The sequence below is a fragment of the Alosa pseudoharengus genome, unplaced genomic scaffold, assembly GCF_046254945.1.
Source record: "Alosa pseudoharengus isolate Yale_2024_CS ecotype anadromous, Long Island Sound unplaced genomic scaffold, YU_APseudo_1.1 YU_APseudo_1.1_scf_5, whole genome shotgun sequence".
Taxonomy (NCBI): Eukaryota; Metazoa; Chordata; class Actinopteri; order Clupeiformes; family Clupeidae; genus Alosa; species Alosa pseudoharengus.
The window spans coordinates 16,092,931-16,155,463 of record NW_027468837.1 but is presented as its reverse complement, the minus strand read 5'-3'; the positions used below and the strand labels follow the sequence as shown (position 1 = coordinate 16,155,463).

At 37.9% G+C, this 62,533-nt stretch overlaps 12 pseudogenes; all 12 read left to right on the top strand.

Annotated features, from left to right (window-relative positions):
* Positions 1–1,766: 1,766 nt before the first annotated feature.
* On the top strand, positions 1,767–2,408 carry LOC143104555 (transcription factor HES-5-like; annotated as a pseudogene).
* A 4,028-nt stretch (positions 2,409–6,436) lies between these two features.
* On the top strand, positions 6,437–7,073 carry LOC143104410 (transcription factor HES-5-like; annotated as a pseudogene).
* A 4,571-nt stretch (positions 7,074–11,644) lies between these two features.
* On the top strand, positions 11,645–12,662 carry LOC143104226 (transcription factor HES-5-like; annotated as a pseudogene).
* A 3,691-nt stretch (positions 12,663–16,353) lies between these two features.
* On the top strand, positions 16,354–16,990 carry LOC143104381 (transcription factor HES-5-like; annotated as a pseudogene).
* A 4,574-nt stretch (positions 16,991–21,564) lies between these two features.
* Positions 21,565–22,201, top strand: LOC143104412 (transcription factor HES-5-like; annotated as a pseudogene).
* A 4,574-nt stretch (positions 22,202–26,775) lies between these two features.
* On the top strand, positions 26,776–27,412 carry LOC143104411 (transcription factor HES-5-like; annotated as a pseudogene).
* Positions 27,413–31,986: 4,574 nt separating this feature from the next.
* On the top strand, positions 31,987–32,623 carry LOC143104413 (transcription factor HES-5-like; annotated as a pseudogene).
* Positions 32,624–37,196: 4,573 nt separating this feature from the next.
* LOC143104382 (transcription factor HES-5-like) lies at positions 37,197–37,833 on the top strand (annotated as a pseudogene).
* A 4,534-nt stretch (positions 37,834–42,367) lies between these two features.
* LOC143104471 (transcription factor HES-5-like) lies at positions 42,368–43,004 on the top strand (annotated as a pseudogene).
* Positions 43,005–49,961: 6,957 nt separating this feature from the next.
* On the top strand, positions 49,962–51,358 carry LOC143103955 (transcription factor HES-5-like; annotated as a pseudogene).
* Positions 51,359–54,699: 3,341 nt separating this feature from the next.
* LOC143103924 (transcription factor HES-5-like) lies at positions 54,700–56,086 on the top strand (annotated as a pseudogene).
* A 2,928-nt stretch (positions 56,087–59,014) lies between these two features.
* On the top strand, positions 59,015–59,707 carry LOC143104078 (transcription factor HES-5-like; annotated as a pseudogene).
* Positions 59,708–62,533: the final 2,826 nt, after the last annotated feature.

The window sequence follows — 62,533 nt, the reverse complement described above, 5'->3', positions numbered from 1 at the left end:
AAGATCCATTGTAAACAGCTTAATTATGGTTAAGATTAAATGTTAGTCTTGATGCCCTTATCCAGTCCTGATAAGGCACACTTCCATTATTCACAGGGGACTGTCAATGGTCAAAGTGTGGGAAAGCTCTGGAGAGGAGAGTCTCAGTTCCTGGTCATTGACATTCACAGTCCCACTGGTGATTCAACAAATACACAAGGGAATAGGCGTGTGTGATATACTAATAATCGGGGGCGTAGTGCTAAAACAAGAGGTGGGGTAAACTATGAAATCTGTGATGTGGTAAGGTGGACTGCGCCATGCGGTATCAGATTTTTTTCTGAAGACATTCAGAACATGTTTGAAGATGGTAGAAGTTATTGTCCAATGTTTATAACAATACCAGTGGTAATGGATCTTAGAGTGTTGATGAGTGTACAAATTGTGAATGTGGATAATACAGTTTGATGTTTGAATGTTAAAAGTTGCAATTGGTAACACTTTTGAGTGGTGGAAAACCTCTAATAAGAGCTGGATAAACTATATTTCTGAAATTTCAGAGGTGGATAAACTGAGTTTACTTGTGTTTATCGTCCACTGCAGCTCTGATAATAATGAAATAATTTCTCAAAAAATTGCCTATCATCAAGACTTTACTTTATGACCAACGTCAGAGCCATGCACTGCAGTGTGTTCAAGCCAACGTAAAAAGTTAGCGTGCGTGAATGGCATTATTAAAGAATCAAGATGGAATCTCTGATGTACTGAGGAATGAGTAGACTAGTCTCTGTCAGTATTAATGTATACATGCAGAAACTAAAAAGTCTAAACTCTTATGAATCCTTCTTCAAACCAATTCCAGTCTTGAATTTTCAGGTTGAAATCATGAATTTGGTGAATCACATTAAAGCTCATCCAATAAGATTCTTTCCCTCCAGATGGTTTGTGATGTCATTCTCTGAGCTGATAGTCACCATTCCTCAACATGGGTGATTAGAGAAGCTTTTGTAATGCATAGAGGCCTGAGTGTGGGAAACTCAAATGACCGCTCTACCATCAACATGACAGAGGAGGACATCTGGTACATCTGCAGAACTCCTGAAGACAGAGGGAAGGGAATGTTCCGAAGACAATTTCCCCTCCATATTGTTATTTTCACAAAGATTTTATTACAAAATGCACCACAGCAGTGCTGCAACATGGAAACAATTGTCATTCGTATTGCATTTTTTAAATTAATGAGTTCACAAAAGCACAGAGCTTGACAAAAGTGAAAGCTTGCATGAATGCATAAAAACTCCAAGAGTTTTCAGACTCGTTGTAGTTGTTGAATGTTTCAAGAATTCTGTAGTAAAATTACTTAAAGATCTCAGACATGTTTTCTCAGCCAATCATTAAAGGATAGTGCACAATATTTGAACTCTCAAACAGAAAGACTATGACATGCATGAACACACCACCACACATGTGTATACAGTGGAGAGCAACGTGTGCCCTGTCAGCAGCATTGACCCCAAATCAGGCAGCAGATTAACTGTCCTCACAGGGTCAGTCCTTTCCCACATACACACAGTGGGTCTGTGGGTCTCTCTCAATCACCCCCAACCCAGCACCTGTTCCCCTGAGGTTTGACCATTGTGCCCCAGCAATGGGAGAATCCAGCATGTGGCAGCTCCACACTCCTCATTGTCCTCTGCAGCTCAGCCATTGGCTGCTGACTGTGAGAAACTCCAACCAGCCCAAGACCCACACATTCATATGGAGATCTGGGAGTATAAATAGAGGACATGAAGCCAGTGCTGATCAGATTAACTCTAGACAGAGAGATCTACTGCAGCTACAGCAATGGCGCCTACAATCACTTCAACAGCAGATTACCCAAAGGAACACCTGAGTCTGAACCTTAAGGTAAATATTGTAACCAATCTCTTTCAGATTTTCCAAAAACGTTCATTGACTTCACACTCTGTGCATATTTAAAGACCAAATGTATTAATGACATCTACTTCATATTTGCAGATAAGAAAACCCATTGTGGAGAAGATGCGCAGGGATCGCATTAACAAAAGTATTGAGGACCTCAAGGATCTCCTGGGTCCACAGCTCCTCAACCAGCAGCCCGACTCCAAGCTGGAGAAAGCTGACATCCTGGAGAAAGCTGACATCCTGGAGATGACCGTTTGCCTCCTGAGACGACAGCTCCCGCATAAGACTCTGCCTTCATCTGATGATGTTCTTCAGGGATTCTCCACGTGTGCCAAAGAAGATGTTCACTTCCTGTCAAAAAGTCATGGAACTGTGCTGAGCCACTTCCGGACCCAGAAGCCGTCATGCCAGATCAAGCCCTGCCTCAGTGTAGTGTGCTGAATCAGCACACACTGAACAAAGAGAAGAGTCCAGCCAAGAGCGCCCCCTGGAGGCCTTGGTAGAAAACTATGAAGTATAGTTCAACATGAACTAAGACTGTCATTGGTTAAGCCTGCAAATGCAGGCGTTATGTTTTCTTTTTATCTGAAAAGAATGTAAGATCATTTCCAGGAGGAAATATGGAATACCATATCTGTGATATGGACTGCCAATTGTTTTCAGCGAAGACTTTCTTACACGTGGCAAGTTCTATAATTTGCAAAATAGCCATATTGGTGATATTTTCACAGCTGAAAATAACTCAAATGCTATGTTATTGAAATAATGACTACACCCTGTTTACTAAGTTTACTAAGTGTTGTCTCTTAGGAAACTGCACTGACTTCATTAATGGAATTCTCTCAATGAGGGATTTTTTTTATCTCAACAATGAGAAATGTAAAACTTTCTTAACATATAAGAAACATGATGTTTTGCTTTCAATGAAATGCATCTCTTATGTGCTGTAATAACCACAAATAGCATTGATGTAAATCTTCCATTGTCTTTCATAAAGACCTATTACGTTTGTCTCATTAGAGATCAACTTGTTGACTAATTTCATATAGACAAAGATTTTGTTCTAAGATGTTAGAAACTGATTTAATTAATGGGAATTCTCAAGGAGGGAGGTTTGCTCACTTACCTTAACAATGGGCGAAATTTTAAACTTTCTTAACATTTAAGAAACTTGAATGTTGTGTTTTCAATGAAATGCATCTCTTATGTGCTGTATAACCACAAATAGCTTTGATATGAAGCTTCCATTGTCTTTTATAAAGACCTGTTATATTTGTCTCAGTAGAGATCAACCTGTTCAACAAAATTGTTTTTATCGATTTCAAATGGCTTAATTCTCAAGCCAGAAAAGTACAATAAATCAATCTCTGCATATTTGACTCTCGCTTGTCTCTCTTTTATCAATAATTACTATGAATAGTTATGCAGCTTAAGGAAAGTCAGACTTAAACATAGTCAATAGATAGCTGTGTTTAGTAAACTCACTGTCAATTGCCAGCCTTTTTTAATCTGAACCACTTGCTGTACATCATAAAGCCCAAACCTCACCCAAGCTTCCCCATAACTGTTTGATTTTGTATCATAAAGAATGCATTGTTTACATATATTTTCTTAGCAGAAATCTAGCTAAACAGTATGTGTAATAGATGTCAACAAAATGGTTACCTGTGCAGTAAAGTAACCAGGTACATTTCTTTATCCATATCATTAGTAATAACTTAACAGTATGCTCAGATTGTCAGCATCTGTGGGCTGGAAGCAGATGTACCTGAATTTCAATTTCACATCATTTCATTGTGAGAGCATTCCAACAACCTTGAGATTTGGAGATGTTTTTGCAACATGTTTAGCCATTGGATCCAGTGGCACTTGTTGAAACACACTGTGATTTGATGTTCACCTATGAACAACCAGGCAATTATGTCACTAAGTGGTTGTGGCTTCCGGCTGTTTAAATGAGACACTTCATGCTAGAAATCAAATCAGACAGCAGTTAGAGCTGACATGATAGTATACACTAAATGATGTATCTAACTGCTCTGGCATGTTTTCGTCTGTATAATTAAAACCCCTTTTGACTGACATTCACAGAAATGAAGTACAATAGTACAATAAAGGAATATTATTTTATCTACAAGATTCCAATTAAATACAAAATGGTTCCATCTATTTGTTTCTGATGTTTAGCAATGTTGAAACTAACACAATTTCATCAACAGTGATAGACTGCATCTACTATTGAATGCATGTTTACAATGTTTTGGCAATTAAACCAAGATGCAGGATTGGTTCACTGATCTTTTCCTTCATGGTCATATTGAAACAAAACACTATGATAGTGGAGGAAAATTGTATATCAAGTAGAAAAAGGCATAACCTTTGTTTTACAGCTGTCAAGCAAGTCCATAATATATGCGAATATGGCATTATGAATGTGGATAGTGTTTTATGCCTTAAAGTATCATAATGAATTTGAACATCCTTATTATTCATACTCAATGTTTGTTGCATTAAATCAAAACAATTCATAAATGTAATCTAATCCAGTGGTTGGATAGAAACTGAATTAGACTCTACTGCTCTCACTGTCAGCTGGGCAGTAGGGGGATGAAACTCCTTGACTAATGGTAGACACACTTCTATTGTTCCCCCATTGAAGAGCAGAGAATGGAGAGAGTGTGGGAAAGTGTGGTGGACTCTCTCACAGACCTCCTGTGGGACAATAGACACAATGTTGAAACATCAGAATTTGCTTGGTGTTCTACAAAAAACGGTGATGCTAATATGAGGGCAGAATCTGTAGAGCTCAGTAAGAAAATAAAGGGTCAAATCAAATGATGTTTACTAAACAACATACATGTACAATACATATACCTGTTTTGTATACGATTCTGAAAACAAGTGAAAAATGTTTCAGTTTGTTCAAAACTCAAATGCATGCATATCAAAGTCAGGAGACCTGGCAAAAATACTAACCACTGGAAGAAGAACAAGATCCATTGAAAATTGCTTAATTACGGATGAGAATAAATATCAGAATTGATGTCATTATCCACTCCTGATAAGACACACTTCCATTATTCACAGGGGACTGTCAATGGTCAAAGTGTGGGAAAGCTCTGGAGAGGAGAGTCTCAGTTCCTGGTCATTGACATCCACAGTCCCACTGGTGATTCCACAAACACTCAAGGGAATAGGCGTGTGTGCTACAATACTGGTAATAATTAAATAATTTCTCAAAAATGTACATATCATCAAGGCTGTACTTTTTCAACAACGTCATGCACTTCAGCGTGTTCAAGGTAATGTGTTAGTATGCATGAATGGTATAATTTAATAAACCAAATCAAGAAGGAATATCTTATGTACTGAGGAATGAGTAGACTAGTCTCTAAAATGAAATGTCTAAAGTTATCTTCTGAATCCTTGTTCTTCAGTCCAATTGCAGTATATTCTTGAATGATGACGTTAAAATCAAACATTTGGTGAATCACATCAAAGCTCAGCCAATAAGGGTTTTTTTGCCCTCCAGATGGTTTGTGATGTCATTGTCTGTTTACAGCACACAGAGCTGATAGACGTCATTCCTCAACATGGGTGACTTGAGAAGCTTTTGTAATGCATAGAGGCCTGAGTGTGGGAAACTCAAAACTCTACCAGCAATATGACAGAGGAGGACATCTGCAGAACTCCTGAAGACAATTTTCCCTCCATATTTTCACCAAGATGTCATTACGAACTGCACTGCAGTATTTCTGAAATACAGAGAAAAGAGCAAAAAATATTTTTTTATTTGATATCTATCTTGATGCATGAACAGCCCCAACAATTCTTGTATGTTGCAAAAGACATGATAATATTTTTCTCAAGAATTCTGCAAATATTACTTCTCGAATATGAATGTTTGAACTCTCAAACTGTAAAGTCTGTGTCATTTTCACAAAGATTGTATTACAAACTGCAATGCAATTTGGAACAAGCTGTTATTTTTATTGCATTTTTCTGATTAAAGAATTCACAAAACCACAGAGCTTGAAAAAAAGTTATAGCTTGCATGAATGCTTAAAAAAATGTAACAAGAATTTTCAAACTTCTTGTGGCATGTTTCAAGAATGCTGTAGTAAATATTGCTTTAAGATCTTATATTTTCACAATATTTGAACTCTCAAACACTAAAGGCTGTGACAGTCATGAACACACCACCACACGTGTGTATACAGTGGTGAGCAACGTGTGCCCTGTCAGCATCATTGACCCCAACATCAGGCAGCAGATTAACTCTCCTCACAGGGTCATTCCTTTCCCACATCCACACAGTGGGTCTGTGGGTCTCTCTCCATCACCCCCAACCCAGCACCTGTTCCCCGGAGGTTTGACCATTGTGCCCCAGCAATGGGAGAATCCAGCATGTGGCAGCTCCACACTCCTCATTGTCCTCTGCAGCTCAGCCATTGGCTGCTGACTGTGAGAAACTCCAACCAGCCCAAGACCCACACATTCATATGGAGATCTGGGAGTATAAATAGAGGACATGAAGCCAGTGCTGATCAGATTCACTCTAGACAGAGAGATCTACTGCAGCTACAGCAATGGCGCCTACAATCACTTCAACAGCAGATTACCCAAAGGAACACCTGAGTCTGAACCTTAAGGTAAATATTGTAACCAATCTCTTTCAGATTTTCCAAAAACGTTAATTGACTTCACACTCTGTGCATATTTAAAGACCAAATGTATTAATGACATCTACTTCCTATTTGCAGATAAGAAAACCCATTGTGGAGAAGATGCGCAGGGATCGTATTAACAAAAGTATTGAGGACCTCAAGGATCTCCTGGGTCCACAGCTCCTCAACCAGCAGCCCGACTCCAAGCTGGAGAAAGCTGACATCCTGGAGATGACCGTTTGCCTCCTGAGACGACAGCTCCAGCATAACACTCGGCCTTCATCTGATGATGTTCTTCAGGGATTCTCCACGTGTGCCAAAGAAGATGTTCACTTCCTGTCAAAAAGTCATGGAACTGTGCTGAACCACTTCCAGACCCAGAAGCCGTCCTCTGATGAGGACATGCCAGATCAAGCCCTGCTTCAGTTTAGTGTGCTGAATCAGCACACACTGAACAAAGAGAAGAGTCCAGCCAAGAGCGCCCCCTGGAGGCCTTGGTAGAAAACTATGAAGTATAGTTCAACATGAACTAAGACTGTCATTGGTTAAACCTGCAAATGCAGGTGTTATGTTTTCTTTTTATCTGAAAAGATAATTTCCAGGAGCAAATATGGAATACCATATCTGTGACATGGACTGTCAATTGTCTTCAGCGAAGACTTTCTTACAAGTGGCAAGTTCTATAATTTGCAAAATAGCCATATTGGTGATATTTTCACAGCTGAAAATAATTGAAATACTATGTTATTGAAATAATCACTACACCCTGCTTACTTTTAAAGTAATCTGTTGTTTCTTAGGAAACTGCACTGACTTCATTAATGGAATTCTCTCAATGAGGGATTTTTTTTTATCTCAACAATGAGAAATGTGAAACTTTCTTAATAATTAAGAAACATGAATGTTGTGCTTCCAATTAAATGCATCTCTTATGTGCTGTAATAACCACAAATAGCTTTGAACAAAGAGAAGAGTCCAGCCAAGAGCGCCCCCTGGAGGCCTTGGTAGAAAACTATGAAGTATAGTTCAGCATGAACTAAGACTTTCATTGGTTAAGCCTGCAAAGCGTTATGTTTTCTTTTTATCTGAAAAGAATGTAAGATCATTTCCAGGAGGAAATATGGAATACCATATCTGTGATATGGACTATACCAATTGTCTTCAGCGAAGACTTTCTTACAAGTGGCAAGTTCTATAATTTGCAAAATAGCCATATTGGTGATATTTTCACAGCTGAAAATAACTCAAATGCTATGTTATTGAAATAATGACTACACCCTGTTTACTAAGTAAATTGTTGTCTCTTAGGAAACTGCACTGACTTCATTAATGGAGTTTTCTCAATGAGGGATTTTTTTATCTCAACAATGAGAAATGTAAAACTTTCTTAACATTTAAGAAACATGAATGTTGTGCTTTCAATGAAATACATCTCTTATGTGCTGTAATAACCACAACTAGCATTGATGTAAAGCTTGTCTTTTATAAAGACCTGTTATGTTTGTCTCATTAGAGATCAACTTGTTGACTGATGTCACATAGACAAGGATTTTGTTCTAAGATGTTAGAAACTGATTTAATTAATGGGAATTCTCAAGGAAGGAGGTTTTCTCACTTACCTTAACAATGGGAGAAATGTTAAACTTTCTTAACATTTAAGAAACTTGAATGTTGTGTTTTCAATGAAATGCATCTCTTATGTGCTGTAATAACCACAAATAGCTTTGATATGAAGCTTTCATTGTCTTTTATAAAGACCTGTTATATTTGTCTCAGTAGAGATCAACCTGTTCAACAATGTCAATAGACAATAATTTTGTTCTAAGTTGTTACACATTTTTATTGATTTCAAATGGCTTAATTATCAAGCCAGAAAAGTACAATAAATCAATCTCTGCATATTTGACTCTCGCTTGTCTCTCTTTTATCAATAGTTACTATTAATAGTCATGTAGCTCTAGTTTAAGGAAAGTCAGACTTAAAAATAGTCAATAGACAGCTGTGTTAAGTAAATTCACTGTCAACTGCCAGCCTTTTTTAATCAACCACTCCTTGCTGTACATCATGAAGCCCAAACCTCACCCAAGCTTCCCCATAACTGTTTGCTTTTGTATCATAAAGAATGCATTGTTTACATATATTTTCTTAGCAGAAATCTAGCTAAACAGTGTGCGTAATAAAAGTCAACAAATAGTTACCTCTGCAGTAAAGTAACTTCAGAAGGTTCATTTCTTTATCCATATCATTAGTAAAAAAATAACAGTATGCTCAGATGGTCAGCATCTGTGGGCTGGAAAGTAGCTGTACCTGAATTTCAATTCCACATCATTTCATTATGAGAGCATTCCAACAACCTTGAGATTTGGAGATGTTTTTGCAACATGTTTAGCCAACTATTGGATCCAGTGGCACCTGTTGAAACACACTGTGATTTGATGTTCACGGTGTCTATGAAGAACCAAGCAATTATGTCACTGGGTAAGTAGTTGTGGCTTCCGGCTGTTTAAATTAGACAGTTCATGCTAGAAGCGGTTAGAGCTGACATGATAGTATACACTAAATGATGTATCTAACTGCTCTGGCATGTTTTCGTCTGTATAATTAAAACCCCTTTTGACTCTAGACATTCACAGAAATTAAGTACAAAAGTAGTAAAATACAGGATTATTTTACAATATTCCAATTAAATGCAAAATGGTTCTATCTATTTGTTTCTGATGTGTGTTGAAACCAACACAATTTCATCAACAGCGAAAGACTGCGTCTACTATTGCATGCATGTTCAATGTTTTGGCAATGAAACCAAAATGCAGGATTGGTTCACTGATCTTTTCATTCATGCTGATCATATTGAAACATTACAGCTTTCAAAACACTATACAAATGTGATAGTGAAGGAAAATGTTATATCAAGTAGAAAAAGGCATCATCTTTGTTTTACAGTCATCATACAGGCTCATAAAATATGCTTGAGTATGGCATTATGAATGTGGATAGTGTTTCTTGCCTTAAAGTATCATAATGAATTTGAAGAAATGTTATATCACATATTATTCATACTCGATGTTTGTTAAATCAAAACAATTCACAAATGTAATCTAATCCAGTGGTTGCATAGAAACTGAATTAGACCCCACTGCTCTCACTGTCAGCTGGGCAGCAGGGGGATGAAGCTCCTTGACTAATGTGGAGGGTAATGAGACACACTTCTATTGTTCCCCCGTTGAAGAGCAGAGAATGGAGAGAGTGTGGGAAAGCGTGGTGGACTCTCTCACAGACCTCCTGTGGGACAATAGACACAATGTTGAAACATCAGAATTTGCTTGGTGTTCTACAAAAAACTGTGATGCTAATGTCAGGGCAGAATCTGTAGAGCTCTTCAGTAAGAAAATAAAGGGTCAAATTAAATGATGTTTACTAAACAACATACATGTACTGTACATATACCTGTTTTGTATACAATTCTGATAACAAATGAGAAATGTTTCAGTTTGTTCATAACTGAAATGCATGCATCTCAAAGTCAGGAGGCCTGTAATAATGCTACCACTGGATGAAGGACACTCAACCTGAAGATCCATTGTAAACTGCTTAATTGTAGGTGAGAATAAATGTTTGCCTTGATGCCGTTATCCAGTCCTGATAAGGCACACTTCCATTATTCACAGGGGACTGTCAATGGTCAAAGTGTGGGAAAGCTCTGGAGAGGAGAGTCTCAGTTCCTGGTCATTGACATCCACAGTCCCACTGGTGATTCCACAAACACTCAAGGGAATAGGCGTGTGTGCTATACTAATAATCAGGGGCGTAGTGGTAAAATAAGAGGTGGGGTAAACTATGAATTCTGTGATGTGGTAAGGTGCACCATGCGGTATCAGATAATAATGAAATGATTCCTCAAAAAATTGCATATCATCAAGACTTTACTTTATGACCAACGTCAGACCCACGCACTGCAGTGTGTTCAAGCCAAGGTAAAAAGTTAGCATGCATGAATGGCAAAATTAAAGAATCAAGAAGGAATCTCTAATGTACTGAGGAATGAGTACACTAGTCTCTGTGAGTATTAATGTATTCATGCAGAAACTAAAAAGTCTAAACTCTAATATGAATCCTTCTTCAAACCAACTCCAGTTTGGTCTTGAATTTTGACGTTGAAATCATGAATTTCCTGAATCACATCAAAGCTCAGCCAATAACATTCTTTCCCTCCAGATGGTTTGTGATGTCATTCTCTGAGCTGATAGTCACCATTCCTCAACATGGGTGATTAGAGAAGCTTTTGTAATGCATAGAGGCCTGAGTGTGGGAAACTCAAATGACCGCTCTTCCAGCAACATGACAGAGGAGGACATCTGGTACATCTGCAGAACTCCTGAAGACAGAGGGAAGGGAATGTTCAGAAGACAATTTCCCCTCCATATTGTTACTTTCACAAAGATTTGTATTACAGACTACACTGCAGCAGTGCAGCAACATGGCAAAATTTGTCATTCCTATTGCATTTTTTTAATTCATGAGTTCACAAAAGCACAGACAGAGCTTGACAAAAGTTAAAGCTTGCATAAATGCATAAAAACTCCAAGAGTTTTTAGACTTGTTGTTGTTGGTGAATGTTTCAAGAATTCTGTAGTATAATTACTTAAAGATCTCAGATATGTTTTCTCAGCCAGTCATTAAAGGAGAGTGCACAATATGACTCTCAAACAGAAAGACTTTGACATACTGTAAATGAACACACCACCACACGTGTGTATACAGTGGAGAGCAACGTGTGCCCTGTCAGCATCATTGACCCCAACATCAGGCAGCAGATTAACTGTCCTCACAGGGTCATTCCTTTCCCACATCCACACAGTGGGTCTGTGGGTCTCTCTCCATCACCCCCAACCCAGCACCTGTTCCCCTGAGGTTTGACCATTGTGCCCCAGCAATGGGAGAATCCAGCATGTGGCAGCTCCACACTCCTCATTGTCCTCTGCAGCTCAGCCATTGGCTGCTGACTGTGAGAAACTCCAACCAGCCCAAGACCCACACATTCATATGGAGATCTGGGAGTATAAATAGAGGACATGAAGCCAGTGCTGATCAGATTCACTCTACACAGAGAGATCTACTGCAGCTACAGCAATGGCGCCTACAATCACTTCAACAGCAGATTACCCAAAGGAACACCTGAGTCTGAACCATAAGGTAAATATTGTAACCAATCTCTTTCAGATTTTCCAAAAACGTTCATTGACTTCACACTCTGTGCATATTTAAAGACCAAATGTATTAATGACATCTACTTCCTATTTGCAGATAAGAAAACCCATTGTGGAGAAGATGCGCAGGGATCGCATTAACAAAAGTATTGAGGACCTCAAGGATCTCCTGGGTCCACAGCTCCCCAACCAGCAGCCCGACTCCAAGCTGGAGAAAGCTGACATCCTGGAGATGACCGTTTGCCTCCTGAGACGACAGCTCCAGCATAACACTCGGCCTTCATCTGATGATGTTCTTCAGGGATTCTCCACGTGTGCCAAAGAAGATGTTCACTTCCTGTCAAAAAGTCATGGAACTGTGCTGAGCCACTTCCGGACCCAGAAGCCGTCCTCTGATGAGGAAATGCCAGATCAAGCCCTGCTTCAGTTTAGTGTGCTGAATCAGCACACACTGAACCAAGAGAAGAGTCCAGCCAAGAGTGCCCCCTGGAGGCCTTGGTAGAAAACTGAAGTATAGTTCAACATGAACTAAGACTGTCATTGGTTAAGCCTGCAAATGCAGGCGTTATGTTTTCTTTTTATCTGAAAAGAATGTAAGATCATTTCCAGGAGGAAATATGGAATACCATATCTGTGATATGGACTGCCAATTGTCTTCAGCGAAGACTTTCTTACACGTGGCAAGTTCTATAATTTGCAAAATAGCCATGTTGGTGATATTTTCACAGCTGAAAATAACTCAAATGCTATGTTATTGAAATAATGACTACACCCTGTTTACTAAGTAAACTGTTGTCTCTTTGGAAACTGCACTGACTTCAATAATGGAGTTTTCTCAATGAGGGATTTTTTTTTATCTCAACAATGAGTAATGTAAAACTTTCTTAACATTTAAGAAACATGAATGTTGTGCTTTCAATGAAATGCATCTCTTATGTGCTGTAATAACCACAACTAGCATTGATGTAAAGCTTCCATTGTCTTTTATAAAGTCCTGTTATGTTTGTCTCATTAGAGATCAACTTGTTGACTAATGTCACATAGACAGGGATTTTGTTCTGAGATGTTAGAAACTGATTTAATTAATGGGAATTCTCAAGGAGGGAGGTTTTCTCACTTACCTTAACAGTGGGAGAAATGTTAAACTTTCTTAACATTTAAGAAACTTGAATGTTGTGTTTTCAATGAAATGCATCTCTTATGTGCTGTAATAACCACAAATAGCTTTGATATGAAGCTTCCATTGTCTTTTATAAAGACCTGTTATACTTGTCTCAATAGAGATCAACCTGTTCAACAATGTCAATAGACAATAATTTTGTTCTAAGTTGTTAAACTTTTTTATTTATTTCAAATGGCTTAATTCTCAAGCCAGAAAAGTACAATAAATCAATCTCTGCATATTTTACTCCCGCTTGTCTCTCTTTTATCAATAGTTACTATTAATAGTCATGTAGCTCTAGTTTAAGGAAAGTCAGACTTAAAAATAGTCAATAGACAGCTGTGTTATGTAAATTCACTGTCAATTGCCAGCCTTTTTTAATCAACCACTCCTTGCTGTACATCATGAAGCCCAAACCTCACCCAAGCTTCCCCATAACTGTTTGCTTTTGTATCATAAAGAATGCATTGTTTACATATATTTTCTTAGCAGAAATCTAGCTAAACAGTGTGCGTAATAAAAGTCAACAAATAGTTACCTCTGCAGTAAAGTAACTTCAGAAGGTTCATTTCTTTATCCATATCATTAGTAAAAAAATAACAGTATGCTCAGATGGTCAGCATCTGTGGGCTGGAAAGTAGCTGTACCTGAATTTCAATTCCACATCATTTCATTATGAGAGCATTCCAACAACCTTGAGATTTGGAGATGTTTTTGCAACATGTTTAGCCAACTATTGGATCCAGTGGCACCTGTTGAAACACACTGTGATTTGATGTTCACGGTGTCTATGAAGAACCAAGCAATTATGTCACTGGGTAAGTAGTTGTGGCTTCCGGCTGTTTAAATTAGACAGTTCATGCTAGAAGCGGTTAGAGCTGACATGATAGTATACACTAAATTATGTATCTAACTGCTCTGGCATGTTTTCGTCTGTATAATTAAAACCCCTTTTGACTCTAGACATTCACAGAAATTAAGTACAAAAGTAGTAAAATACAGGATTATTTTACAATATTCCAATTAAATGCAAAATGGTTCTATCTATTTGTTTCTGATGTGTGTTGAAACCAACACAATTTCATCAACAGTGATAGACTGCGTCTACTATTGCATGCATGTTCAATGTTTTGGCAATGAAACCAAAATGCAGGATTGGTTCACTGATCTTTTCATTCATGCTGATCATATTGAAACATTACAGCTTTCAAAACACTATACAAATGTGATAGTGAAGGAAAATGTTATATCAAGTAGAAAAAGGCATCATCTTTGTTTTACAGTCGTCATACAGGCTCATAAAATATGCTTGAGTATGGCATTATGAATGTGGATAGTGTTTCTTGCCTTAAAGTATCATAATGAATTTGAAGAAATGTTATATCATATATTATTCATACTCGATGTTTGTTAAATCAAAACAATTCATAAATGTAATCTAATCCAGTGGTTGCATAGAAACTGAATTAGACCCCACTGCTCTCACTGTCAGCTGGGCAGCAGGGGGATGAAGCTCCTTGACTAATGTGGAGGGTAATGAGACACACTTCTATTGTTCCCCCGTTGAAGAGCAGAGAATGGAGAGAGTGTGGGAAAGCGTGGTGGACTCTCTCACAGACCTCCTGTGGGACAATAGACACAATGTTGAAACATCAGAATTTGCTTGGTGTTCTACAAAAAACTGTGATGCTAATGTCAGGGCAGAATCTGTAGAGCTCTTCAGTAAGAAAATAAAGGGTCAAATTAAATGATGTTTACTAAACAACATACATGTACTGTACATATACCTGTTTTGTATACAATTCTGATAACAAATGAGAAATGTTTCAGTTTGTTCATAACTGAAATGCATGCATCTCAAAGTCAGGAGGCCTGTAATAATGCTACCACGGGATGAAGGACACTCAACCTGAAGATCCATTGTAAACTGCTTAATTGTAGGTGAGAATAAATGTTTGCCTTGATGCCGTTATCCAGTCCTGATAAGGCACACTTCCATTATTCACAGGGGACTGTCAATGGTCAAAGTGTGGGAAAGCTCTGGAGAGGAGAGTCTCAGTTCCTGGTCATTGACATCCACAGTCCCACTGGTGATTCAACAAACACTCAAGGGAATAGGCGTGTGTGCTATACTAATAATCAGGGGCGTAGTGGTAAAATAAGAGGTGGGGTAAACTATGAATTCTGTGATGTGGTAAGGTGCACTATGCGGTATCAGATAATAATGAAATGATTCCTCAAAAAATTGCATATCATCAAGACTTTACTTTATGACCAACGTCAGACCCACGCACTGCAGTGTGTTCAAGCCAAGGTAAAAAGTTAGCATGCATGAATGGCATAATTAAAGAATCAAGAAGGAATCTCTAATGTACTGAGGAATGAGTACACTAGTCTCTGTGAGTATTAATGTATTCATGCAGAAACTAAAAAGTCTAAACTCTAATATGAATCCTTCTTCAAACCAACTCCAGTTTGGTCTTGAATTTTGACGTTGAAATCATGAATTTCCTGAATCACATCAAAGCTCAGCCAATAACATTCTTTCCCTCCAGATGGTTTGTGATGTCATTCTCTGAGCTGATAGTCACCATTCCTCAACATGGGTGATTAGAGAAGCTTTTGTAATGCATAGAGGCCTGAGTGTGGGAAACTCAAATGACCGCTCTACCAGCAACATGACAGAGGAGGACATCTGGTACATCTGCAGAACTCCTGAAGACAGAGGGAAGGGAATGTTCCGAAGACAATTTCCCCTCCATATTGTTACTTTCACAAAGATTTGTATTACAGACTACACTGCAGCAGTGCAGCAACATGGCAAAATTTGTCATTCCTATTGCATTTTTTTAATTCATGAGTTCACAAAAGCACAGACAGAGCTTGACAAAAGTGAAAGCTTGCATAAATGCATAAAAACTCCAAGAGTTTTTAGACTTGTTGTTGTTGGTGAATGTTTCAAGAATTCTGTAGTATAATTACTTAAAGATCTCAGATATGTTTTCTCAGCCAGTCATTAAAGGAGAGTGCACAATATGACTCTCAAACAGAAAGACTTTGACATACTGTAAATGAACACACCACCACACGTGTGTATACAGTGGAGAGCAACGTGTGCCCTGTCAGCATCATTGACCCCAACATCAGGCAGCAGATTAACTGTCCTCACAGGGTCAGTCCTTTCCCACATCCACACAGTGGGTCTGTGGGTCTCTCTCCATCACCCCCAACCCAGCACCTGTTCCCCTGAGGTTTGACCATTGTGCCCCAGCAATGGGAGAATCCAGCATGTGGCAGCTCCACACTCCTCATTGTCCTCTGCAGCTCAGCCATTGGCTGCTGACTGTGAGAAACTCCAACCAGCCCAAGACCCACACATTCATATGGAGATCTGGGAGTATAAATAGAGGACATGAAGCCAGTGCTGATCAGATTCACTCTAGACAGAGAGATCTACTGCAGCTACAGCAATGGCGCCTACAATCACTTCAACAGCAGATTACCCAAAGGAACACCTGAGTCTGAACCTTAAGGTAAATATTGTAACCAATCTCTTTCAGATTTTCCAAAAACGTTCATTGACTTCACACTCTGTGCATATTTAAAGACCAAATGTATTAATGACATTTACTTCCTATTTGCAGATAAGAAAACCCATTGTGGAGAAGATGCGCAGGGATCGCATTAACAAAAGTATTGAGGACCTCAAGGATCTCCTGGGTCCACAGCTCCTCAACCAGCAGCCCGACTCCAAGCTGGAGAAAGCTGACATCCTGGAGATGACCGTTTGCCTCCTGAGACGACAGCTCCAGCATAACACTCGGCCTTCATCTGATGATGTTCTTCAGGGATTCTCCACGTGTGCCAAAGAAGATGTTCACTTCCTGTCAAAAAGTCATGGAACTGTGCTGAACCACTTCCAGACCCAGAAGCCGTCCTCTGATGAGGACATGCCAGATCAAGCCCTGCTTCAGTTTAGTGTGCTGAATCAGCACACACTGAACAAAGAGAAGAGTCCAGCCAAGAGCGCCCCCTGGAGGCCTTGGTAGAAAACTATGAAGTATAGTTCAACATGAACTAAGACTGTCATTGGTTAAACCTGCAAATGCAGGTGTTATGTTTTCTTTTTATCTGAAAAGATAATTTCCAGGAGCAAATATGGAATACCATATCTGTGATATGGACTGTCAATTGTCTTCAGCGAAGACTTTCTTACAAGTGGCAAGTTCTATAATTTGCAAAATAGCCATATTGGTGATATTTTCACAGCTGAAAATAATTGAAATACTATGTTATTGAAATAATCACTACACCCTGCTTACTTTTAAAGTAATCTGTTGTTTCTTAGGAAACTGCACTGACTTCATTAATGGAATTCTCTCAATGAGGGATTTTTTTTTATCTCAACAATGAGAAATGTGAAACTTTCTTAATAATTAAGAAACATGAATGTTGTGCTTCCAATTAAATGCATCTCTTATGTGCTGTAATAACCACAAATAGCTTTGAACAAAGAGAAGAGTCCAGCCAAGAGCGCCCCCTGGAGGCCTTGGTAGAAAACTATGAAGTATAGTTCAGCATGAACTAAGACTTTCATTGGTTAAGCCTGCAAAGCGTTATGTTTTCTTTTTATCTGAAAAGAATGTAAGATCATTTCCAGGAGGAAATATGGAATACCATATCTGTGATATGGACTATACCAATTGTCTTCAGCGAAGACTTTCTTACAAGTGGCAAGTTCTATAATTTGCAAAATAGCCATATTGGTGATATTTTCACAGCTGAAAATAACTCAAATGCTATGTTATTGAAATAATGACTACACCCTGTTTACTAAGTAAATTGTTGTCTCTTAGGAAACTGCACTGACTTCATTAATGGAGTTTTCTCAATGAGGGATTTTTTTTATCTCAACAATGAGAAATGTAAAACTTTCTTAACATTTAAGAAACATGAATGTTGTGCTTTCAATGAAATACATCTCTTATGTGCTGTAATAACCACAACTAGCATTGATGTAAAGCTTCCATTGTCTTTTATAAAGACCTGTTATGTTTGTCTCATTAGAGATCAACTTGTTGACTGATGTCACATAGACAATTTTGTTCTAAGATGTTAGAAACTGATTTAATTAATGGGAATTCTCAAGGAAGGAGGTTTTCTCACTTACCTTAACAATGGGAGAAATGTTAAACTTTCTTAACATTTAAGAAACTTGAATGTTGTGTTTTCAATGAAATGCATCTCTTATGTGCTGTAATAACCACAAATAGCTTTGATATGAAGCTTTCATTGTCTTTTATAAAGACCTGTTATATTTGTCTCAGTAGAGATCAACCTGTTCAACAAGGTCAATAGACAATAATTTTGTTCTAAGTTGTTACACATTTTTATTGATTTCAAATGGCTTAATTATCAAGCCAGAAAAGTACAATAAATCAATCTCTGCATATTTGACTCTCGCTTGTCTCTCTTTTATCAATAGTTACTATTAATAGTCATGTAGCTCTAGTTTAAGGAAAGTCAGACTTAAAAATAGACAATAGACAGCTGTGTTAAGTAAATTCACTGTCAATTGCCAGCCTTTTTTAATCAACCACTCCTTGCTGTACATCATGAAGCCCAAACCTCACCCAAGCTTCCCCATAACTGTTTGCTTTTGTATCATAAAGAATGCATTGTTTACATATATTTTCTTAGCAGAAATCTAGCTAAACAGTGTGCGTAATAAAAGTCAACAAATAGTTACCTCTGCAGTAAAGTAACTTCAGAAGGTTCATTTCTTTATCCATATCATTAGTAAAAAAATAACAGTATGCTCAGATGGTCAGCATCTGTGGGCTGGAAAGTAGCTGTACCTGAATTTCAATTCCACATCATTTCATTATGAGAGCATTCCAACAACCTTGAGATTTGGAGATGTTTTTGCAACATGTTTAGCCAACTATTGGATCCAGTGGCACCTGTTGAAACACACTGTGATTTGATGTTCACGGTGTCTATGAAGAACCAAGCAATTATGTCACTGGGTAAGTAGTTGTGGCTTCCGGCTGTTTAAATTAGACAGTTCATGCTAGAAGCGGTTAGAGCTGACATGATAGTATACACTAAATTATGTATCTAACTGCTCTGGCATGTTTTCGTCTGTATAATTAAAACCCCTTTTGACTCTAGACATTCACAGAAATTAAGTACAAAAGTAGTAAAATACAGGATTATTTTACAATATTCCAATTAAATGCAAAATAGTTCTATCTATTTGTTTCTGATGTGTGTTGAAACCAACACAATTTCATCAACAGTGATAGACTGCGTCTACTATTGCATGCATGTTCAATGTTTTGGCAATGAAACCAAAATGCAGGATTGGTTCACTGATCTTTTCATTCATGCTGATCATATTGAAACATTACAGCTTTCAAAACACTATACAAATGTGATAGTGAAGGAAAATGTTATATCAAGCAGAAAAAGGCATCATCTTTGTTTTACAGTCGTCATACAGGCTCATAAAATATGCTTGAGTATGGCATTATGAATGTGGATAGTGTTTCTTGCCTTAAAGTATCATAATGAATTTGAAGAAATGTTATATCATATATTATTCATACTCGATGTTTGTTAAATCAAAACAATTCATAAATGTAATCTAATCCAGTGGTTGCATAGAAACTGAATTAGACCCCACTGCTCTCACTGTCAGCTGGGCAGCAGGGGGATGAAGCTCCTTGACTAATGTGGAGGGTAATGAGACACACTTCTATTGTTCCCCCGTTGAAGAGCAGAGAATGGAGAGAGTGTGGGAAAGCGTGGTGGACTCTCTCACAGACCTCCTGTGGGACAATAGACACAATGTTGAAACATCAGAATTTGCTTGGTGTTCTACAAAAAACTGTGATGCTAATGTCAGGGCAGAATCTGTAGAGCTCTTCAGTAAGAAAATAAAGGGTCAAATTAAATGATGTTTACTAAACAACATACATGTACTGTACATATACCTGTTTTGTATACAATTCTGATAACAAATGAGAAATGTTTCAGTTTGTTCATAACTGAAATGCATGCATCTCAAAGTCAGGAGGCCTGTAATAATGCTACCACTGGATGAAGGACACTCAACCTGAAGATCCATTGTAAACTGCTTAATTGTAGGTGAGAATAAATGTTTGCCTTGATGCCGTTATCCAGTCCTGATAAGGCACACTTCCATTATTCACAGGGGACTGTCAATGGTCAAAGTGTGGGAAAGCTCTGGAGAGGAGAGTCTCAGTTCCTGGTCATTGACATCCACAGTCCCACTGGTGATTCAACAAACACTCAAGGGAATAGGCGTGTGTGCTATACTAATAATCAGGGGCGTAGTGGTAAAATAAGAGGTGGGGTAAACTATGAATTCTGTGATGTGGTAAGGTGCACTATGCGGTATCAGATAATAATGAAATGATTCCTCAAAAAATTGCATATCATCAAGACTTTACTTTATGACCAACGTCAGACCCACGCACTGCAGTGTGTTCAAGCCAAGGTAAAAAGTTAGCATGCATGAATGGCATAATTAAAGAATCAAGAAGGAATCTCTAATGTACTGAGGAATGAGTACACTAGTCTCTGTGAGTATTAATGTATTCATGCAGAAACTAAAAAGTCTAAACTCTAATATGAATCCTTCTTCAAACCAACTCCAGTTTGGTCTTGAATTTTGACGTTGAAATCATGAATTTCCTGAATCACATCAAAGCTCAGCCAATAACATTCTTTCCCTCCAGATGGTTTGTGATGTCATTCTCTGAGCTGATAGTCACCATTCCTCAACATGGGTGATTAGAGAAGCTTTTGTAATGCATAGAGGCCTGAGTGTGGGAAACTCAAATGACCGCTCTACCAGCAACATGACAGAGGAGGACATCTGGTACATCTGCAGAACTCCTGAAGACAGAGGGAAGGGAATGTTCCGAAGACAATTTCCCCTCCATATTGTTACTTTCACAAAGATTTGTATTACAGACTACACTGCAGCAGTGCAGCAACATGGCAAAATTTGTCATTCCTATTGCATTTTTTTAATTCATGAGTTCACAAAAGCACAGACAGAGCTTGACAAAAGTGAAAGCTTGCATAAATGCATAAAAACTCCAAGAGTTTTTAGACTTGTTGTTGTTGGTGAATGTTTCAAGAATTCTGTAGTATAATTACTTAAAGATCTCAGATATGTTTTCTCAGCCAGTCATTAAAGGAGAGTGCACAATATGACTCTCAAACAGAAAGACTTTGACATACTGTAAATGAACACACCACCACACGTGTGTATACAGTGGAGAGCAACGTGTGCCCTGTCAGCATCATTGACCCCAACATCAGGCAGCAGATTAACTGTCCTCACAGGGTCAGTCCTTTCCCACATCCACACAGTGGGTCTGTGGGTCTCTCTCCATCACCCCCAACCCAGCACCTGTTCCCCTGAGGTTTGACCATTGTGCCCCAGCAATGGGAGAATCCAGCATGTGGCAGCTCCACACTCCTCATTGTCCTCTGCAGCTCAGCCATTGGCTGCTGACTGTGAGAAACTCCAACCAGCCCAAGACCCACACATTCATATGGAGATCTGGGAGTATAAATAGAGGACATGAAGCCAGTGCTGATCAGATTCACTCTAGACAGAGAGATCTACTGCAGCTACAGCAATGGCGCCTACAATCACTTCAACAGCAGATTACCCAAAGGAACACCTGAGTCTGAACCTTAAGGTAAATATTGTAACCAATCTCTTTCAGATTTTCCAAAAACGTTCATTGACTTCACACTCTGTGCATATTTAAAGACCAAATGTATTAATGACATTTACTTCCTATTTGCAGATAAGAAAACCCATTGTGGAGAAGATGCGCAGGGATCGCGTTAACAAAAGTATTGAGGACCTCAAGGATCTCCTGGGTCCACAGCTCCTCAACCAGCAGCCCGACTCCAAGCTGGAGAAAGCTGACATCCTGGAGATGACCGTTTGCCTCCTGAGACGACAGCTCCAGCATAACACTCGGCCTTCATCTGATGATGTTCTTCAGGGATTCTCCACGTGTGCCAAAGAAGATGTTCACTTCCTGTCAAAAAGTCATGGAACTGTGCTGAACCACTTCCAGACCCAGAAGCCGTCCTCTGATGAGGACATGCCAGATCAAGCCCTGCTTCAGTTTAGTGTGCTGAATCAGCACACACTGAACAAAGAGAAGAGTCCAGCCAAGAGCGCCCCCTGGAGGCCTTGGTAGAAAACTATGAAGTATAGTTCAACATGAACTAAGACTGTCATTGGTTAAACCTGCAAATGCAGGTGTTATGTTTTCTTTTTATCTGAAAAGATAATTTCCAGGAGCAAATATGGAATACCATATCTGTGATATGGACTGTCAATTGTCTTCAGCGAAGACTTTCTTACAAGTGGCAAGTTCTATAATTTGCAAAATAGCCATATTGGTGATATTTTCACAGCTGAAAATAATTGAAATACTATGTTATTGAAATAATCACTACACCCTGCTTACTTTTAAAGTAATCTGTTGTTTCTTAGGAAACTGCACTGACTTCATTAATGGAATTCTCTCAATGAGGGATTTTTTTTTATCTCAACAATGAGAAATGTGAAACTTTCTTAATAATTAAGAAACATGAATGTTGTGCTTCCAATTAAATGCATCTCTTATGTGCTGTAATAACCACAAATAGCTTTGAACAAAGAGAAGAGTCCAGCCAAGAGCGCCCCCTGGAGGCCTTGGTAGAAAACTATGAAGTATAGTTCAGCATGAACTAAGACTTTCATTGGTTAAGCCTGCAAAGCGTTATGTTTTCTTTTTATCTGAAAAGAATGTAAGATCATTTCCAGGAGGAAATATGGAATACCATATCTGTGATATGGACTATACCAATTGTCTTCAGCGAAGACTTTCTTACAAGTGGCAAGTTCTATAATTTGCAAAATAGCCATATTGGTGATATTTTCACAGCTGAAAATAACTCAAATGCTATGTTATTGAAATAATGACTACACCCTGTTTACTAAGTAAATTGTTGTCTCTTAGGAAACTGCACTGACTTCATTAATGGAGTTTTCTCAATGAGGGATTTTTTTTATCTCAACAATGAGAAATGTAAAACTTTCTTAACATTTAAGAAACATGAATGTTGTGCTTTCAATGAAATACATCTCTTATGTGCTGTAATAACCACAACTAGCATTGATGTAAAGCTTCCATTGTCTTTTATAAAGACCTGTTATGTTTGTCTCATTAGAGATCAACTTGTTGACTGATGTCACATAGACAATTTTGTTCTAAGATGTTAGAAACTGATTTAATTAATGGGAATTCTCAAGGAAGGAGGTTTTCTCACTTACCTTAACAATGGGAGAAATGTTAAACTTTCTTAACATTTAAGAAACTTGAATGTTGTGTTTTCAATGAAATGCATCTCTTATGTGCTGTAATAACCACAAATAGCTTTGATATGAAGCTTCCATTGTCTTTTATAAAGACCTGTTATATTTGTCTCAGTAGAGATCAACCTGTTCAACAATGTCAATAGACAATAATTTTGTTCTAAGTTGTTACACATTTTTATTGATTTCAAATGGCTTAATTATCAAGCCAGAAAAGTACAATAAATCAATCTCTGCATATTTGACTCTCGCTTGTCTCTCTTTTATCAATAGTTACTATTAATAGTCATGTAGCTCTAGTTTAAGGAAAGTCAGACTTAAAAATAGTCAATAGACAGCTGTGTTAAGTAAATTCACTGTCAATTGCCAGCCTTTTTTAATCAACCACTCCTTGCTGTACATCATGAAGCCCAAACCTCACCCAAGCTTCCCCATAACTGTTTGCTTTTGTATCATAAAGAATGCATTGTTTACATATATTTTCTTAGCAGAAATCTAGCTAAACAGTGTGCGTAATAAAAGTCAACAAATAGTTACCTCTGCAGTAAAGTAACTTCAGAAGGTTCATTTCTTTATCCATATCATTAGTAAAAAAATAACAGTATGCTCAGATGGTCAGCATCTGTGGGCTGGAAAGTAGCTGTACCTGAATTTCAATTCCACATCATTTCATTATGAGAGCATTCCAACAACCTTGAGATTTGGAGATGTTTTTGCAACATGTTTAGCCAACTATTGGATCCAGTGGCACCTGTTGAAACACACTGTGATTTGATGTTCACGGTGTCTATGAAGAACCAAGCAATTATGTCACTGGGTAAGTAGTTGTGGCTTCCGGCTGTTTAAATTAGACAGTTCATGCTAGAAGCGGTTAGAGCTGACATGATAGTATACACTAAATTATGTATCTAACTGCTCTGGCATGTTTTCGTCTGTATAATTAAAACCCCTTTTGACTCTAGACATTCACAGAAATTAAGTACAAAAGTAGTAAAATACAGGATTATTTTACAATATTCCAATTAAATGCAAAATAGTTCTATCTATTTGTTTCTGATGTGTGTTGAAACCAACACAATTTCATCAACAGTGATAGACTGCGTCTACTATTGCATGCATGTTCAATGTTTTGGCAATGAAACCAAAATGCAGGATTGGTTCACTGATCTTTTCATTCATGCTGATCATATTGAAACATTACAGCTTTCAAAACACTATACAAATGTGATAGTGAAGGAAAATGTTATATCAAGTAGAAAAAGGCATCATCTTTGTTTTACAGTCGTCATACAGGCTCATAAAATATGCTTGAGTATGGCATTATGAATGTGGATAGTGTTTCTTGCCTTAAAGTATCATAATGAATTTGAAGAAATGTTATATCATATATTATTCATACTCGATGTTTGTTAAATCAAAACAATTCATAAATGTAATCTAATCCAGTGGTTGCATAGAAACTGAATTAGACCCCACTGCTCTCACTGTCAGCTGGGCAGCAGGGGGATGAAGCTCCTTGACTAATGTGGAGGGTAATGAGACACACTTCTATTGTTCCCCCGTTGAAGAGCAGAGAATGGAGAGAGTGTGGGAAAGCGTGGTGGACTCTCTCACAGACCTCCTGTGGGACAATAGACACAATGTTGAAACATCAGAATTTGCTTGGTGTTCTACAAAAAACTGTGATGCTAATGTCAGGGCAGAATCTGTAGAGCTCTTCAGTAAGAAAATAAAGGGTCAAATTAAATGATGTTTACTAAACAACATACATGTACTGTACATATACCTGTTTTGTATACAATTCTGATAACAAATGAGAAATGTTTCAGTTTGTTCATAACTGAAATGCATGCATCTCAAAGTCAGGAGGCCTGTAATAATGCTACCACGGGATGAAGGACACTCAACCTGAAGATCCATTGTAAACTGCTTAATTGTAGGTGAGAATAAATGTTTGCCTTGATGCCGTTATCCAGTCCTGATAAGGCACACTTCCATTATTCACAGGGGACTGTCAATGGTCAAAGTGTGGGAAAGCTCTGGAGAGGAGAGTCTCAGTTCCTGGTCATTGACATCCACAGTCCCACTGGTGATTCAACAAACACTCAAGGGAATAGGCGTGTGTGCTATACTAATAATCAGGGGCGTAGTGGTAAAATAAGAGGTGGGGTAAACTATGAATTCTGTGATGTGGTAAGGTGCACCATGCGGTATCAGATAATAATGAAATGATTCCTCAAAAAATTGCATATCATCAAGACTTTACTTTATGACCAACGTCAGACCCACGCACTGCAGTGTGTTCAAGCCAAGGTAAAAAGTTAGCATGCATGAATGGCATAATTAAAGAATCAAGAAGGAATCTCTAATGTACTGAGGAATGAGTACACTAGTCTCTGTGAGTATTAATGTATTCATGCAGAAACTAAAAAGTCTAAACTCTAATATGAATCCTTCTTCAAACCAACTCCAGTTTGGTCTTGAATTTTGACGTTGAAATCATGAATTTCCTGAATCACATCAAAGCTCAGCCAATAACATTCTTTCCCTCCAGATGGTTTGTGATGTCATTCTCTGAGCTGATAGTCACCATTCCTCAACATGGGTGATTAGAGAAGCTTTTGTAATGCATAGAGGCCTGAGTGTGGGAAACTCAAATGACCGCTCTACCAGCAACATGACAGAGGAGGACATCTGGTACATCTGCAGAACTCCTGAAGACAGAGGGAAGGGAATGTTCCGAAGACAATTTCCCCTCCATATTGTTACTTTCACAAAGATTTGTATTACAGACTACACTGCAGCAGTGCAGCAACATGGCAAAATTTGTCATTCCTATTGCATTTTTTTAATTCATGAGTTCACAAAAGCACAGACAGAGCTTGACAAAAGTGAAAGCTTGCATAAATGCATAAAAACTCCAAGAGTTTTTAGACTTGTTGTTGTTGGTGAATGTTTCAAGAATTCTGTAGTATAATTACTTAAAGATCTCAGATATGTTTTCTCAGCCAGTCATTAAAGGAGAGTGCACAATATGACTCTCAAACAGAAAGACTTTGACATACTGTAAATGAACACACCACCACACGTGTGTATACAGTGGAGAGCAACGTGTGCCCTGTCAGCATCATTGACCCCAACATCAGGCAGCAGATTAACTGTCCTCACAGGGTCAGTTCTTTCCCACATCCACACAGTGGGTCTGTGGGTCTCTCTCCATCACCCCCAACCCAGCACCTGTTCCCCTGAGGTTTGACCATTGTGCCCCAGCAATGGGAGAATCCAGCATGTGGCAGCTCCACACTCCTCATTGTCCTCTGCAGCTCAGCCATTGGCTGCTGACTGTGAGAAACTCCAACCAGCCCAAGACCCACACATTCATATGGAGATCTGGGAGTATAAATAGAGGACATGAAGCCAGTGCTGATCAGATTCACTCTAGACAGAGAGATCTACTGCAGCTACAGCAATGGCGCCTACAATCACTTCAACAGCAGATTACCCAAAGGAACACCTGAGTCTGAACCTTAAGGTAAATATTGTAACCAATCTCTTTCAGATTTTCCAAAAACGTTCATTGACTTCACACTCTGTGCATATTTAAAGACCAAATGTATTAATGACATTTACTTCCTATTTGCAGATAAGAAAACCCATTGTGGAGAAGATGCGCAGGGATCGCGTTAACAAAAGTATTGAGGACCTCAAGGATCTCCTGGGTCCACAGCTCCTCAACCAGCAGCCCGACTCCAAGCTGGAGAAAGCTGACATCCTGGAGATGACCGTTTGCCTCCTGAGACGACAGCTCCAGCATAACACTCGGCCTTCATCTGATGATGTTCTTCAGGGATTCTCCACGTGTGCCAAAGAAGATGTTCACTTCCTGTCAAAAAGTCATGGAACTGTGCTGAACCACTTCCAGACCCAGAAGCCGTCCTCTGATGAGGACATGCCAGATCAAGCCCTGCTTCAGTTTAGTGTGCTGAATCAGCACACACTGAACAAAGAGAAGAGTCCAGCCAAGAGCGCCCCCTGGAGGCCTTGGTAGAAAACTATGAAGTATAGTTCAACATGAACTAAGACTGTCATTGGTTAAACCTGCAAATGCAGGTGTTATGTTTTCTTTTTATCTGAAAAGATAATTTCCAGGAGCAAATATGGAATACCATATCTGTGATATGGACTGTCAATTGTCTTCAGCGAAGACTTTCTTACAAGTGGCAAGTTCTATAATTTGCAAAATAGCCATATTGGTGATATTTTCACAGCTGAAAATAATTGAAATACTATGTTATTGAAATAATCACTACACCCTGCTTACTTTTAAAGTAATCTGTTGTTTCTTAGGAAACTGCACTGACTTCATTAATGGAATTCTCTCAATGAGGGATTTTTTTTTATCTCAACAATGAGAAATGTGAAACTTTCTTAATAATTAAGAAACATGAATGTTGTGCTTCCAATTAAATGCATCTCTTATGTGCTGTAATAACCACAAATAGCTTTGAACAAAGAGAAGAGTCCAGCCAAGAGCGCCCCCTGGAGGCCTTGGTAGAAAACTATGAAGTATAGTTCAGCATGAACTAAGACTTTCATTGGTTAAGCCTGCAAAGCGTTATGTTTTCTTTTTATCTGAAAAGAATGTAAGATCATTTCCAGGAGGAAATATGGAATACCATATCTGTGATATGGACTATACCAATTGTCTTCAGCGAAGACTTTCTTACAAGTGGCAAGTTCTATAATTTGCAAAATAGCCATATTGGTGATATTTTCACAGCTGAAAATAACTCAAATGCTATGTTATTGAAATAATGACTACACCCTGTTTACTAAGTAAATTGTTGTCTCTTAGGAAACTGCACTGACTTCATTAATGGAGTTTTCTCAATGAGGGATTTTTTTTATCTCAACAATGAGAAATGTAAAACTTTCTTAACATTTAAGAAACATGAATGTTGTGCTTTCAATGAAATACATCTCTTATGTGCTGTAATAACCACAACTAGCATTGATGTAAAGCTTCCATTGTCTTTTATAAAGACCTGTTATGTTTGTCTCATTAGAGATCAACTTGTTGACTGATGTCACATAGACAATTTTGTTCTAAGATGTTAGAAACTGATTTAATTAATGGGAATTCTCAAGGAAGGAGGTTTTCTCACTTACCTTAACAATGGGAGAAATGTTAAACTTTCTTAACATTTAAGAAACTTGAATGTTGTGTTTTCAATGAAATGCATCTCTTATGTGCTGTAATAACCACAAATAGCTTTGATATGAAGCTTCCATTGTCTTTTATAAAGACCTGTTATATTTGTCTCAGTAGAGATCAACCTGTTCAACAATGTCAATAGACAATAATTTTGTTCTAAGTTGTTACACATTTTTATTGATTTCAAATGGCTTAATTATCAAGCCAGAAAAGTACAATAAATCAATCTCTGCATATTTGACTCTCGCTTGTCTCTCTTTTATCAATAGTTACTATTAATAGTCATGTAGCTCTAGTTTAAGGAAAGTCAGACTTAAAAATAGTCAATAGACAGCTGTGTTAAGTAAATTCACTGTCAATTGCCAGCCTTTTTTAATCAACCACTCCTTGCTGTACATCATGAAGCCCAAACCTCACCCAAGCTTCCCCATAACTGTTTGCTTTTGTATCATAAAGAATGCATTGTTTACATATATTTTCTTAGCAGAAATCTAGCTAAACAGTGTGCGTAATAAAAGTCAACAAATAGTTACCTCTGCAGTAAAGTAACTTCAGAAGGTTCATTTCTTTATCCATATCATTAGTAAAAAAATAACAGTATGCTCAGATGGTCAGCATCTGTGGGCTGGAAAGTAGCTGTACCTGAATTTCAATTCCACATCATTTCATTATGAGAGCATTCCAACAACCTTGAGATTTGGAGATGTTTTTGCAACATGTTTAGCCAACTATTGGATCCAGTGGCACCTGTTGAAACACACTGTGATTTGATGTTCACGGTGTCTATGAAGAACCAAGCAATTATGTCACTGGGTAAGTAGTTGTGGCTTCCGGCTGTTTAAATTAGACAGTTCATGCTAGAAGCGGTTAGAGCTGACATGATAGTATACACTAAATTATGTATCTAACTGCTCTGGCATGTTTTCGTCTGTATAATTAAAACCCCTTTTGACTCTAGACATTCACAGAAATTAAGTACAAAAGTAGTAAAATACAGGATTATTTTACAATATTCCAATTAAATGCAAAATAGTTCTATCTATTTGTTTCTGATGTGTGTTGAAACCAACACAATTTCATCAACAGTGATAGACTGCGTCTACTATTGCATGCATGTTCAATGTTTTGGCAATGAAACCAAAATGCAGGATTGGTTCACTGATCTTTTCATTCATGCTGATCATATTGAAACATTACAGCTTTCAAAACACTATACAAATGTGATAGTGAAGGAAAATGTTATATCAAGTAGAAAAAGGCATCATCTTTGTTTTACAGTCGTCATACAGGCTCATAAAATATGCTTGAGTATGGCATTATGAATGTGGATAGTGTTTCTTGCCTTAAAGTATCATAATGAATTTGAAGAAATGTTATATCATATATTATTCATACTCGATGTTTGTTAAATCAAAACAATTCATAAATGTAATCTAATCCAGTGGTTGCATAGAAACTGAATTAGACCCCACTGCTCTCACTGTCAGCTGGGCAGCAGGGGGATGAAGCTCCTTGACTAATGTGGAGGGTAATGAGACACACTTCTATTGTTCCCCCGTTGAAGAGCAGAGAATGGAGAGAGTGTGGGAAAGCGTGGTGGACTCTCTCACAGACCTCCTGTGGGACAATAGACACAATGTTGAAACATCAGAATTTGCTTGGTGTTCTACAAAAAACTGTGATGCTAATGTCAGGGCAGAATCTGTAGAGCTCTTCAGTAAGAAAATAAAGGGTCAAATTAAATGATGTTTACTAAACAACATACATGTACTGTACATATACCTGTTTTGTATACAATTCTGATAACAAATGAGAAATGTTTCAGTTTGTTCATAACTGAAATGCATGCATCTCAAAGTCAGGAGGCCTGTAATAATGCTACCACGGGATGAAGGACACTCAACCTGAAGATCCATTGTAAACTGCTTAATTGTAGGTGAGAATAAATGTTTGCCTTGATGCCGTTATCCAGTCCTGATAAGGCACACTTCCATTATTCACAGGGGACTGTCAATGGTCAAAGTGTGGGAAAGCTCTGGAGAGGAGAGTCTCAGTTCCTGGTCATTGACATCCACAGTCCCACTGGTGATTCAACAAACACTCAAGGGAATAGGCGTGTGTGCTATACTAATAATCAGGGGCGTAGTGGTAAAATAAGAGGTGGGGTAAACTATGAATTCTGTGATGTGGTAAGGTGCACCATGCGGTATCAGATAATAATGAAATGATTCCTCAAAAAATTGCATATCATCAAGACTTTACTTTATGACCAACGTCAGACCCACGCACTGCAGTGTGTTCAAGCCAAGGTAAAAAGTTAGCATGCATGAATGGCATAATTAAAGAATCAAGAAGGAATCTCTAATGTACTGAGGAATGAGTACACTAGTCTCTGTGAGTATTAATGTATTCATGCAGAAACTAAAAAGTCTAAACTCTAATATGAATCCTTCTTCAAACCAACTCCAGTTTGGTCTTGAATTTTGACGTTGAAATCATGAATTTCCTGAATCACATCAAAGCTCAGCCAATAACATTCTTTCCCTCCAGATGGTTTGTGATGTCATTCTCTGAGCTGATAGTCACCATTCCTCAACATGGGTGATTAGAGAAGCTTTTGTAATGCATAGAGGCCTGAGTGTGGGAAACTCAAATGACCGCTCTACCAGCAACATGACAGAGGAGGACATCTGGTACATCTGCAGAACTCCTGAAGACAGAGGGAAGGGAATGTTCCGAAGACAATTTCCCCTCCATATTGTTACTTTCACAAAGATTTGTATTACAGACTACACTGCAGCAGTGCAGCAACATGGCAAAATTTGTCATTCCTATTGCATTTTTTTAATTCATGAGTTCACAAAAGCACAGACAGAGCTTGACAAAAGTGAAAGCTTGCATAAATGCATAAAAACTCCAAGAGTTTTTAGACTTGTTGTTGTTGGTGAATGTTTCAAGAATTCTGTAGTATAATTACTTAAAGATCTCAGATATGTTTTCTCAGCCAGTCATTAAAGGAGAGTGCACAATATGACTCTCAAACAGAAAGACTTTGACATACTGTAAATGAACACACCACCACACGTGTGTATACAGTGGAGAGCAACGTGTGCCCTGTCAGCATCATTGACCCCAACATCAGGCAGCAGATTAACTGTCCTCACAGGGTCAGTTCTTTCCCACATCCACACAGTGGGTCTGTGGGTCTCTCTCCATCACCCCCAACCCAGCACCTGTTCCCCTGAGGTTTGACCATTGTGCCCCAGCAATGGGAGAATCCAGCATGTGGCAGCTCCACACTCCTCATTGTCCTCTGCAGCTCAGCCATTGGCTGCTGACTGTGAGAAACTCCAACCAGCCCAAGACCCACACATTCATATGGAGATCTGGGAGTATAAATAGAGGACATGAAGCCAGTGCTGATCAGATTCACTCTAGACAGAGAGATCTACTGCAGCTACAGCAATGGCGCCTACAATCACTTCAACAGCAGATTACCCAAAGGAACACCTGAGTCTGAACCTTAAGGTAAATATTGTAACCAATCTCTTTCAGATTTTCCAAAAACGTTCATTGACTTCACACTCTGTGCATATTTAAAGACCAAATGTATTAATGACATTTACTTCCTATTTGCAGATAAGAAAACCCATTGTGGAGAAGATGCGCAGGGATCGCGTTAACAAAAGTATTGAGGACCTCAAGGATCTCCTGGGTCCACAGCTCCTCAACCAGCAGCCCGACTCCAAGCTGGAGAAAGCTGACATCCTGGAGATGACCGTTTGCCTCCTGAGACGACAGCTCCAGCATAACACTCGGCCTTCATCTGATGATGTTCTTCAGGGATTCTCCACGTGTGCCAAAGAAGATGTTCACTTCCTGTCAAAAAGTCATGGAACTGTGCTGAACCACTTCCAGACCCAGAAGCCGTCCTCTGATGAGGACATGCCAGATCAAGCCCTGCTTCAGTTTAGTGTGCTGAATCAGCACACACTGAACAAAGAGAAGAGTCCAGCCAAGAGCGCCCCCTGGAGGCCTTGGTAGAAAACTATGAAGTATAGTTCAACATGAACTAAGACTGTCATTGGTTAAACCTGCAAATGCAGGTGTTATGTTTTCTTTTTATCTGAAAAGATAATTTCCAGGAGCAAATATGGAATACCATATCTGTGATATGGACTGTCAATTGTCTTCAGCGAAGACTTTCTTACAAGTGGCAAGTTCTATAATTTGCAAAATAGCCATATTGGTGATATTTTCACAGCTGAAAATAATTGAAATACTATGTTATTGAAATAATCACTACACCCTGCTTACTTTTAAAGTAATCTGTTGTTTCTTAGGAAACTGCACTGACTTCATTAATGGAATTCTCTCAATGAGGGATTTTTTTTTATCTCAACAATGAGAAATGTGAAACTTTCTTAATAATTAAGAAACATGAATGTTGTGCTTCCAATTAAATGCATCTCTTATGTGCTGTAATAACCACAAATAGCTTTGAACAAAGAGAAGAGTCCAGCCAAGAGCGCCCCCTGGAGGCCTTGGTAGAAAACTATGAAGTATAGTTCAGCATGAACTAAGACTTTCATTGGTTAAGCCTGCAAAGCGTTATGTTTTCTTTTTATCTGAAAAGAATGTAAGATCATTTCCAGGAGGAAATATGGAATACCATATCTGTGATATGGACTATACCAATTGTCTTCAGCGAAGACTTTCTTACAAGTGGCAAGTTCTATAATTTGCAAAATAGCCATATTGGTGATATTTTCACAGCTGAAAATAACTCAAATGCTATGTTATTGAAATAATGACTACACCCTGTTTACTAAGTAAATTGTTGTCTCTTAGGAAACTGCACTGACTTCATTAATGGAGTTTTCTCAATGAGGGATTTTTTTTATCTCAACAATGAGAAATGTAAAACTTTCTTAACATTTAAGAAACATGAATGTTGTGCTTTCAATGAAATACATCTCTTATGTGCTGTAATAACCACAACTAGCATTGATGTAAAGCTTCCATTGTCTTTTATAAAGACCTGTTATGTTTGTCTCATTAGAGATCAACTTGTTGACTGATGTCACATAGACAATTTTGTTCTAAGATGTTAGAAACTGATTTAATTAATGGGAATTCTCAAGGAAGGAGGTTTTCTCACTTACCTTAACAATGGGAGAAATGTTAAACTTTCTTAACATTTAAGAAACTTGAATGTTGTGTTTTCAATGAAATGCATCTCTTATGTGCTGTAATAACCACAAATAGCTTTGATATGAAGCTTCCATTGTCTTTTATAAAGACCTGTTATATTTGTCTCAGTAGAGATCAACCTGTTCAACAATGTCAATAGACAATAATTTTGTTCTAAGTTGTTACACATTTTTATTGATTTCAAATGGCTTAATTATCAAGCCAGAAAAGTACAATAAATCAATCTCTGCATATTTGACTCTCGCTTGTCTCTCTTTTATCAATAGTTACTATTAATAGTCATGTAGCTCTAGTTTAAGGAAAGTCAGACTTAAAAATAGTCAATAGACAGCTGTGTTAAGTAAATTCACTGTCAATTGCCAGCCTTTTTTAATCAACCACTCCTTGCTGTACATCATGAAGCCCAAACCTCACCCAAGCTTCCCCATAACTGTTTGCTTTTGTATCATAAAGAATGCATTGTTTACATATATTTTCTTAGCAGAAATCTAGCTAAACAGTGTGCGTAATAAAAGTCAACAAATAGTTACCTCTGCAGTAAAGTAACTTCAGAAGGTTCATTTCTTTATCCATATCATTAGTAAAAAAATAACAGTATGCTCAGATGGTCAGCATCTGTGGGCTGGAAAGTAGCTGTACCTGAATTTCAATTCCACATCATTTCATTATGAGAGCATTCCAACAACCTTGAGATTTGGAGATGTTTTTGCAACATGTTTAGCCAACTATTGGATCCAGTGGCACCTGTTGAAACACACTGTGATTTGATGTTCACGGTGTCTATGAAGAACCAAGCAATTATGTCACTGGGTAAGTAGTTGTGGCTTCCGGCTGTTTAAATTAGACAGTTCATGCTAGAAGCGGTTAGAGCTGACATGATAGTATACACTAAATTATGTATCTAACTGCTCTGGCATGTTTTCGTCTGTATAATTAAAACCCCTTTTGACTCTAGACATTCACAGAAATTAAGTACAAAAGTAGTAAAATACAGGATTATTTTACAATATTCCAATTAAATGCAAAATAGTTCTATCTATTTGTTTCTGATGTGTGTTGAAACCAACACAATTTCATCAACAGTGATAGACTGCGTCTACTATTGCATGCATGTTCAATGTTTTGGCAATGAAACCAAAATGCAGGATTGGTTCACTGATCTTTTCATTCATGCTGATCATATTGAAACATTACAGCTTTCAAAACACTATACAAATGTGATAGTGAAGGAAAATGTTATATCAAGTAGAAAAAGGCATCATCTTTGTTTTACAGTCGTCATACAGGCTCATAAAATATGCTTGAGTATGGCATTATGAATGTGGATAGTGTTTCTTGCCTTAAAGTATCATAATGAATTTGAAGAAATGTTATATCATATATTATTCATACTCGATGTTTGTTAAATCAAAACAATTCATAAATGTAATCTAATCCAGTGGTTGCATAGAAACTGAATTAGACCCCACTGCTCTCACTGTCAGCTGGGCAGCAGGGGGATGAAGCTCCTTGACTAATGTGGAGGGTAATGAGACACACTTCTATTGTTCCCCCGTTGAAGAGCAGAGAATGGAGAGAGTGTGGGAAAGCGTGGTGGACTCTCTCACAGACCTCCTGTGGGACAATAGACACAATGTTGAAACATCAGAATTTGCTTGGTGTTCTACAAAAAACTGTGATGCTAATGTCAGGGCAGAATCTGTAGAGCTCTTCAGTAAGAAAATAAAGGGTCAAATTAAATGATGTTTACTAAACAACATACATGTACTGTACATATACCTGTTTTGTATACAATTCTGATAACAAATGAGAAATGTTTCAGTTTGTTCATAACTGAAATGCATGCATCTCAAAGTCAGGAGGCCTGTAATAATGCTACCACTGGATGAAGGACACTCAACCTGAAGATCCATTGTAAACTGCTTAATTGTAGGTGAGAATAAATGTTTGCCTTGATGCCGTTATCCAGTCCTGATAAGGCACACTTCCATTATTCACAGGGGACTGTCAATGGTCAAAGTGTGGGAAAGCTCTGGAGAGGAGAGTCTCAGTTCCTGGTCATTGACATCCACAGTCCCACTGGTGATTCAACAAACACTCAAGGGAATAGGCGTGTGTGCTATACTAATAATCAGGGGCGTAGTGGTAAAATAAGAGGTGGGGTAAACTATGAATTCTGTGATGTGGTAAGGTGCACTATGCGGTATCAGATAATAATGAAATGATTCCTCAAAAAATTGCATATCATCAAGACTTTACTTTATGACCAACGTCAGACCCACGCACTGCAGTGTGTTCAAGCCAAGGTAAAAAGTTAGCATGCATGAATGGCATAATTAAAGAATCAAGAAGGAATCTCTAATGTACTGAGGAATGAGTACACTAGTCTCTGTGAGTATTAATGTATTCATGCAGAAACTAAAAAGTCTAAACTCTAATATGAATCCTTCTTCAAACCAACTCCAGTTTGGTCTTGAATTTTGACGTTGAAATCATGAATTTCCTGAATCACATCAAAGCTCAGCCAATAACATTCTTTCCCTCCAGATGGTTTGTGATGTCATTCTCTGAGCTGATAGTCACCATTCCTCAACATGGGTGATTAGAGAAGCTTTTGTAATGCATAGAGGCCTGAGTGTGGGAAACTCAAATGACCGCTCTACCATCAACATGACAGAGGAGGACATCTGGTACATCTGCAGAACTCCTGAAGACAGAGGGAAGGGAATGTTCCGAAGACAATTTCCCTCCATATTGTTACTTTCACAAAGATTTGTATTACAGACTACACTGCAGCAGTGCAGCAACATGGCAAAATTTGTCATTCCTATTGCATTTTTTTAATTCATGAGTTCACAAAAGCACAGACAGAGCTTGACAAAAGTTAAAGCTTGCATAAATGCATAAAAACTCCAAGAGTTTTTAGACTTGTTGTTGTTGGTGAATGTTTCAAGAATTCTGTAGTATAATTACTTAAAGATCTCAGATATGTTTTCTCAGCCAGTCATTAAAGGAGAGTGCACAATATGACTCTCAAACAGAAAGACTTTGACATACTGTAAATGAACACACCACCACACGTGTGTATACAGTGGAGAGCAACGTGTGCCCTGTCAGCATCATTGACCCCAACATCAGGCAGCAGATTAACTGTCCTCACAGGGTCAGTCCTTTCCCACATCCACACAGTGGGTCTGTGGGTCTCTCTCCATCACCCCCAACCCAGCACCTGTTCCCCTGAGGTTTGACCATTGTGCCCCAGCAATGGGAGAATCCAGCATGTGGCAGCTCCACACTCCTCATTGTCCTCTGCAGCTCAGCCATTGGCTGCTGACTGTGAGAAACTCCAACCAGCCCAAGACCCACACATTCATATGGAGATCTGGGAGTATAAATAGAGGACATGAAGCCAGTGCTGATCAGATTCACTCTAGACAGAGAGATCTACTGCAGCTACAGCAATGGCGCCTACAATCACTTCAACAGCAGATTACCCAAAGGAACACCTGAGTCTGAACCTTAAGGTAAATATTGTAACCAATCTCTTTCAGATTTTCCAAAAACGTTCATTGACTTCACACTCTGTGCATATTTAAAGACCAAATGTATTAATGACATTTACTTCCTATTTGCAGATAAGAAAACCCATTGTGGAGAAGATGCGCAGGGATCGCATTAACAAAAGTATTGAGGACCTCAAGGATCTCCTGGGTCCACAGCTCCTCAACCAGCAGCCCGACTCCAAGCTGGAGAAAGCTGACATCCTGGAGATGACCGTTTGCCTCCTGAGACGACAGCTCCAGCATAACACTCGGCCTTCATCTGATGATGTTCTTCAGGGATTCTCCACGTGTGCCAAAGAAGATGTTCACTTCCTGTCAAAAAGTCATGGAACTGTGCTGAACCACTTCCAGACCCAGAAGCCGTCCTCTGATGAGGACATGCCAGATCAAGCCCTGCTTCAGTTTAGTGTGCTGAATCAGCACACACTGAACAAAGAGAAGAGTCCAGCCAAGAGCGCCCCCTGGAGGCCTTGGTAGAAAACTATGAAGTATAGTTCAACATGAACTAAGACTGTCATTGGTTAAACCTGCAAATGCAGGTGTTATGTTTTCTTTTTATCTGAAAAGATAATTTCCAGGAGCAAATATGGAATACCATATCTGTGATATGGACTGTCAATTGTCTTCAGCGAAGACTTTCTTACAAGTGGCAAGTTCTATAATTTGCAAAATAGCCATATTGGTGATATTTTCACAGCTGAAAATAATTGAAATACTATGTTATTGAAATAATCACTACACCCTGCTTACTTTTAAAGTAATCTGTTGTTTCTTAGGAAACTGCACTGACTTCATTAATGGAATTCTCTCAATGAGGGATTAATAATTCTTAATAATTAAGAAACATGAATGTTGTGCTTCCAATTAAATGCATCTCTTATGTGCTGTAATAACCACAAATAGCTTTGAACAAAGAGAAGAGTCCAGCCAAGAGCGCCCCCTGGAGGCCTTGGTAGAAAACTATGAAGTATAGTTCAGCATGAACTAAGACTTTCATTGGTTAAGCCTGCAAAGCGTTATGTTTTCTTTTTATCTGAAAAGAATGTAAGATCATTTCCAGGAGGAAATATGGAATACCATATCTGTGATATGGACTATACCAATTGTCTTCAGCGAAGACTTTCTTACAAGTGGCAAGTTCTATAATTTGCAAAATATTGGTGATATTTTCACAGCTGAAAATAACTCAAATGCTATGTTATTGAAATAATGACTACACCCTGTTTACTAAGTAAATTGTTGTCTCTTAGGAAACTGCACTGACTTCATTAATGGAGTTTTCTCAATGAGGGATTTTTTTATCTCAACAATGAGAAATGTAAAACTTTCTTAACATTTAAGAAACATGAATGTTGTGCTTTCAATGAAATACATCTCTTATGTGCTGTAATAACCACAACTAGCATTGATGTAAAGCTTCCATTGTCTTTTATAAAGACCTGTTATGTTTGTCTCATTAGAGATCAACTTGTTGACTGATGTCACATAGACAAGGATTTTGTTCTAAGATGTTAGAAACTGATTTAATTAATGGGAATTCTCAAGGAAGGAGGTTTTCTCACTTAACTTAACAATGGGAGAAATGTTAAACTTTCTTAACATTTAAGAAACTTGAATGTTGTGTTTTCAATGAAATGCATCTCTTATGTGCTGTAATAACCACAAATAGCTTTGATATGAAGCTTTCATTGTCTTTTATAAAGACCTGTTATATTTGTCTCAGTAGAGATCAACCTGTTCAACAATGTCAATAGACAATAATTTTGTTCTAAGTTGTTACACATTTTTATTGATTTCAAATGGCTTAATTATCAAGCCAGAAAAGTACAATAAATCAATCTCTGCATATTTGACTCTCGCTTGTCTCTCTTTTATCAATAGTTACTATTAATAGTCATGTAGCTCTAGTTTAAGGAAAGTCAGACTTAAAAATAGTCAATAGACAGCTGTGTTAAGTAAATTCATTGCCAGCCTTTTTTAATCAACCACTCCTTGCTGTACATCATAAAGCCCAAACCTCACCCAAGCTTCCCCATAACTGTTTGCTTTTGTAAAGAATGCATTGTTTACATATATTTTCTTAGCAGAAATCTAGCTAAACAGTGTGCGTAAAAAATGTCAACAAATAGTTACCTCTGCAGTAAAGTAACTTCAGAAGGTTCATTTCTTTATCCATATCATTAGTAAAAAAATAACAGTATGCTCAGATGGTCAGCATCTGTGGGCTGGAAAGTAACTGTACCTGAATTTCAATTCCACATCATTTCATTATAAAGGCATTCCAACAACCTTGAGATTTGGAGATGTTTTTGCAACATGTTTAGCCAACTATTGGATCCAGTGGCACCTGTTGAAACACACTGTGATTTGATGTTCACGGTGTCTATGAAGAACCAAGCAATTATGTCACTGGGTAAGTAGTTGTGGCTTCCGGCTGTTTAAATTAGACAGTTCATGCTAGAAGCGGTTAGAGCTGACATGATAGTATACACTAAATGATGTATCTAACTGCTCTGGCATGTTTTCGTCTGTATAATTAAAACCCCTTTTGACAGGATTATTTTACAATATTCCAATTAAATGCAAAATGGTTCTATCTATTTGTTTCTGATGTTTGTTGAAACCAACACAATTTCATCAACATTGATAGACTGCGTATGCATGCATGCATGTTCAATGTTTTGGCAATGAAACCAAAATGCAGGATTGGTTCACTGATCTTTTCATTCATGCTGATCATATTGGAACATTACAGCTTTCAAAACACTATACAAATGTGATAGTGAAGGAAAATGTAGAAAAATGCATCATCTTTGTTTTACAGTCGTCATACAGGCTCATAAAATATGCTTGAGTATGGCATTATGAATGTGGATAGTGTTTCTTGCCTTAAAGTATCATAATGAATTTGAAGAAATGTTATATCTCATATTATTCATACTCGATGTTTGTTAAATCAAAACAATTCATAAATGTAATCTAATCCAGTGGTTGCATAGAAACTGAATTAGACCCCACTGCTCTCACTGTCAGCTGGGCAGCAGGGGGATGAAGCTCCTTGACTTATGTGGAGGGTAATGAGACACACTTCTATTGTTCCCCCATTGAAGAGCAGAGAATGGAGAGAGTGTGGGAAAGCGTGGTGGACTCTCTCACAGACCTCCTGTGGGACAATAGACACAATGTTGAAACATCAGAATTTGCTTGGTGTTTTACAAAAAACTGTGATGCTAATATCAGGGCAGAATCTGTAGAGCTCTTCAGTAAGAAAATTAGGGTCAAATCAAATAATGTTTACTAAACAACATACATGTACTGTACATATACCTGTTTTGTATACAATTCTGATAACAAATGAGAAATGTTTCAGTTTGTTCAAAACTGAAATGCATGCATCTCAAAGTCAGGAGGCCTGTAAAATTGCTACCACTTGAAGAAGGACACTCAACCTGAAGATCCATTGTAAATTTAATTAAGGTTAAGGTTATGGTTATGGTTAAGATTAAATGTTAGTCTTGATGCCCTTATCCAGTCCCGATAAGGCACACTTCCATTATTCACAGGGGACTGTCAATGGTCAAAGTGTGGGAAAGCTCTGGAGAGGAGAGTCTCAGTTCCTGGTCATTGACATTCATAGTCCCACTGGTGATTCCACAAACACTCAAGGGAATAGGCGTGTGTGCTACAATACTGGTAATAATTAAATAATTTCTCAAAAATGTACATATCATCAAGGCTGTACTTTTTCAACAACGTCATGCACTTCAGCGTGTTCAAGGTAATGTGTTAGTATGCATGAATGGTATAATTTAATAAACCAAATCAAGAAGGAATATCTTATGTACTGAGGAATGAGTAGACTAGTCTCTAAAATGAAATGTCTAAAGTTATCTTCTGAATCCTTGTTCTTCAGTCCAATTGCAGTATATTCTTGAATGATGACGTTAAAATCAAACATTTGGTGAATCACATCAAAGCTCAGCCAATAAGGGTTTTTTTTCCCCTCCAGATGGTTTGTGATGTCATTGTCTGTTTACAGCACAACACAGAGCTGATAGACGTCATTCCTCAACATGGGTGACATGAGAAGCTTTTGTAATGTATAGAGGCCTGAGTGTGGGAAACTCAAAACTCTACCAGCAACATGACAGAGGAGGACATCTGCAGAACTCCTGAAGACAATTTTCCCTCCATATTTTCACCAAGATGTCATTACGAACTGCACTGCAGTATTTCTGAAATACAGAGAAAAGAGCAAAAAATATTTTTTTATTTGATATCTATCTTGATGCATGAACAGCCCCAACAATTCTTGTATGTTGCAAAAGACATGAAAAATTTTTTCTCAAGAATTCTGCAAATATTACTTCTCGAATATGAATGTTTGAACTCTCAAACTGTAAAGTCTGTGTCATTTTCACAAAGATTGTATTTCAAACTGCAATGCAATTTGGAACAAGCTGTTATTTTTATTGCATTTTTCTGATTAAAGAATTCACAAAACCACAGAGCTTGAAAAAAAGTTATAGCTTGCATGAATGCTTAAAACATTTTAACAAGAATTTTCAAACTTCTTGTGGCATGTTTCAAGAATGCTGTAGTAAATATTGCTTTAAGATCTTATATTTTCACAATATTTGAACTCTCAAACACTAAAGGCTGTGACATGCATGAACACACCACCACACGTGTGTATACAGTGGTGAGCAACGTTTGCCCTGTCAGCATCATTGACCCCAACATCAGGCAGCAGATTAACTCTCCTCACAGGGTCAGTCCTTTCCCACATCCACACAGTGGGTCTGTGGGTCTCTCTCCATCACCCCCAACCCAGCACCTGTTCCCCTGAGGTTTGACCATTGTGCCCCAGCAATGGGAGAATCCAGCATGTGGCAGCTCCACACTCCTCATTGTCCTCTGCAGCTCAGCCATTGGCTGCTGACTGTGAGAAACTCCAACCAGCCCAAGACCCACACATTCATATGGAGATCTGGGAGTATAAATCGAGGACATGAAGCCAGTGCTGATCAGATTCACTCTAGACAGAGAGATCTACTGCAGCTACAGCAATGGCGCCTACAATCACTTCAACAGCAGATTACCCAAAGGAACACCTGAGTCTGAACCTTAAGGTAAATATTGTAACCAATCTCTTTCAGTTTTTCCAAAAACGTTCATTGACTTCACACTCTGTGCATATTTAAAGACCAAATGTATTAATGACATCTACTTCCTATTTGCAGATAAGAAAACCCATTGTGGAGAAGATGCGAAGGGATCGCATTAACAAAAGTATTGAGGACCTCAAGGATCTCCTGGGTCCACAGCTCCCCAACCAGCAGCCCGACTCCAAGCTGGAGAAAGCTGACATTCTGGAGATGACCGTTTGCCTCCTGAGACGACAGCTCCAGCATAAGACTCTGCCTTCATCTGATGATGTTCTTCAGGGATTCTTCACGTGTGCCAAAGAAGATGTTCACTTCCTGTCAAAAAGTCATGGAACTGTGCTGAGCCACTTCCAGACCCAGAAGCCGTCCTCTGATGAGGACATGCCAGATCAAGCCCTGCTTCAGTTTAGTGTGCTGAATCAGCACACACTGAACAAAGAGAAGAGTCCAGCCAAGAGCGCCCCCTGGAGGCCTTGGTAGAAAACTATGAAGTATAGTTCAACATGAACTAAGACTGTCATTGGTTACACCTGCAAATGCAGGTGTTATGTTTTCTTTTTATCTGAAAAGATAATTTCCAGGAGCAAATATGGAATACCATATCTGTGATATGGACTGTCAATTGTCTTCAGCGAAGACTTTCTTACAAGTGGCAAGTTCTATAATTTGCAAAATAGCCATATTGGTGATATTTTCACAGCTTGAAATATTTGAAATACTATGTTATTGAAATAATTACTACACCCTGCTTACTTTTAAAGTAAACTGTTGTTTCTTAGGAAACTGCACTGACTTCATTAATGGAATTCTCTCAATGAGGGATTTTTTTTTATCTCAACAATGAGAAATGTGAAACTTTCTTAATAATTAAGAAACATGAATGTTGTGTTTCCAATTAAATGCATCTCTTATGTGCTGTAATAACCACAAATAGCTTTGAACAAAGAGAAGAGTCCAGCCAAGAGCGCCCCCTGGAGGCCTTGGTAGAAAACTATGAAGTATAGTTCAGCATGAACTAAGACTTTCATTGGTTAAGCCTGCAAAGCGTTATGTTTTCTTTTTATCTGAAAAGAATGTAAGATCATTTCCAGGAGGAAATATGGAATACCATATCTGTGATATGGACTGCCAATTGTCATAAGCGAATACTTTCTTACAAGTTTTTTAAAAAAGTTATTTTTAAGATAGCTTTTGTTTAAGCCTGCAAATGCAATTGTTTTTTTTTTTTTTTCATTTCAAAAGAATGTCAATGATTCCAGATGGTAACCTATAAGTAATAGATTTTTTGAAGAAAGGGATAAATGTCCTGATTTTTTTATGGTTATACATGTTATGGTAACACACTCGAATACTATTTCATTGATATGCAATGAATCAATTATGCTTCATTTTGAAAAGCACATTTTTGTTTCCTTTGAAACATAACCTTATGGATAGAAACTGTAGGTGTAGTTTCTTTCTACTGAACATTTTGAGACAATAATGTAATTTTCATGGTTGTACATGAAAACTTTGTCATAATCACATGATATCCAAGCAATCAATTACGCTTTATTTTCAAAGCAAATGTTATTTTTCTTAGGAAGCACCACTGAGGCCTTGGAGATAATGGAGAAATATGACTATCTTAATTTTTAAGAAATCTTAATGCAATGGCTATAATACTGTGCTTTCTATGAAATGCATTTATTCTTCTGTAATGACGTCAAATAGCTTTGACATGAAGCTGCCCTTGTCTTTTGTAAAGACGTGTTTTGACATGTCTCAGTAGATTTTCAGTTCAATTCAATTTCAGTTAATGACAATGTTTTATTTGTTCTTAAATTGAAATTGCTTAATGATGCTATGCAAAAAGAACAATATCAAATAAAACTAGAATGTAATGCCAGAGGAATTACAATAGTGGATGGAATTACAATAGTGGATCTGCTGGCTTAATGTTGGTGGGGAAATTCCTTGAAAAAAAAACAAAACATTAAATCTCTTAATCTTTGAGTTCATACAAACCGTCGTACCAAAAGACCTTGTGTGTCAAGGCGTTCTTGAGATATAACACTCAAGGTGTTTTTCACCTTGACATTTGACCTTTGACCTCCAACATCAATTCACTTCATCTTTGAATCCATACAAATACTCATACCAAATTTCAGGCATGTATGTCAAGGCATTCTTGAGATATCGCACTCAGAGTGTTCATTGACTTGACCTTTGACCTTTGACCTCCAACATCAACTCACTTCATCTTTGAGTCCATACAAATACTTGTACCAAATTTGAAGCACATGCGTCAAACCGTTCTGGAGATATAATGCGCAAAGCATGAGATATGGCTGTGACTTTTATTTTGACACATGGGAAACACTTAAACAGGATGTGTAGTTTTAGGGAGCACCAGATTGTATGCATTAGAAGCTGAGACAGTGGATTTCACAGGTGACACCTGTGTCAGTGTTCTAATTAGCCCGGGAACTACTCTGGGAGCTTAACAAGCGCAGCTGCCTTTAGGCCATTATGACATCATAGCCTTTGAAGTCTAAGGGGGGAAAAGTTAGCTTTTTACCATTTTTAATCCCTTATTTCTCAAAAAGTATAAACTTTAAAAAAAATCTGAAATAATAACTCTCTTGCCCCACTCCAGACCTTCAAAACGGTTATTTCAACATGTCTGTACGTTAAGCGGTTAGAGTCGCATTAATTCTTGAAAAGGTAAAAAGAAAAAAATGTTATAGTAATGGTGTTCAGTTCATCATAATCTTTATGACATAATGTAATTTGCCGTCCGTCTCCTATCTTTTTGCCGTCCAGCATGGAGCCGTCATGTGACTTAAGTCACGTGTCTGCAAGGGGTGAATAGAAATGGATATTAAGTGACACATACACGCAAGACGGTGGAAATACGGGACCGACGGTAATAGGGGGAGTTCTGGTACCACTGTTGCAGATATCACATAGGTATCCCTTACATACATGTTTGTACTGTAGCGATCTCACCCTCAGACAAGATTCACATTTGGCCAGGACGGCCATTTATTGGAACAGGCAGACTCAAACACAATCAGACATAGCCTACTAGGATAACTACATAGGGCAACACAGGGGTAGTCTCAGCCGCACATGTTAACACACAATAAGGGTTTACCACACACATCAACACGAAGATAAACACATGAGGTACAACTAAAGACACTAACACGCTAACAAATACACAACATGGTAAACGTAACTACAACTATTATAACTGACATTACACATTATAGCATTCACTCGCACTGCATTCTGGGAGACACTTATTCAACGTTAAACATGTACATCCACCGACGCTACAGTACATTGTTGCATATTCCAACATAAGGAAGCAGTTAAGAAACTTCTAACTCCCTGTCTTAAACCAACGTGATATCAGCTTCAAACAAGCGGCAGCAGCCATGGTTGATGTTTTTTTTTTTTTCTAGATGGCGATGAGATTACTTTCCCTCCCTATGGCTTTAGGCCATTATGACATCACAGCCATACAAGTCTATGGGGGGAAAATTAGCTTTTTGTCATTTTTAATCCCCTATTTCTCAAAAAGTATAAACTTTTAAGAAAATCTGAAAAAGTAACTCTCTTGTCCAACTCCAGACGTACAAAACGATTATTTCAACATGTCTGTACGTTAAGCGGTTAGAGTCACATTAATTCTTGAAAAGGTAAAAAGAAAAAGGCTATAATAATAAGAAGAAGAAGAAGCCAGGAGATTTCAAGATAGTGGATTCCATCCACTATAATTATAATAATAAGAAGAAGAAGAAGCCAGGAGATTTCAAGATAGTGGATTCCATCCACTATAATAAGAAGCCAGGAGATTTCAAGATAGTGGATTCCATCCACTATAATAATAAGAAGAAGCCAGGAGATTTCAAGATAGTGGATTCCATCCACTATAACAAACAATCTCAAATATTTGGCTCGGTTTGTCATTACATTTCAACTTAGGGGACCATATCCTCTTAAGTCAGTTGATAGGTGTCATACCTGTCAGTGAACTGATACGTGGGCACTAGGGGGAGGCAGGAAGTATTTAGTATTTATTCAACTTCTTTACTCAAGTAAAAGTAAGAAAATACAGGCTCTAATAATATGTTCTGAAAGTATAAAAGTAAAAAGAGTACTAGAATTTCTGAGAGACTACGTTACTGTATAATTCTGTTAAAAGGAGCAGACTGTACATAGATATTCCAATTTATCAACTGTAACTTTTTACAGTCCCTAGAAATACCAGACAAGCTTGTTGCTCGTTTACTAAACCAAGCTTGTTGCTTGTTTACTAAACCAAGGATGAACTTGCAGAGAAACAAACATTCTGCTTGAGGTAGGCTTGCTGGCAGAATAGGCCCAGTAAACGGCAAACAAAACAACAGTTTTGTCATCTGTACATGTCCTGATAAAGCACTAAAAAAGTTTCCGCCAAAACTTAAGACGTTTTCCGTCATCATGTAGCCTTACCATTGTTTTTTGCACTTGACTTTCTGTGTCACCTCTGCTGCAGAGGCACTGTGCCGAAATTGTCCCATTCATTTAGGTTGAGATTGGCCTTGATGATGGGAAGGCATGCAATGACATGAAATAAAAATAATCGATAACTCCTCTTAAATGCATGTAAACAACCATTTCAAAAAAGTAAGGAGTAGAATGTACAGATATTTTATTTCAAATGTAGGTGAGCAAAGGTAAAAAAATGTCAGAATAATTAGTACTCAGGTAAACCAGATACTAGTTGAGTATTTGGGCAACACTTTATGGTAAGAGTAGCCTACATGAATTTATATGAATTCATTCATAAATTAATTCATGATTTATGTATTACTTCATTCCTTAATATCTTGGAATCAGGAATTGACATGAGTTCATAATCTCTCATTCACAACCTTATGCATGAACAACATATCAACTAAAGCGTTAGGTACATTGGGTACATCATTATGATTAATGATTTCTTAAGCATGATCATCATGATTACATGAATATAAGGTTTAATTTTAAATACTGATGAGTTCATGTCTGTGGCCCCTCAACTAAAGTTGTGAATAATGGCATGTGTTTAGAGAACTGCACAAATAGTGTTCAGATCAGAATTTGAGTAGTGATGACCAAATCTTTAGCAGAAAAAGAAATCATTATGATCATTCTTAATAAATCATAATTCATAATGATGTGCCCACCGTACCTAATGCTTTAGATGGTGCGTGGTTCATGTATGAGGTCTCATGTCAATTCCTGATGATTCATAAAATATTAAGGAATGAAGTAATACATAAATCATGAATTAATTCATGTATGAATTCATGATGATTAATATACCCTTACCGTAAAGTGTTACCATTTGGGTACTTCATTACTTCCCATCTCTGGAACAGGGTTGAAGGTGTAGTTATATTTGTGTCTATTTTCAATATGCTTCAAGTTCACAGTTTTAAGTTGTCTCCACACAGGTAATCCTGAAGTGCTAAAGACATGTCTGGGCCTGCAAGACTACGCCTATTTGTATTTTTTTACCATCATCAATACAGTGTCAACAAACATGTTTATGTATCAGTTTACCTTACCATAATGCTATGGTGTGTTTGTTTGTGTTGACATTGACAATCTTACAGTTTGCTAACCTTTTGGGCAAATAGCCAGCCAGGTAGCCACCATGATTGTTTGCTTCTCATGTCAGGTCTATAAAATCAACTAGCAGAATAAAGTGCTGAACTACTTTCTGATCCCTGTCATTTTTATTTAGGCCTACATTAAATATCAGATTTAGATCATGAATTATGATTGACCAAAAAATCTGAAGGATTAGTCAAACATCAAGTGGTTGGCCTGAAACTGAACTGCTCTCACAGTCAGCTGAGCAGCAGGGGGATGAAACTCTTTGACTAATGTGCAGGGTAATGAGACACACTTCTATTGTTCCCCCATTGAAGAGCAGAGAATGGAGAGAGTGTGGGAAAGCATGGTGGACTCTCTCACAGACCTCCTGTGGGTCAATAGACACAAATACAATACAAGCCTTAAACATCAGTGCTGAAAAAAACATTCTTGGCTCTCAGTAATAATAAGTTATGTTGATATTTAATACACCTCCAGAAACATTTAGACCTTGTTATTCAATAGCAAACTACATAACATATTTCAGAAATATATTCCACAAGACTTGCAAGGTCTGTATTTCCTCATCAGTTCAAATGTATCTATCTGTCCTATTTTCCAATACTCAAATGATAGAATATGAATGTCTGGAAGTTTGAAACATATTAACCGCAGAACATGTTTACCTGATAAATCTTTTATTGTGACTGTTCGATGATATTGCCTCGCTACGCGTAAATTAGCATGAATGAGGCACGCTTCTATTACTCACAGGGGACTCTATGGTTAAAGTGTGGGAAAGCTCTGAAGAGGAGTTTCAGTCCTGGGTCACTAGTGTCCACCGTCCCACAAACACACAAGGGAATAGGCACGCGCCTATTACTATGTATGTTGCCAATCCAAAGCACATCCTGAATCATTGTTTGGAATTATCTTCCAAGAAATACAATGTTATTTGTTATTACATGCACACCCCATGTAATAACAAATAACATTGTATTTCTTGGAAGATAATCAACTTTTTAAAATGTAATTTTATTTTATGGGAATTCAACTAAGAAGGCTCTGTGCTATAAATACTAATTCTGGGGCTTTACTGCACTAGCCAATGAGGATATTTCCCTCCAGATTGTGATGGCATTCCTTTCTTCTGACTCACAACAACAAAGCTGATAGCTGGATGGGAGGGCCTTTTGTAGTGTGGAAAAGTGCACTGCCAGCAACAAGACAGAGGACACATCTCTACACTCCTACTGTCACAGGTCTAGTGAGGAGAGTTTTCCTCCATTTAAGTGAAATTGAGAAGTAATTGACAAATCATCTCCCAAATGTACTGTCATCCAAATTAATATTAAAGCATTGAAGAATGAAGATACTCATTCTTCATCCTTCATTTCCATAAAAAAGCAAATTAACTGAGATCCATTGATGAAGAATCCTGCGTGACATAGTTCAAAGTGCTTCAAAACTGATGGCTACACTCATGTCTCACACGTCTCACACGTGTGCACAGTAATGATGAGCATGTGTCCTGTCACCCCTGTCTCCAACATCAGGCAGCAGATTAACTGTCCTCACAGGGTCAGTCCTTTCCCACATCCACACAGTGGGTCTGTGGGTCTCTCTCCATCACCCCCAACCCAGCACCTGTTCCCCTGAGGTTTGACCATTGTGCCCCAGCAATGGGAGAATCCAGCATGTGGCAGCTCCACACTCCTCATTGTCCTCTGCAGCTCAGCCATTGGCTGCTGACTGTGAGAAACTCCAACCAGCCCAAGACCCACACATTCATATGGAGATCTGGGAGTATAAATAGAGGACATGAAGCCAGTGCTGATCAGATTCACTCTACACAGAGAGATCTACTGCAGCTACAGCAATGGCACCTACAATCACTTCAACAGCAGATTACCCAAAGGAACACCTGAGTCTGAACCACAAGGTAAATATTGTAACCTTACATCTTTTGAATTCAGTGTCAACATACTTTGTCAGCCTGATACTTTAACAGTAAAAGGACAAATGTATTCATGACATTTTCCTTATCTTTGCAGATAAGAAAACCCATAGTGGAGAAGAAGCGGAGAGATCGCATCAACAACTGCATCGAGCAGCTCAAGGATCTTCTGGGTCCACAGCTCCTCAACCAGCAGCCCGGCTCCAAGCTGGAGAAAGCTGACATCCTGGAGATGACCGTTTGCCTCCTGAGACAGCAGCTCCAGCTTAAGACTCTGCCCTCCTCTGATGCTGTTCATCAGGGATTCTCCAGGTGTGCCCAAAAGGTTGTTTACTTCCTGTCCGAAGATAAGGTCCAGACACAGTCCCATGGAACCGTGCTGAACCACGTCCAGACCCTGAAGCCGTCCTCTAATGAAGACACACCACAGCTGAGCATGCTGGACCAGCAGACACTGAGTAAAGAGAAGAGTCCAATCAAGAGTGCCCTCTGGAGGCCGTGGTAGGAAACTACAGTCGAAGATACACACCCAAGAAGTCATGTTCTGATAGGGTCAAAGTTTATGCCTGCAAATGCAGGTGTCTTATTTTCTTTTCATTTGAAAATAATAGACATTTATGTGTACAGATGGAGAAACCATTTGCAATTCAAATGTCCTTTGTGAGGGTTTTTTCAATTATTGAGTTATTACACGATTGTACTTGGAACAAACTCAGATATTGTCATTAATATGTAATGACCAATCTTGGTTTTCTTTGAAACTTCATTAACTGTATGAAAATGTGCATGTCTTCAATGAAGACTCAGATTTCACAACATTTGTTTCGGTATTTGAAGCTATAATGCTGTAATGATGTTCATGGTTTCAATGAACAATCCTTACTTGAGTCAGTGCTATGTCATGCTATGTGATGATTTTATTGTGCTTAAATTCTGAGCAAAACTTTGTTTCTTACAAAATGTTTTCAACTTCTTCCTTTAGAAAACATTTCCCTCTGTGAGGGAATAGTACTTTATAAGTTCTCAACAATGTGAGAAATCTGAAACTTTCTTAATATTTAAGAATAGTGAATGTAATCTCCTTTCTGTAGGAGTGATTTACTTGTGAATTATATTCACATGGTATTCATAATGGCCACAGCTGGCCCTGATATGAATCTGTCTGTGTCTTTCATAAAGACCGTTGAGTGAACTTGTTACTGAACTTTATACTGAACTAATTCTAGAATGCACTTAATAATATGAAATGACTGTATCATGCACCGGAAAAAATCCATAAAATAAAAGTAAAAATACATTTTCATATCTTTGTTCAGTCCCTTATTCCATTTTTCATCTCAGGTGTTTTCTTCCCAATAGAAGAGTTATTCTGAATTGTTCCTTTATTTCCTTGACCATGATAGTCAATGGTTAGTGCAGTCCAATTACCAATGTTCATGCATTTTCAGAGATATTACATTATTGAATTGAAAAGTCAAAATCGATCATCCTTGTATGTAGCTATAGATATCGATTCTCCTTACAGAGTAACGGTTTGTACAACCCCAATTTTAAAAAAAGTTGGGAATGGGATGCTGTGTACATTTTTACAAAAACAGAACGTGATCATCAGCAAATCTCATAAAGCCATATTTAGCTGCAAAAAGGATATAGACAACATAGCAAATGTTGAAAGTGACCAATTTGATTATTTCATGTCAAATATAAGCTCATTTTGAGTATTCAAAAAAGTTGAGTCTCAAAAAAGTTGAGTCTCAAAAAAGTTCGGACGGAGTCAACAAAAAGCTGGAAAAATTCACAACTAATTAGGTTAACTGGCACCGTGATTGGTCACCACCATCTCGGTGACTGGTCTTAGTTCCCAAACATTTGCAGAATATTGTTAAATACAGAGATAAAGCAACACAGGGGTACTGTAAACATGCCCAACTGTCCCAACTTTTTTTAGTCATGTTACTCGCATTAAATTAAAAATGTATTTTCCCAAACAATTACATTTCTCTATACTTCAGCAACTGATATGTCTTTGAATTATTCTCAATTAAATATAGGATTAACATGATTTGTAAATTCATGGTTATTGCATATGACTATTTGCTATTGTTATTAATCTGGTAGAATTATTTAGTCTATTACTTTTATTCACATTTTTATAGGCTTTATTACTACTTTCGACTGTTATTTTTTAATAATTTTATTGTACGACACTTTGGACAAAAGTGTCTCCCAAGAACCATAAGCATAACCTGAACCGTTACTATAGAATTAGAGTAGGCTATGACACATAGGGTTCTGCATGTCCATTTTCTTATGATGGTAATTTTGATACCCTAGATTTAATAGAGTCAGACCAATAGTATGAAAAATCAGGAACAGAGTTTATTTACAATGATGCGCATCAAGGGAGAGAAAGCATGACTTCACCTAAAGATCCATCAGCTGCTCTAACTATAGTCATTAGCATAACATTATTCATTCACTCAGGTTGGTAAATGGTAGAATGTAGATTAAACTTTTTCTGAAATACTATATCTCAACTTTTAGAAGAAAAAGAAAAAAAATATTTAAAAGAATCTAGCTGACAGAACTGCTGAAAGAAACGCCACTCCAAGTATTCATACGGGCAGCAACACGGAGGTGAATGCTCCTCCATCATGGTAGGGGTAATGAGACACACTTCTATTGTTCCCCCATTACAGAGCAGCGGAGAGAGTGTGGGAAAGCGTGGTGGACTCTCTCACAGACCTTCATGGGTCAATAGGCTCAGATGCAGACCAAAGACATAAAAGGATGAGAAAAGGAGTCTGTCTGGCAGTCAAAGAATTTTTCTTTAGACAACAAACTTCAAAAACTTCTCTGATTATTGTGTGTCAAAATAAAGTGAACTAAATCATATTAGCTTATACAAGACAAATGACTTACCAGTAAGTAACTAATCAACATTCCAAAAAGTAGGAACATTCCTATTTTAATTTCAGTCTTATTGCCATCAAGAACCTATCTTTCATTTTCTTATGATATAAGTAACCTGCATACACTTCTCGCATATTCAGCACTTGTTGGACCCATTTTAATCATTTAAAAACACTGCTCCACTCAAAAGGGTGTTAATTTGGAAAAAAATAGTTATTGCACAAACAAATCAAAGAAAGGAAAGTATAAGATAAAGACTTTCTTTTCAAAAATATTTTATTTGATTTTACTTTTACATTGTATTATAAAAGGGGTACATCCAATAAGACTCTTTCCCTCCAGATGGTTTGTGATGTCATTCTCTGTTTACAGCACAACACAGAGCTGATAGACGTCATTCCTCAACATGGGTGACTTGAGAAGCTTTTGTGATGCATAGAGGCCTGAGTGTGGGAAACTCAAAGAGCGCTCTACCAACAACATGACAGAGGATGACATCTGGTAGGCTACATCTGGAGAGCCAAGGTGAGAGTCTAAAGAGGAGTTTCCCTCCTTTTTTACAGGGGAATTCAGACAGAACTTCCAAAGTATTTTATACGAAAACACTGACATGATGGAATATGTCGGTTGGGACCCTGCATATACCAACAGTTTGAAAAAAGTATATATTTCTAAGTTTTTGGATCATCACATGTATGAAAAGCCCACATAATGATACAACTATAATAAATAGCAATATCTTAATATAAGACAATAATAATATAGCATCAATGTATGCTATTTGTAATTAGAAGCTGATGCTATTTGTACCCTGGTGTATAGTAATGTGTGCTATTTACACCCTGATTTGAGATGTTTTTTTTCTTCATTGTATCTTTTTAAACGGCATGCCTTCTCTGCAGAAGAAACAGAGCACTTATATTTAGGGTAGCTACTTTTCTCAATTGTTCTAGCAAAAACATTTTTCACAAGAATCGACTCCAGTGTGCCACCCTGTTGTGCTAACCACTTATCTATGCTTCCATGAGCTTCTGAGTGTTGGCAAGGAAATTTAGAGTTCGTAGACCTGACCGCCATAATCATAAGCTTGCTGTTAACTAACAAACAGACGTTTGTATGTATTCACTGAACAAAGATTATACAAATAAAACTCTACCAGAAAATTCATCAGAGGAAATATTAGTGGCGAAACCTTTCTGAATTCTTCACTTTCTGCTGTCGAAAAAACGTATGCCCGCCATGTTTATTTTGCTGTCACGCCTCATACAGGGTGCGAATAGCCCAGCTGTGTGGCCAAGGCTAATGGTACCAGGGATGCAAATAGTCACTCCGTATATAGATATATATAATAATATTATTACATATAAAATATGTGTATGCTATTCAAAACTATGTCCTGTCTCTGGCATTGATCTCAGTATCAGGCAAGAGGGTCAGTCTCCTCACAGGGTCAGTCCTTTCCCACATCCACACAGTGGGTCTGTGGGTCTCTCTCCATCACCCCCAACCCAGCACCTGTTCCCCTGAGGTTTGACCATTGTGCCCCAGCAATGGGAGAATCCAGCATGAGGCAGCTCCACACTCCTCATTGTCCTCTGCAGCTCAGCCATTGGCTGCTGACTGTGAGAAACTCCAACCAGCCCAAGACCCACACATTCATATGGAGATCTGGGAGTATAAATAGAGGACATGAAGCCAGTGCTGATCAGATTCACTCTAGACAGAGAGATCTACTGCAGCTACAGCAATGGCACCTACAATCACTTCAACAGCAGATTACCCAAAGGAACACCTGAATCCCCACAAGGTAGATATTGTAACTTGCCTCATTCAGTTTTCTTTTTGTGTGCTTTGCTGGCTTGTCATTTTAATAAATCATGAACATATGTATTAATGACATATATTTCCTATTTGCAGATAAGAAAGCCACTTGTGGAGAAGAAGCGGAGAGATCGCATCAACAACTGCATCGAGCAGCTGAAGGATCTTCTGGGTCCAAAGCTCCTCAACCAGCAGCCCGACTCCAAGCTGGAGAAAGCCGACATCCTGGAGATGACCGTTTGCCTCCTGAGACGGCATCTTCATGCAGGGAAAACATCACCCTCCTTCGATGCTGCCAGTCAGGGCTTCTCCAGGTGTGCTCAAGACGTTGTTCACTTCCTGTCCGAGGACTCTTGGAAAACACAGTCCCATAGGAAGTTGCTGACCCAGTTCCAGACCCTACAATCACCACGCAATGACTACAGGAGGGAGAGTGACCAGTGCCTGTTGAGCTCTCCTGTCCAGCATGTGCAGGGCAAAGACAAGAGTCCAGCCAAGAGTGCCCCCTGGAGGCCCTGGTAGAATGACAGAGACTTCTCAACATGACTTGGTCAGAGATGAGAAACAGAAGAAACTTCACATTGATGAAGCCTACAGGGGTTGATCATCTTTACGTTAAAGGCATAGAATTATTTTGTAAGAAAAGATATATTGCTTACTTTTTTTAAGCATGTCTTCATTGAAGACAAACATTTTTAGAATTCCATTAATGATTTCAATTTGAATCTACCATAATGGATTTCCATTGGTGGACAAGATCAGATTTACAGAATATTAACATTTTCTGTGAAATGTACTAGTTTATTTTTCACTATTATCTTCAAAGATAGAACATGTTTATGAAATGTCATGATTTTACATGGCTATTTTCATTATGTTATTATTTCCATGAAATGTGATCATTTTTGTTAACTTCCAAGCTTGTTTTAGAGCTTTTTTATTGTAACACACTGAAGGATGGTGTCTATATAAGATCTCATAAAAGTGAGACAAACTTGACTTTCTTAATATTTAAGAAAAATAAATGTTACCTTCAACTGGAAGGAGTGTTATTAAGACTTTTTGAAACACAATAGTTGTTTCTGATACAATCCGACAAATATCTTTTATAAAGATTCATTATTATTTGCCTCTTCGTCCCAGTGGAGACAGAACAGATGTTGACATGAAATTTTTTTCAGATTTGTTTGAATATACTTTTCTGTTATGGCAGTTTTTTTCATGCCAGAAAATTACAATAAAATATGCAATTCAACATGTCAGTGTTATTGTGTTATTCTCTTGTACTGGATTGGTCAATGAATTATCTAGATACATAGGCAATGGGTCTTTAAGGTCACTTTTAATGTGTTTTATGAATTTGATCATAATCAAAAACTGTCAAATGTCCAGACCACACATTGAGGACACCACTATTTACTTCTAAAATATGCCACAAGGAAAAAGAAAAGCAGGCAGGCAGGAGAAAGTAGCAAAGATTGAAATGTTCCCTCCATTTTCCAAAAGGTTAAATTGATAGTAAGGAAGACCCAAGTGCATCATGTAGCAAAAAAAAGAAAAAGAAATAAAACAAAAACATACCCAACACACAAACAAACATGAAATATTTACAGTCCGAGACATGACAATAAGACTGTCCTCCAAGAACCCAACTTCAGGATCAACAGTCGCCAAATGCCAGACGGAAAAAGTGTGGCTTAAGGTTGGATTTAAAAGCAGTTAGGGTTGGTATATTTCTCAAGTCCATTGGAAAAGTATTCCAAAGTCTTGATGCAACCACAGCAAAAGCAGGGTCTCATTTCTGTTTGAGAAGTGACTGTGGGATACTCAAAAGTGACTGGGATGCAGACCTCAAAGACCTTGAGGGAATGTATGAATGCAACTTGTCAGCAATGTACTGTATGTGGGCTTTAAAAAACAAGCAGTGCCACTTTGAATTGTATTCTGTGCTGCACAGGGAGCCAGTGCAGGGCTGCTAACACTGGTGTAATGTGCTCCCTCTTTTTAGTCCCAGTTAGCTGCAGCATTTTATAAATATGAATCAATGATCCTGAATTATCAGAGGACATTTGTGTTGTCAATCTAAGGAACAGATTTCAATTCTAGACCTTAAAGCTCCAGAGTGTTGGGTTTTAAAGTTATCTATTAGCAGAAACTTCTTAGTATTGTATTATGGTGCTTATCATTAGTTCTTAATTAAAAAAAATACATTTAAATAAATACATATGTAAGTAACTCCTAGCATGCAACAACCTTGATATTTTTATGTTGATATATAATTTATGTTTTTTTAACCTATATATAATGTATCACCTGGCTGTGCTCCATTCTAACATCATTCTCACACATATGCTCAGATCTACTTGTATGGCAATAATCAATTCAAGAAAAATGGATAAATAATAAGGTTTATAATAAGGTTTCTCTACAGGTAAGTGGGAGATAAAGTCCTGAGCAGCAGGGGGATGAAACTCCTTGACTAATGTGGAGGGTAATGAGACACACTTCTATTGTTCCCCCATTGAAGAGCAGAGAATGGAGAGAGTGTGGGAAAGCGTGGTGGACTCTCTCACAGACCTCCTGTGGGACAATAGACACAGAGTCCAGATCTCAGATGTCAGTGATATAGAGGGTAGGGTATTAAATAGTAAGACAAAGGATAATTCTCTGAAAATAACATAACATCTTGAGGACCATATCATAGGTTCAGCTGCCACATCCATGATTACAATTTGAATCCTCTGAGGAATGTCTCAGAGTCAAAAAGAGTCATGAGTCATGACAGTAACAATTTTTTTTTTTTATCTCAGTCTCCGCAATTCAGTTGCCTTAATTTCGGAAGTACATCAGCAATGACCATTTCAGCCTCAGGGCATCATTAGTCAGGGCTCCCCTACAGATGGGTTGGAATTAACAAGGCACACTTCTATTGTTCATCCGGAGCTGTATGAATGGGCAGAGTGTGGGAAAGCTCTGGAGAGGAGAGTCTCAGTAACTGGTCATTAACATACACAGTCCCCTCACATACACACAAGGGAATAGGCACGTGTAACATTAACTAAGTAGAATGTTGACACAGTAGCTCGTATCAATAAATATTTACCATTGATCTTGAGTGTTTTCACAACTTATGCATTCGCTCGCACACAAACCACATCTCAGAGTGAATTTGGAAAAATAATGACACAAATATGTAGGTAATTAGAATCTTATTTGAAATACACAAAAGATGTGATTCAACATAAGTATCCTGTCTTAAAACCAATATGGTGATTTTGAAAAGAAATAAAATGGTCCTTAACATTGAATTACATGCTTATTTTTTTTTTTTTACAGCATCAACTTCTTGACTTCTTGAATTTTCAGTAGTAACCCAGGTCCTTCCCCTCCAGATGGTTTGAAATGTTAATCCATGTTTACAGCAAACAGTACTAAATGACTGTCTGACACTCTTTTACATTAGTGATTAGAGGTATTTAAAGGCCTTAGAGAGGGACCTTTTGTGATGTCCATGTAAGAGGACAACAGCTGTTACATCTGGAGATCCACAAGACACTCTGGATAGTGTTTTCCCTCCACTTTTTTCTCCTCCATTTTCTACATGATGTAAAAATGTGCTTTTGTTTAATGGCGAAAAATTATGTTTTGTAAATAGTACTTTTACATTATTTATTTATTTGATTAAGCATTTATGTTATTCCTTAATTCAAGACATTATGGCTATTATGTATTTCAAACTATCATACATCTTTGTTTAGCCAGGATACCTTTCTTTTACACAAATGTTTTTTTTTTTTAAATGCAACAAGGTCATATTGTTCAATGACTCAAAACAAATTCAATACTTCTCATGTTTCACGTGTGTGTGTACAGTGGTGAGTAACGTGTACCCTGTCAAAATCATTGACCCCAACATCAGGCAGCAGATTAACTGTCCTCACAGGGTCAGTCCTTTCCCACATCCACACAGTGGGTCTGTGGGTCTCTCTCCATCCCCCCAACCCAGCACCTGTTCCCCTGAGGTTTGACCATTGTGCCCCAGCAATGGGAGAATCCAGCATGTGGCAGCTCCATACTCCTCATTGTCCTCTGCAGCTCAGCCATTGGCTGCTGACTGTGAGAAACTCCAACCAGCCCAAGACCCACACATTCATATGGAGATCTGGGAGTATAAATAGAGGACATGAAGCCAGTTCTGATCAGATTCACTCTACACAGAGAGATCCACTGCAGCTACAGCAATGGCACCTACAATCACTTCCTCAGCAGACTACCCAAAGAGGCATGTGAATCTGCCACATAAGGTAAATTAAAATGTAAAATAAAAATGTCTGTCTTCATTAAACATATTGTCATGCTGTGCTGATTACATTGCAAGAGCAAGGTATTCATGAGTTGTTATTCTTCTTGCAGATAAGAAAACCAGTTGTTGAGAAGATGCGCAGGGATCGCATCAACAAAAGTATCGAGGAACTCAAGGATCTCCTCGGTCCACAGCTCCTCAACCAGCAACCCGACTCCAAGCTGGAGAAAGCCGACATTCTGGAGATGACCGTTTACCTCCTGAGACGACAGCTCCAGCTTAAGACTCTGCCACATTGTGATGCTGTTAAACAGGGCTTTTCCAGGTGTGCTCAAGAGGTTGTGTACTTCCTGTCCAAGGACTCTGGGAAAACACAGTCCTATGGAAAGTTGCTGACCCAGTTCCAGACTCTGCAACCATCTTGTGATGACTACAAGAAGGAGAGTGACCAGTGTCAGTTGAACTCTTCTGTCCAGCATGTCCAGGGTAAAGACAAGATTCCAACCAAGAGCGACCCCTGGAGACCCTGGTAGAACATTACACAGAAAAGACTTAAAATCACATGACCAACAAAAAAATCTCCCATTTTTACAGCCTGCAAGGCAGTTTGCAGGGAGTTTATCCTCTTTACATCAAAGAATGCAAATAAGATTGTAAATGCAAACATTTTGTAATTTATTTTGTCTTCAGTGAAGACACAAACTCAAACTTTATGGGTTTCAGATTGAAACTTTGATAATGGATTTCCATTGTTTTACAATTAAGTGAAATGATTCTCTATGAAATGTATCAATTTCATTTTTATTGATTTTGTTAAGAAATCAGAGTTTATTCAAACTTATGCTCTATTTCTTTTAAGAAGACAATTGAAAATGTATCATGTTGATATTATTTTCATGGCTGAACATCCGTTTTTCTGATGTTAGTGAAATGCTTTGAATTTGTAATGGTGAAAGATGGCTTACCTTAGATCTCTATTTTGAGACATATATTCCTTTTTGATCATTAAGAAAACAATGTTTTCCTTCCACTCGAAGGACATCCTGATATGATTATGATGGGTTTTTTTTATACACATGCATGTATAAAATATATTGTTGTTCCAATGGAGACTGACCTGTTAAGAGCATTGTGTTGTTGACAATGATACAATAATAGTTCAAATTGTTAGAAGATATTTCTTATGGCCTAATTTTCTCATGCCAGATTTAGACTTAAGAAAACAAATTGTTGCCTTTCATTCGAAGAAGTGTAAATCCGCAAGATGTTTTTAGACATCCTGATATTATGATGTTTTTTTTTTATAAAAACAACTTTTTAAACACCTTGTTGTTCCAATGGAGACTAAGCTTTAAGAGTATTGCATTGTTGACAATAATACTACTTCAAATTGTTTGAACATATTTTATATGGCCTAATTTTCTCAGGCCAGGTTGCAATAGAATATTGCAATAAAAACGTTTCTGAAAAACATATTTCCCTTTTTTGTTGTCATTCCACTGAGCATCCCCAAACTGACTGTCTTCCCTGGAAAGACAAGAATTCAATATGTGCTTAGTAAAAATTGTCATTGGACCATTAATATAAGTAGCAGGAACATGTACAGTATGAAAAAAAAAAGAAGTAATTACTGAAATTATATTGTTTTATGTCGGAACATTTAAAATGAGTAATCAATTGGTTTGTAATTCAATTGCTAATTTTATATTTACCTTTGAAAGAGATCCAGATGTTTGGGCTTATATCACAGTCACCTGGGCAACAAAGCCCTTTCAGTAATGTTATGCAATAAAACACCTTTTATTATCCCACAAGTGAAGAGCAGTGAATGGCAAGAGTGTGAAATAGATTGGTCACAGACAGAACTAGCAACTCCCAGACTTCTAACAACATGGATTAAAGCAACACCAAAGAGTTTTTTGTACCTTAAAATAATATTTCCAAAATTGTTTCAGTGGTTCATCAACTCGTAACAGGGTGAACGGCACTTCTGCATTCACTTTGCGGCCCTCTATCGGCTATGTAAGTTTGCCAGATCGGGTAGCGGATCTGTAGTTTGATGGAATGAGACATAAGAAACTACAAATTTGACTTGCATCTGATGTCACAATACATCGTACTTTCATAAAATCATAAAATATTCTACCTTGTCTGTGGACATCATTATTTGCAAAGCCGGTGCTGGATAAACAAATAGTGTGTGTGCGACAGAGGAAACGTTCTTTGGTGTTGCTTTAAGTCCATTTTGTTTTGCACTTTAATTACACATCTTTCACATATGACATCATCATAAAACATCTCTAAACTTTATGATTCATCAACATAACTAAGGTATTCTTGGTTAGTTTAGGTTCATAAATAATATTTAAATAATATAATAATAATAATAAATATAATTAAATGCAACTAAGTTCTTACTTTTGTGTTCATATGCCCTAAATGGTGTGCTTTCTCAAAATGACCAATGAAAATGGGCAAAGCTTTTTTCCCTCCAAATTTTGTTTACAGCACAAAACCTGAGCTTTCAAGAGCTGCTAACCCAACATCTGTTCAAACATGGCACATGATAACTATTTTATGTAGTCATCAACATTTTATGTAGTCATTCTAAAGCTCTGATTTCACATGACCTGGACTGCATATAAGTGTTAGTATCAATTGATCGATATCTCATATAGTTTGTGATACTACTGAAGACCACACTGCTCTCACCGTCAGCTGGGCAGCAGGGCATGAAACTCCTTGACTAATGTGGAGGGTAATGAGACACACTTCTATTGTTCCCCCATTGAAGAGCAGAGAATGGAGAGAGTGTGGGAAAGCGTGGTGGACTCTCTCACAGACCTCCTGTGGGACAATAGACAGAGATTTCAGATATTTGTGTGGAGGCCGCTGACTGACCAAAAAGTTGAAGTTTATTTTGCTAATCAAAGCAAAATACTGACAACCACCCTTTGACAAATATTGTGTTGACAACTTTCAACAATCTCCATAAATTATATTTTCTAACTTTCCAATGACTTTTCTAGAGGATTCATTTTTATGTGTTGACACTTTTCTGGCACTCAAAATCAGTTTGATCAGCATGTCTTGAAACACTGAGACTAAAGTATTAAAGTAACTTCAGTCTCTGCAATTCGGTAACCTTCATTTGAGAAATATATCTACAATGAGCATTTCTGCCTTCGGGGTATCATTAGGAATAGTTTGTTTGCAGATGGGTTGGAATTAACAAGGCACACTTCTATTGTTCATCCGGAGCTGTATGAATGGGTAGAGTGTGGGAAAGCTCTGGAGAGGAGAGTCCCAGTAGCTGAGTCACTAGCACCCACCATCCCACTGGGGAATTCCACAAAGGGACACACAAGGGAAAAGGCACGAGTTGCCATTTTCATGTTG